We start from the raw sequence: 72,089 nt of genomic DNA, 5'->3' as shown, positions 1-72,089 counted from the left end.
CTCAAAACTTGTTTTGAGGTGAGAACTACCTTCGGCTTTCAAAATGATAAATTATGACTTTACCAATCATTATTGGCTTCCTCATGTCCTTGCTGATCATTATTAGCATGTAATAACTGAATTTGACCATGGAGAAAACCCTAATACCTAATGAAATGAATTGCAAAGTGAACATGAGCCATGACTGAAATTTATGAAAGAGGATCAGCAAGTACAGATCACGAGGGAAAATTGAAGTAAACCCTACCATCAGTGAATCCATGACCTAATGGAATGAAAAATCATCAGTATGGGACTCCTACTATGAAATGCAAAAGAGCAGATTTTGATCACTGATGGCAGTGTGAAGACACTGACACTAACATTGGCTCCAATGGGGATGGTAGCTCCTTGGAGGTGCCAAGAACACCATAGACCTAGTAGCCTTATCCATTGGGCAATGGGGTCAAAACACTTCAAAGACTGAAAACTGACACAATGCAAACTGAGACTGAATCATGACTGAAAATATGATTGAAGACTTACTTAATTGGAACATGCTTACAAAACTTATTAATGGCAGCAGACCATCGAGATTTGAGGGCTTCAAATACTGATGACCACCACCTAGCTACTGAAGAAATATGTACAATCATGTGAAGTGAACCTTTCAATGTAACCAATCCAGTAGATGGCTACTCACTGAAATTCTGTTCTCGCTTTCCCCGAGCAGGAAAAACAATGTACATGTAGGCAACTCACAATAACAACTGAAACCAAGGCTTATGCTAACGAACCAAACAACATTCATCTTCTCCAATGCTTGCAAAAGAATGCCAAAGGGATCTTGAAAATCCTAAAGCACTAGCTTGTCTCGAGATCCAGCAGCAAAAATACAAGTACTCCCTTCATTTTGATCTGAAAGAACAGTTGGTTGCTGATTGATAGGAAGGCATAGAGAAGTATAAGCTTCTGCTATCTGAGTGTTGGCTGTAAATTCTTTGAGCATGAGAATTTACGACTCGATTTCTGGCATATTGTCTCTCTCAAGCTCATATTCCTCAATTTCATAGTCTAAGTCATTCTTAAATAGAAAACATTCTTCAAGATTATCAAACATGACAGCCCTATCATCTTCATGAAAGAAATCTATATCTGTTCATTGATCTAGAAATCTAGTTTCAAGATTGTCCTCATTTTCAAAAGTGGAAGAAGCTTCACTAACACCTTGTTGACGATGTGAACACTACAAACCGGTATTAGCTTTGGCTGTAACATGACCTTTCAGGAGTTGATCTATCTCATCTTCAGATAGAGGAGACAGTACTTTTTGTTTTCTTTTGCTAAAACAGTAATTGTCTTCTTTCCCTCCTAAAAATTCACAAGGTTTTTGAATATCTTCATTAATTTCAAGAAAAGGAGTATATAAATTTTCCTCAAAGTGCTGATTCATTTCATGTGATTCATGTTGACTATCAAGATGCAAAATTCCTTCATCTTCAAGCAAAGAAGAAGCTACTGTATGTTGATTATGATCTTGTGTAATGAAGTGACCAAATTTTTGAGACTGTTGTTGAATGGAAAAATCAAAGAAAGATTCAATAATTTCTTCATCATCACGATCTGAATCTAGATCTGGAATAACCAATTTGACTTTATCACAATTTGAAATTGGAACTTGATTTTCTTGTGTACCATCTTCTTTTATGATCAGATCTGAAATAAGACCTTGTCTTCCATTATTTTCAATTGTACTAAGATCTTGAACCTACTGCAAATTTTCCTGAGCATCTTGACAAGTATCCTCTAAGCTCTCTTTATGCTGATGAAATGGATTTTCATACAGAGTTTCCATGATCTCATCGTCCATGAAGTCATTATCATCATAAATTTTCTCAAGATTTTCAATAAAACTATAAACATGTTTACAACAGTTTTGAACTAATGTTAAGGATGGACAAGATTCTTTATACCTTTCAAAGAACATGGTATGAAAATCTTTTAAACAGTAAATACAAGCAGGTGGAAAACTTTCATACCAAGATCGGGCTTCACCTTCCAGAGTGTCCATGAATATCTTCATCAAGCAGTCTTCAGGAAAATCAACCTTCAACTTGCAAATATGCATGTGAAATCTAACAAGACGTAAAGCAACATCATTCCTATCACCATCTTTAAACATAGGCAAATTCCTTTGCCAATATACCTTAGGAATTTTATATGGGAAACCTGGAATGTCATCTCAGCTCATGGGCTCATACCTTCGATCAAGTGAATCCATTTTGATAACAATGAATTCACCAAGAAATTCTTCAGGCTACTGGTTCTTGAAGAGTGGAGTTCTCATAAAAATTCTGAAACTTGGGATTTCTCGACACTGGATTCGCCAGGTGAATGATTTCAGCCTTCCGGTGTCTGATCGTTGTCCACCATCAACAATCAGATCTAAACTTGATACATTTTGCTGAGGAACATAGAACTACGTTCCCCAGTATGGTCGCCACTATGTTAGAGCCTAGATTGACCTTAGGCTGAATTGAAGCAATTCTAGGGTAACCACAAACCACGTTAACCTAGTAGCTAGCCCTACTAGGTCAGGAGAGGGCTCTCTCCTTATGAATCTCAGTCAAGATGACTAGATCAAGAACAATATTTTATGCTAGGTATAGCTCAAGGGTTTTGATTGATTTTGTTGGTGCTTTTGCCAGATTAGGAGGAGTTGGGCAATTCTGGGTTTGGGAAACTAAAGTAAAATCACAGGGGATTCTATGGGGAAAAGTAGGTATGGCCTCCAACACCTTAAAGCTTGATGAGGTGAAAGGCTAGACTAGTGAGGATCTAAGAAGGGCTTGAGCAAGTCAAGAATCCTTCCTAAACAAATGAAAACATAAACTACTAGTGTTTTCCCAAGGCAGAGCATTAAAACCTAATGTATTCCACCTATCTGACTTGAAAACAACCAATTAGAAGAGATTAAATGAAAGAGGCATACATAAATAAGATGAGAACAAATTAACAGAAGAAGAAACGAATGCTAAAGGCCGTACCACAGGAATCCCATAAAAATAGCTGCAACTTTATTAGCTTCCTGCCAAAATTGCTACAAAATGATAAGTGTTCAGTACATGAGCATCCAGCTGAATCAAACCCTTGCAAATGAGAAAAAAAATACATAATATAGACATCAAAACTACTCAACCTGACCATCAGGGGTCGAATCCATGAGAAGAGGGGCAGTTTCAACCATTTCCCAACTAAGAACTGGAATATAGGCAGTCAAACAACTTGCCTCTATAAGTAAGGAAACTGATTCATTAGCCTCAGAACCACTTATAACTAATGAATCTACCTTCTAAGACTATTTACCATTACATTTACATGCTATGTTATCAATTACATCAGTGAAAACAGGCGAAATTTGGATTTTTTGGGCAAATTCGTCAAAAGCACAGTGCCGCTTTCCACCTACTTTTGGAAGCCTTACCCTTAGCCAAATTGAGCCCAAGATAGCTCATTAGAAAGGTATTCAAGTCTAGTTTCTAGAAAAACTATAATTTTTGAATTTCGAGGTCATTTTCCCCCTCAAAACTCGAATCTCCCAAGACTGCTTCTGCGTGTCCAAAAAGAGGTAGAAAGGTTAGTTTTTGGACCTTTTGGTGACCCAAATTTGCTCCAAAACTTCTAAAAATTTCGAGGGTGAATGTTCTCATCATCTTGAATCTAAAAACTCAAACCTTTTCTCCATTTGATGCTCCAGGAAAAAGCGCAACGCCGCTTCTAGGCCAGTTTTCTGTGTTGAAATTTTCCAAATTTGAAAAATGCAAAAAATCTCCAAAACTTGCCCAAATTTGCCATAGGACACCACCATCAGCTGCTTTGATGGGCTAGTGAGGCTTCAGCTAATATTTTGAACCTATTTTGCTCTTTCGTGCCCTCTAAGGCTCTCCTCAACCTAGCTTTTAGCTTCCTAATCCTCATATTGCAGATTTTGTTGCGGGTCATGTAATGGTAAGCTATGTGTCGAAGCATTTTCTTATCCCTGTTGGCCTTCTCAGTTAGTCCTTCAAGATGTATGTTGAACCCCTCAAGCTATGTTTCCCTATCATTTTCAATCTTTTTCTCAATGGAAGTCAAAGTGACATGAGCCTCTTTGTCACTTTGCCTCTTCATATTCAGAATTTCAAGTTCAATGAGGACCTACTTATCATTCAACTATTTGTTCTCCTGCTCTAAATATGTGATGATATATCTACCCCTTGGTATAGTGTCCATCAACATTCGAATGTGTGCATCCTGTTAGTGTCAGTCTTTCCAGCCTTCCTCGAGTGATCAAATATGCTCTTACAAAGTGGTCTCAGAGTGTCAAGGTCAAATTTTGTCATTTCAAAGAGTTTTCAAGCAAAATTTGGTCACTAGGCATTAGGTCTAGGGTTTGCTTTCACTCCTTCTAAAGTTGTCCAAATGTCAGTCCATGTCATCATTCTGCTGAGTATATCATCATTCATAGGGTTTTCATTATCATCTCAGTGTCTAATGAGTCATTTTACATCTTGTTCATGCTTCAGTTGCGCCTAGGCAAGGTCATTTGCCTCTCCTAGGGTTTTGAAAGCTAATTTCTCTTGAATGGTCAAATAATTAGCAAAACTTTTATCCAGATGTTCATAAACCTTCCCATATCCTTCATGTACATTATCAAATGCTTCCCATCATTGAGATCCCCCAAAATCCTCATTTTTGCACAAACCCTAGTTTCTAGCTACAACTTGGCAATTTTCTAGGTTTGGCCTGTGTTTTGCCCTTTTGGACCCCTTCCCCTCGCTCAATCTCTGAGATTCCACTTTCCCCTGCTTCCTAACATCCCTCCCCACTCCCAAAAATTTCCCCAAGAATTTAGAAGCCCCCTATCCCCTTCATTTCGCTCCATTTCGACAAAATTCCTTGTTTCACACATCGGGACAAGTCGCACTCAAATGATGTTCCAGAGCAATAAAATATGAATTTTGGAAAATTGAGAGAGGTTTTTGTCCATAACATGCCAAAGAAGGAAAACCTCCTTCACTTTGCACAGGTGTCATGGTTTTAGAGAAATGTCAAAATTGCAATCGCTAGATCCAAGGAGGTTGGCCAAGGCACTAAAACGACGGAAAAGGCCCGATCCACTCCAAATTTTGGCCAAAGCCTCTTTGACTGAGCATGGTACTTTATTGGGGACTCCCGGAGAAAATTTTGTCAATTGTGAATTTTTTGTGCCAAACACAGGTTTTCTCCACCAATGGGTCACACGCCGCGCGCGACCCTTTCGTTGGGCAACTCCATTTTGGGAAAACTCAGCATTTCTAGATTTTTCATGGAAAGTTACACTTGCTCAGCCATTTCCAAGAAATTTCACCAAGTTTTGGGCCTCCAGAAAGTAAAAAAAAAAAGCAAAAAATGACTTTCTGCCACATTTTTGACACACAGGAAGCAGTCTTGGGAGATTGCAATTTTGGAGGGGCAAATGACCACCAAATTCAGAAATTCCACTTGGGTTGGAAAGTAGACATCCAGACCTTTCCAACAAGCCCACTTTTGCCTCATTTAGACACCTGGAAGTACCTCAAAATCAGCTCCAAAGTAGCACGACCCGTTCAGGAAGAGGGCGCGACCCGTTGGGCAGTTTTCACAGGAATTCATCTACAGCTCAGGAATTCGCCCAGTTTTGACCAGTTTTGACTTGTGATGGGATTTTTCACCCTCTTTGATGTAATTAATGTATTTTCATGATGACATGACACATATTTACCTATTCTAGAAGATTCATTCATGAGATAGGCAAAAATTTAATGAATGAATTGGTTTCCTAGCTTATAGAGGCAAGTTGTTTTGACTGCCTAGATTTTAGTGCTCAGTTTAGAATTGGTTGAAACAGCTCCTAGAAGGATGAGCTCGACCCCTAGAGGCTAGGGAATGGGTTGGCATGGTCTATATTATGTATTTTCTCAATCATTTTCATGGTTGGAGAGGTTGGACTCTTGAGGGAGAAAGCTCTATTGTATTACTCATTGTATCTCTGCAATTTTGGCAAAGGAAGAAAGACCAGGGTTTTGCAGTCCTTTTTGGGATTCCTGTGGTTACATGTATTGATGGTGTGTTTCTCTTTGTACTTGTAAGTTTGTTATGTGATTCATCTTCTTACTTTCCCTTCTGCAAATTAGGCAAATGAAGTGTTAAAGTAGAATCCATGATTGTCATGCTCTGCTTTTAAGTTTGCTTAATATTTACGTTTTCATCTGTCTAAAGAGAACTCTTGAAGGTTTCTTTCTCTCTTTAGCTCCTCACCGGTCATTTCTATCCATCCATTTAATTTAAAGGCATCAGTACAGTCTCCTACCTTGCCCCAAATAACCCCCTGCAAAAACTGTGTCCAATCCCCGCACCCAAAATTGCCTTTCCCCAACTTTCCACCAAAATCCTAAAACTTCCCAATTCAAACCTTTTATCAGTTTACTAGCCTAAAATCAGTGTTTCCTTATTGGATATCTTGCCCGTTGATGATCTTTACCGAGATAGACCGAAGAGAGCCCTCTCCTGCCCCGTAGGGCTAGCTACGAGGCTAAGTGGTTTGATGTTGCCTTGGAGTTTACCTTTCTCAGCCTGAGGTGAAATTTCAAGCACTAACACATCCTTTTCCATCATAAGCATGTTTTGAGTTGTAGTTTCATCTTGGCTTTCTAAATCAATGATCTCTACTCCATGATGGGTATGGTGTTGTGGGTCATCATCATGCTCTTCTAATTGAAATTCCCTCTCTTGCTCATAATCCAAGTCATCCTCCAGTATCGTCTCCTTGCCTTTGCTCAACTGCTCAACCTGTACCTGTTTTGCTAACAAAGAAGGCAAAGCCTCTTCCACACCTTGTGGAGTAAACACCTGCCTGACAGCTGCAAACAACTTCCTTGACCCTCTCTGATATTTCAAGAACACCGGTATCTCAGCAGTTTTTGTCTCTTGGTGTTCATCTCCTATTTCCACATGAGTTGAAGGACCAGTTGTCTCTTCATCATAGTCAGAATCACTTCCTCTATCCATTGAACTAACTGTTTAATTGCACAAATGTTGACAATGTAGATGGGACAATTTAAATGGTGTGAAGGGTATGCCCTAGGGTTTATGAGTGAATGTATGTGGTTAGGACACAAACTGTAAGGGTGAAAGAATTTTTTATGGGACTGAAATATAAGTGATGAAAAGTAGGTGTGAATGGAGGAAATGATAAGTGAAAGGCTTGAGTTTTGAGGCTAAACAGTGAAATGGACAAAGAGATTAGGGTTTTAGTGAAATGAACAAAGAGATTAGGGTTTTATGGAGGAGGATTATGGTTTTAGTGAAATGAACAAAGAGATTAGGGATTAATGGAGGAGAGGTTCAAAACATGTGATGTGCAATTTACACACTATATAGGAGGGAGTACTTACTTGCAAAACACGAAATTGGAGGAAATTTGAGTGAAATTTGAAGTTTGGAGTGATTTTTGGCTTTATTGGCCAAATCACAGTGCCACCTATAGAAGCACAGTTCCTCCCTAAAAGCACAGCGCCAGTTTTTGTTTGCACTGGAAATTTTTCCTCAAAGCGCAACGCTGCCCTCAAAGCGCAGTGCCACCCTCTCAAAGTGAAACACCTTTTTCAGGCAACTTTTTGAGGCCTTCCCGGTGTCCAAATTGGGCATGTGATAGGTTGTTGGAAATATTGTCGAGTCTAATTTCTAGAACATCTTGAATTTTTCAATTTGGAATTCATTTGCCCTATCAAAAGTCCAATCTCCCAAGACTGGTCAAAATGTGCAGAATGAGGCTGCCTAAATGCAGAGTGTTGTTGCAGTCAACTTTTGAAGGTCTTCCTCAACTCCAAATTCAGCTCATGATAGCTCATTGGAAAGATTGTTGTGTCTACTTATTTATTGACTCATCGAGAAATTCATTTGGTCATTCCATCTAGGAGAAAAATTGATTTTACCAAGGTCACTCCAGAGGTGCATTAATCCTCCTGAGGCAAATGGTGTTTTCGACATTTCTCCAAAACCATGAAACTTGTGTAAAAACTGAAAGAGGTTATTATTCTTGGGTCAATGATGGACAAAAAAATCCATCACTTTTGTCAAATTCATCTTTTCTTGCTCAGAAACATAGTTTGAAGAAAAACGGTCCCTTATGTGTGGTGAATGGCTTGTTCCTTGGAATGACTTCTTGACAAATGATGGAGACCTAATGTTTGAAGATATGAAACGGCTTCATACCTTATGATATCCCTTATGCCTCCTCTACTCAGATATTTCTGATCCCATAGCCAACCCTAGCTCAATGGGAGAGGAAATTAGGGAAAAGTGTTTGTTCTCTTTTGCTTTTGCAGGTGGATTTGTGCTCATGATGACTTGATTTTTGCAGGGGCAGGTGCTTGGCAACATCATCAGATGCTTAGGAGCAGCTGGAAACAAATATTACATATGGAAACATAAAATTACATAAGAAATGAAGATAAAAACAAAATACTCTGTTTTCACCTCAAAACAAGTTTTGAGGTGAGAACTACCTTGACCTTTCAAAATGATAAATTATGACTTTACCAATCATTATTGTCTTCCTCATGTCCTTGCTGATCATTATTAGCATGTAATCACTGAATTTGACCATGGATGAAACCCTAAGACCTAATGAAATGAATTGCAAAGTGAACATGAGCCATGACTGAAATATATGAAAGAGGATTAGCAAGTACAGATCATGAGGGAAAATTGAAGTAAACCTTACCATCAGTTAATTCGTGACCTAATGGAATGCAAACTCATCAGTATGGGACTCCTACTATGAAATGCAAAAGAGCAGATTTTCATCACTGATTGCAGTGTGAAGACACTGACACTAATAGGCACAATCATACCAACTAAGTTACATGCTAAGAATATCAGACAATAGATAACTTGTGAAAACAAATGGAAAAAAAAAAGATCAGTGTAAAAAATCTCCTTATTGCTTGTCCTAAAAGAGTCACGTTCCTTAAATTCAGAGATTCTTTTGCCCACGATAAAATTTCTTCTCTATTATGACCTATGTTTTTAGGATCATGAGATTGATACAACATCATATTGGATTGTGGAAAAGAAATGATTCAACTTTCCAAGATGAGTACCTCACTTGGTTGAATGAAAGTGCTAGTTGTGAGCAGTGTCAAAACCTTAGGGAAGCAAAATACTAAGGACCAATAAAATATATCACCATGGTCCACTAAAAGAAAAAATTTCAATCCCACAATGGTGTTGGATTATATTATATTCTTTCCATGACTAGCCTACGTAGCTAATCGGGGGGTTAGAGGAGGGGCGGAGCCCCCCGTTCATTGCGTCGACTGCGCAATGGGGGTGTCACAAGGGGGCGGCAGCCCCCCCCTGTACAAGGGGTTTGAGGGGAGTAGTTAGTGCCCCTCTATGGGGTCTGGGGCAGCACCCCGGGAAAAAAATTTTGGACCCTATATTAGGTTGGGCAGACCTACCTATGGTTTTGTGCATGGTTTTCGCACATGGTTTTGGATGCGATGGTTTTTGGTCCATGGTATTGGATGCTTCGGCATGTATAAATATGTATTGTAACACTAAAAGGAACATAATGAAAAACCAAGCTGGTAGTACTGGTTTTTGGATCTAGGGGAAAACCTCTATGTATATGTGTTTTATGTGTTATGCTCTCGCATTGTTTATTTTCTATTGTTAGAATTCATATGCAGGTAATTTACGTACAGGGTTAAAACCTACATTCGGTATTAGAGTTTTTTTGGCTTGAAGGGGACACCTTTGTTGTTGAGAGGTTTCGCTCGGGCCTGTGGTAGACCATGTTCAATGGGAGATCTGCAGGAACAATTCTGGTGGTGAAAGAAGATGACAAGCAGTGGAAAGATAGAGATCGAGAAATTTAATGGTCAGAGTTTTGAGTTGTGGAAACTCAAGATGGAGGATCTGTTGGTGGATAAAGATCAATGGATCACGGTAGATTCAGGTACTAAACCAATGGGAGCGTCTGATGAAAAATGGAAGAAGTTGGATCGGAAGGAAAAGAGCATAATACGATTGTGTATCTCAGATTTAGTATTGCTGAATGTATCAGGGGAAGCTACGACTAAGGCTTTGTGGGACAAGTTAGGGACTTTGTACCAATCTAAGTCTCTAGTGAATAAACTATTCCTACGGAAAAAGTTGTATAACCTGAGGATGAAAGATGGAGACTCGGTGACAGAGAATCTGAACACATTTAATATTGTGGTAAGTCAGTTATTATCTGTTGAAATTAAAATTTCAGATGAAGATAAGTGCATCAATTTGTTGTGTTCTCTACTAGATTCATGGGATAGTCTGGTTATTGTAATAGGTAGCAATGCAACTGCCTTGCAGTTTGATGAAATAGTCTCATCCTTGCTGACGGAGGAGATGAGATGGAAAAATATGGAGAGTCAGAATAGTGATGCTTTGTCTGTACGAGGACAGTCCCAGAACAAAAACAAAAATAAGTCATCGAATGGGAGATCTAAATCTAGAGGGAGATCTAAATCTCTAGGAAAACCTATAAAGGTGGTTTGTTGGAAATGTGGAAAGGAAGGGAACTACAAAAGGGACTGTAAATCTAAAGCTCCTGACAAAGGAAAGGGATCTGATGATGTTCCTTTTGCAGAGGCGAAAACCACCTCAAATGAAGGTGGGGATGTGTACTTGGCTTCTTCAAGTACACATGTAGATCATGAGGCATGGTTGATTGAATTAGGTGCATCCTTTCACTTCAGTCCCCATAGAGAGTGGTTCTGCGAGTATGAGAAATACGATAGTGGTGATGTGTTCTTAGGGGATGATAGGAAGGCTAGAATCGTTGGTCACGGAAAAGTAAAGTTGAAGTTGCAAGGTGGAAGGGTTAGAACACTTCCAGGTATTCTGCATATTCCTTCATTAGCCAGAAATCTCATTTCTGTAAGCAAGATGGATGATGCAAGTGTAAAAATAGTGTTCAAGAAGGATACTTGCAAGATGGTGCGGGGAGCATTGGTATTGATGCAGGGAGTTTGGATTGGAACTCTGTACAAGCTATAAGGTAGCACTGTTGTTGATGGGTGCAACAGTTTTGTGGTTCCTGAAAGTGGAGCAGAAAATCTAGTGGTCTCTGGAGAGAAGAACATGTTGTGGTATCAAAGGATTGGACATATTGGAGAGAAGGGACTTCGAATACTTCATGCTAAAGGTATGGTAGAAGGTATGAGTAATATCTCTCTGGATTTTGATTTCTGTGAAAATTATGTATACGGGAAGTAGAATTGGGTGAGTTTCCCCTCTGGTGGTAAGAGGGCGAAACAGATATTAGAGCTTGTGCACAGTGATGTGTTTGGACCTGTGAAGGTTCCATCACTGGGTAAGTCTGTGTACCATGTATCATTTATAGATGACTTCTCAAGGAATACATGGATATATTTCCTTAAGAAGAAATCTGAAGTCTTTGACAGGTTTAAAGAATTTAAGGCTCTAGTGGAAAACCAGACAGAGAAGAAGATAAAGGTGTTGAGGTCAGATAACAGTGGAGAGTTTTGCAGCAAGGAATTTGAAGAATTTTGTAAGAAGTGTGGTATAGCATGGTAGAAGACTACTCCATACACACCTGAGAAAAATGGAGTTGTAGAAAGAATGAACAAGACGTTGATGGAAAGGGAAAGAAGCATGCTCAGTGGTGCCGGGTTAGGACAGGAATTCTGGGCAGAGGCGATGGAGACAGCATGTTACCTAGTCAACAGATCACCTTCATCAACGTTGGAGGATAAGACTCCACAAGAGGTATGGACTGGTAAGAAACCCTCTCTTTCACATCTGAGGGTATTTGGATGTGATGCATATGTACATGTTCCAAAGGAGAAAAGAACCAAGTTGGATAGTAAATCTGAAAAGTGCATCTTTATTGGGTATAAGGATGGTTTAAAGGGTTATAAGCTTTGGAACCTAGTAACGAGGAAGGTTGTGTATAGTAAAGATGTGGTGTTCAGAGAGGTGAAAGATGTTATTAAACATGAAGTCCAACCAAAGGAACCTGAGAAGATAGAGTTTAAGCTTAAGGAGGAAGAATCAGACTCTACAGCAGAGGAGAAATTAGAAGATGAAGAGCCACAAACTCCAGGTGTGAGAAGATCAGTTCGAGAAAGAAGGAAACCAAAAAGGTATAGTCCATCTTCTTTCTATTCAAATGTTGCTTTATCTGTTACTGATGATGATCCTAGAATTGTGAAGGAAGCAGTAGATTCAGAGGATGGAAAACTCTAGAGAGAGGCCATGGTTGATGAAATGGCATCTTTGCACAAAAATGAGGCTTGAGATATGGTGGAGTTGCTGGCTGGAAGGAAACCCATTGGCAGCAAATGGGTGTTCAAGAATAAGAAAAATGAAAAAGGAAAGGTGGAGAAATACAAATCTCGATTGGTAGCAAAAAGTTATTCCCAGGTGTCGGGAATTGATTTTGGTGATATTTTTCTCTTGTTTCCAAGGTAGCTTCTATTAGATTACTTTTATATGTTGTTGTTGCTTTTAATTTTGAGGTAGAACAGATGGATGTGAAGACATCATTTCTTCATGGGGATCTAGAAGAGGAGATCTACATGAAGCAACCTGAAGGTTTTATGGTGAAAAGTAAGAAATAACTAGTATGCAAGTTAAAGAAGTCTTTGTATATGTTAAAACAGTCACCAAGGATCTGGTATCAGAAATTTGATACATTTATACGGGGACTTGGCTTCACCAAAAGAAAAGCAGATCAATGTGTGTATTTTAAATTAATTGGTGATCGTGTTATTTATCTGGTCTTGTATGTGGATGATAAAAGAAGATCAATGTGTGTATTTTAAATTAATTGGTGACCATGTTATTTATATGGTCTTGTATGTGGATGATATGTTGCTAGTTGGAAATGACAAAGAAATTATCCAGGATTTGAAGACCCAATTGTCCTCAAAATTCGACATGAAAGATCTTGGTGTTGCAAACTATATTTTGGGCATGGAAATTAAAAGAGATCGGGCAAAGAGGAAGCTCTAGTTAAACCAGAGGAAGCATGTCGAGACAATACTGCAGAGGTTTAATATGCAAGATAGTAAACTGGTGAAGGTTCCTATTCCTGTAGGTGTAAATTTATCTGTTGAATAGTGTCCCAAGACACAATAAGAGGAAGAGGACATGTCCCGTGTTCCATATGTTAGTGCAGTTGGTAGCCTGATGTATGGAATGGTTTGTACTAAACTAGACATTGCACATGGAGTGGGAGTATTGAGCAAGATTTGTGTCAAAACTAGGGAAGGAACACTGGACAACAATGAAGCAGGTTTTCATGTATTTGCGTGGCACTAGTGATTATGGTTTGTGCTACCAAGGAAGACCACGATTGGACAGAGTGTTGGATATTCATGGCTTTGTTGATGCAAATTGGGCTGGAGATCTGGATCAGAGAAGACTACAAGTGGGTATGTGTTTAACCTATTTGGAGGTGCAGTCAGTTGGATGAGTAAGAAACAATCTGTAATGGCACTATCAACTACAGAGGCAAAATACATGGCATCCACTCATGCAAGCAAGGAAGTAGTTTGGTTGCAGAGATTGTGTTCAAGTATGGGGTTAGTACAGGGAGCTATAAGGATAGACTGTGACAGGTAAAGTGCAATTTTCTTGGCAAAGAACCTTGCTTATCATTCAAAGACAAAGCACATTGATGTTCAGTATCACTTTGTGAGGGATATGATAGAAGACAGAAAGGTGTTGTTGGTAAAGGTGGACACTTTGAAGAATACTACAGATGCATTAACAAAATCTATGATCTCTGAGAAGTTCTCTTGGTGTAGAGAAACAATGGGCATTTTAGGGCTGGATAAATGACTAAGCTCTCCTGTGGCCCCCTGTGGAAAGAAAACAACAAGTGGGAGAATGTTGAGTTGTGTTATATTCTTTCCACGACTAGCCTACATAGTCAACAGGGGGGTTAGAGGGGGGGCGAAGCCCCTCCTTTGTTGCATCGATTGCATAGTGGGGGGTCATAGCGGGGGTGGTTGCCCCCCTGTACCGGGGTTTGAGGGGGTTGGTTAGCCCCCCTCTACGGAATTCGGGGCAGCACCCCAGAAATTTCTTTTTAGACCCTATATTAGGTTGGGCGGGCCTACCTATGGTTTTGTGCATGGTTTTCGCACATGGATTTGGACGCAATGGTTTTCGATCCATGGTATTGGATGATTTGGCATGTATAAATATGTATTGTAACACTGAAAGGAACACAATGAAAAATCAAGCTGGTAGTCCCAGTTTTGGGATCCAGGGGAAAATCTCTGTGTATATGTGTTTTATGTGTTATGCTCTCACATTGTTTATTTTCTGTTGTTAGAATTCGTATGCAGGTAATTTCTGTACGGGGTTAAAACCTACACTCTGGTAGTACATTTCGTTGGATGGATATCACACTCTGAGAGATTATTGTCTAATACAATGAGAAATGTACATATATTTTCATAGTGCCCCTCACAGTGAGACCCTATAGTTGTTTCCTATAATATTAATCATAGTATACTAGTTAATTATAAAATTATGACTACCAGATAATTAGTAGTTTGAATAATTAGTCTGAAATTGTGTTTTGAGTATTTATGTATACATGAAAATATTCAAAAAGGTACATTTTGTGACTAGTTAATTTCGAATGAATCTAAATACACAAGAAATTATGGTTCCTCGGTGTTTCTCTAGTGGTTATCCACTCATTATACCAATTTTTCCCATGTCCGCTACTGCTTTTGGTGAAGTTCTCTTTGATGATTTCCAATGCCAATGCAATGGACATTTATCCTGGATGTTTTTCTAAGCCAAAGGGAAGCTCCACAAGTAACAACCAATAAGTATCCTCAAATATATTATTGGGGGCCAAAATGTAGTAATTATATGACAAGCCAAGAAACACTGCACGTTAATCATCTTCCCTTTAATATTGATTAATAATTTCTTTGCATGATCATGTAATACTAGAGTGTCAAGTAGGGACATTTAAAGTTAGTCATCCATCAATATCACCTTTGAGAGTGCTTAATAGTTAATACTTCCTATTACACACATAGTAGATCACCAACTTCAAGGATAGCAATATAAACATGACAAAAATGAAATTAAAAGGAATGCTAGGAAGTCAAATGCGACTAATATTGAGTCAAGAAAATACCAATCCCTTCACATTAGCAAGGCATTATTAGGCACTAAAACAGAAAATCCTTCCATTGCATCATTTTCACCTTTTCTTTAATTTCCTTAATTGAGAACACAAATTTCATAAGAAAAAAAAAAATCATCGAAAAAGGTCTCAAAATCCTAACAAATGCTGGAGTGATTATCGTATCAATTAAACAGAAAGGAAATTGTTCGATATGATTTTAACTTGTGGAAGAGATCGAATAATATGAAGCTTTCTCATCCCTTGGTCCTAATCAAATTGTAATGGGTTCCAATCAAGTAATCACTTTCCCTCCAACATAGTTAAGAGATCACTTTGGAGAAGGGATTTTATAAGCACTCGGATAGTAGAAAGGGAATTAACTAGGAGGAAAATGAAGCACTTTAGTGGGTGCTCCAAAATATTTGAAGGCAACTAAAAATGATTTTATACTCCCTCCATGTATTTTAAAACAAAAACCCTTCAGTTGCATCTCATTTATTTTCCACCTTTTTGTAATCTGTAATTCTTTGAGCAAGAATAGAGCATTCATAAATATTCTCATGAAAGAGGACTCTTCATAATCCTAATAAGTTTGGCTCTAACAAATCAACAATTTCATGTAGTGAATAAATCTTACATGGTAGATTCCAGTGATTGAAATGACAACTTTATTCTTAATCTCATTACAACAAAAACAAATTCAACCCTAACTAGTTGGGATCTAACAAATCAAGAATTTCATGTAGTAAAGAAAACTTACATGGTAGATCCCAATTCTTTGCAATGAAAACTTTATTCTTGATCTTATTACAACATAGATAAATTCAAGAGTACATACATATTTCCTTATCTGAGACAAACTTTGAACACATTCCGAGATTTCATAGAAAATATAATGATACGATTTACTTGTAGGACATGAGAAAGCTATCTACATCTACCACCCAACACTAGAAAATAGTGTTATTGAGACACCATATCATGGTATTAGAATCATGTAGATAGATAGTGTTATAGAGAGACCTTGCAACACCTATTCAACACTACCTTCAAGCTTCAAACTCATCAATTGATTTACTTCAGTAGCAAATTCTAGTGAGATCTCATTAAATACAACCCGACAAAAGCCATTTATGATAGTTTTCGTTGCCTTCTCTGGATCTATCCCCCTCTGGAAATATAATAACTAATATTCCCTAATTTTTGAGGTACTTGCTTCATGTTCAACACGGGATGTTGGGTTATTCACCTAGAAAAAGTTGCAAATATTAGATGCATAATGGAAAAAAGCATGCAATTCAAGATTTCTCCTAAAGTCTCTTGCCTGAATTATAAAACACCATCTAGTTAAAACTACCTACCCAAGATCCCACTTAAGAATTCAAAATGTTGCAAATAGGAGATGTCTTAAACAATATTGACTATTTAATTGCATAATCACACTAAACTAGACAAACCTTTAAAATGTTGAAAGTGTGAAAAAAATGGTGTTGGAATAACATTCGAAATAGATTTTTTCAATCATTTAAGAGTTTAATATTTTTTTATCTTGGGTTAATAACTTAATACTCCACCAAAAACAATAATAATTCTGAATTGGTTCTATTCACCAACCAAGGGGAAATTTTAAACCAGTGTGAAAATGCTTATTCATTCCCTTAAACGTAAAATATTACCCACATTGAAGTTATACGATTAACATATGCACAATAAGATACAATAGGCATCAACGGTAAGTAATATGATGTTTATATGTTATATTAAGACAAACCTTTTCTCATCTAAGCTATGTGTAATGTAACTTACACATATTTGACAATTTTAAATGTAAAAAATTACCCACATTGAAGTTATACGATTAACATATGCACAATAAGATACAATATGCATCAACTGTAAGTAATATGAAGTTTACATGTTATATTAAGACAAATGTTTTCTCATCTAAGCTACGTGTAATGCAACTTCTACATATTTGACAATTTTAAATGTAAAAAGTTACCCAGACTAAAGTTATACAATTAACATATGCACAATAAGATAAAATAACATCAGTTGTAAGTAATATGAAGTTTACATGTTATATTAAGATAATTTTTTTCTCATCTAAGCTACGTGTAAAGTAACTTCTACATATTTGACAATTTTGAATGTAAAAAATTACCCAAACTGAAGTTATACAATTAACATATGTACAGGAACCTGAAACCTTAACCAAAGCATTTACCAAAACTCCACATATTTTCACCTGTTTAATCCACCGACATTCAAATCAAGTCGAGTGCTTCTGGTTGAGTCGACCAACGTTTATAAAGGCATAGAGTTAACTGTAGATATGCAACTACAAAAGTGTGATCTATCAAAATGGGAATATTGACACTAATTGAGACCCATCTCTCCACACAAATTGTTCAAGCCCACTAATAAAATAAAATTGCAGAAGGGTGATGGATCTGGGGTTTTGAGGGAGATATCCAGCATAAGGAGGAAACCTCCAAGAAAGGACCCATCTCTCCACACATAAATTGTTCAAGCCCACTAAAACAGGAAATTGCAGAAGGGTGATGGATATGGGGTTTTGAGTGAGAGATCGAGCGTAGGGAGGAAACCTCTAAGAAATGACTTCACGAAGTCCAATCTAGACTGCCTTTATCCCACCCCTACAGATCTATCTTCAAATATCCACATAGTTTGGAATTTAGTGGCCTTTCACCAATTACCCCATTACCGGAAAGTTGTTCGTAGCTCCCAAAATTTGTGAACATTTGAACCCTGCTGAGATACTTCCCAACCAGATCAAGATAGTCGTAACTTGTGAATAGTTTATTTGAACTCAACGCTAAACTTGAAATGAAAAAGAAAAGAAATATTTATTCTAGCATTTCCATACAGATATCTACAAGGCAAAGCAAAATGCAGTGCTAAAATGTGATGTTGTAACTTGTGAACATTTTATTTGAACCCAATGCTAAACTTAAAATGAAAAGAAATATTTATAATGGAAAAAATAAAAGAAATATTTATAATATAAAAATAAAAGATATAAATTGTAATTGGGTTAAATGATTTATTTTTAATATGAAAATTTTATTTTTGTGTTAGAGGCTAAATTAAAAAGAAGTTAAAAGTGATATTGGGGATGAGTGTAAACATTTAAACACTGGCTCAGTTAATAATAAAAAGTTAAATTAATAAAAATAATAAAATTCAATTTGTTATATTTTGATTTTTTTATTAACTTGTAAATAGGATTTGTTACAATACCATGCCTTATCAATACCACAAGCCCAAAAACCATAACTTATTTCACAACCAAAATATTTTATGACAATATGACAAGATTCTTAATCATGGATATTCGCCCCCACATGACTGTAGATATCATTAACTTGTAAAAAATAGGCTTTCTTACAATACCATGGATTATCAATACCACATGCCCAAAAAACATAACTTATTTCACAGTCAAAATATTTTATAACAATATGACAAGATTCTTAACCATGGATATTCACCCCCACTTTTCCATTGATATTATGAGCTTGTGAATAAGCTTTGTTACAATGCCATATCTTATCAATGCCACATGCCCAAAAATCATAACTTTTTTACAATCAAAATATTTTATAACAATATGACAAGATTGTTAACCATGGATATTCACCCTCACTTTACCATGGATATTAACTTGTAAATAAGATTTGTTACAATACCATGGATTATCAATACCACATGCCAAAAAACCATAACTTATTTCATAGTAAAAATATTTTATTTTAATTTAATTCTACAACATTTTTTTAATTGAATCTAAAAGGCAAAATGTTACAATTTGAGATATATCTAAACCCTCTATCCTCACAACTACTAAAAATATTCCCATATAAATTAAATTAAGGTTTTAATAAAATTAAGCTAAGATGGATCTATGTTGGTTAAAGAACCATATAGATCCATCTTAGCTAAATATATATAAAGAACCAACATATATCCATCTTAGTTAAGGATCCAAGGGATGAGAGAAAGCAAAGTGACTAGCAATAATAGATTAAATATAGTGCATAATTTTTTTTAAGTTTTTCATTATTTTATTTTCTTTGACATGATTGATCCAAAATATAGGTTTAATATTTTACAACCAATTAAGTTTTTTTAATTTAGATAATTTCTTAAACACAATACAATGTGATCAAATTTAAGAGAGAGTTGGGGGTTGGGGGTTGGGGGAAGCGGGAGAGAGGGAGGGAGATAGTGAAAAAGTTGGAGGGGAAAGAGAGAGAGAAAGATAGAGATATGGGAGAGAGAGGGAGGGAGATAGTGAAAAAGTTGGAGGGCAGAGAGAGAGAGAGTGATGGGGGAGAGAGAGAGTGAGGTGGGAGGGACGGAGTGAGAGGAAGGAAGAGAGAGAAGGATATAGGGAGAGATACAGAGAGAGAGAGATGGAGTTGGAGGGGGGGGAGAAGGAAGAAAGAACAAAGACATAGAGAGATAGAGGTGGATATAGAGAGATAGGGAGTGAGAAGGGAGAGGTGGAGAGAGAGTGAGGGAGAGAGGAGAGGAGGGAAGAGAGAGAAGAGGAGAGGAGAGAGATAGGGAGATAAGGGGAAGGGAGAGAAATGGAGGCATAGAAATGGATGGGAGAGAGAAGGAGAGGGGGAGGGAGATAGTGATAGTGTTGGACAAAAGAGAGAGAGAGAGAGTGATTAGGGGAGAGAGATAGATGGAAGTGAGAGAGAAGGGAGAGAGAGGAATGAAGAGAGAGATGAAGAGAGAGAGATGGAATTGAAGAGGTCAGAAGAGGGAAGGAACAAGAAAAACATGGAGAGAGAGAGGGGGTGACAAGGGAGCCATGGAGAGAGAGTGAGGGAGAGAGGAGAGTGGGAGTAAATCGAGAGAAGGAGAGAGATAGAGAGGGAGAGAATGGGAAGAGAGAGAGAGGGGGGGGAAGAGAGGGAGAGGGAGACTGTGTATGTTTGGGGGTGATATAGAGAGAGGGAATACAAAAAGGCACAAATAAAAATATAGATATTATACATTATTATATAACCAATCTAGATCCATCTTAACCCTAGATCTATCAAGTGCCGAGAGGGATCCAATATCTTGAGGTGCAAACCTTTCCTCAAATTTTGCACTAAAAAAAGAAGTTTTCACCTCTAGATATTAGATCCCTCTCGGTGCTTGATATATCCGGGGTTAAGATGGATCTAGGCTGGTTAATATGAAATTAAAGTAGTTTTTATTTGATATTATAGTCTTAAAAGTTAAAATTTCTCTTCAAATTAATTTCAAATTGGAAGTAGATCCAATTGGATTCAATGACTAGATTTTTAAAAAATACATAGAATGTTTATTTTTTTATTAAAAAATATATTTTTAAAATTACAAATTATTAGAGATAAATATTGCAAAGTTGGCTCAGCTATACACCATGTGAGGATGAATAAGTGTTTAAGGAATGATAACCTTTAATCCAATCTTTAACAACATATCCTCTATCACTTGTAAGTTCAAATTGCTTGGCACAATTAAAATGACTAACATAAACAACCGATTCATATTATTGTAGTACTTGTTAGGTAGTCGTATTTTTGTTCTTAGACTAAATTAGTCATTCATGTTAGTAAATTTAGCTGTACTGGTTATTAGCTAGTCATATATTTTAACCCGCGACTAAATTAGTGATTTATGTTAGTCATTTTTAGTTGGGTCACTTAAGATTGCTCATTTTTGGTAGTATTTCACTTAGAAAAGTTGTGGTGACTAATGTTTTTAGTCACCTAGTTACTAATTTATCATTTTCTACTAGTGATAGGTCGTATGATTGTTAGAGAGGTCGTCATTAGGGAGAAAGGGCCGAGAGCACTCCAAGGAGGCCGAGTTTGTCTTGGGGCCAATTCTAACCCAACATTTGAGTTTTGGGGTAGCCATAATTTCTAGGGAACTAAGTTACAAGTTCCCCTTCAACTGTTATTTCTCTGAGTAATTTTTTGTGGGTCAAAACCCAATATTTCCTAGATTTAATATAAGTGAAAGAAAAACAATTTGGGTCAAATTTCTATTGCTCTTGTGGCTAATTATCTTGTGTTATTTTTGTTGCATTTTATTTGTGAAGTTAAGAAAACCAAATTTATTTTCAACAATTCATAATTTTATTTGTGTAATAAAATAATCTTTTGGATATAAATAATTGTTTGGTAAAATAAATCAAACCTAATATTTAAATTTTAACATGGTACCAGATCAATAGAAATGTTTTGGGATAGATCATAGATCACATGGGTTTGAATACAATAGAAAATTTGATTTTTTAATTTAAGAGTTTTGTGGGCAAGGTTAATCTAGTGTCATGGCATCATTGAGCTTGAGGTATGAAACAGGATTAAAAGGGCCAATAAATTTAGTCCTTGGAAATAGCACATAACCATTTTTTTCCCAAGGAAAAATCGTAACTTTCATTATGTGAAATATCGAAAAATACATATTGTAGATGTTGTTATGAGAGCATATGCCAAAAACTAGTGGCCCTGCCACATACTGAAAAAGTTTGAGGAGGATTGTACAAAATTGTAGCTGATATGCTTACAGTATAGATAACAAAAAATATATATGATCAATACAAAAAAGAAACATAAGATCATTTTAAAGGTCCAGAGACAATCTGCAAAAGTTAGGGCATTGCTGCCCCCTGTGGATGTTGCTCTATAAATGGCCTGTGAAAATACTGATAAAATTCATGCCCATTGTGTTCCTGTATCATCCAATAACCATGAGGTTGATGCGCTGCCTCCTTGGAAAGGTTGTCAGAAAGTTGATTCCTTTCCCTGTAAATATGTCAAATAGAGATATAATCAAAACATGATTTTAATGACAGAACTTCATCCAATAAATTCCCGAGATTGTGCATATGGCACTAGCTTTCATATTGATCCAATTTATAACAATATTTGAATCACCAAAGATCTGGAGGTGATGGATATCTTTCTCAAGGGCATAAATCAGAAGATGTCGAAGGTTGTTAAGTTCAAAAAAATTATTTGTGCCTCTCCCTAATCCAATCTTCATTTTATAATAATGATCATCATCTAAGTATAAGACAACGCCACCACCGCAACCATTCAGTTATGTCGAACCATCAAAGTAAGCCCATGGAATAGATTTATCTATGGTCTCAGCCATAATAGTCCTATGCTGATGCCAGGGATCATCATCCGGCAACAAATTGTAGAGAGCAGTGATGTGAGGGACAGATAAGGTCCAATTAGGAGTTGAATCTTGAAAAATATATTTATTCCTTCCTATCCAAATACACCAGCAAACCAATAGAGGGAGATTACGGATTTTAGTTGGGTGTGCGTGATTCCACCAGGCTTCCCAAGCAGCCTAGATCAATTCTCTTGACCACCTCAAATTGATATCCAACGATTGATATACCTGATGCCATAGATCAATTGCTGAGGGGAATTGAAGAAATAGATGATCAATGGATTCTACATCATTCTTACAGAGGATGCACCATATGGGGCCCTGAAAGGAACGTCGCTGCAAATTGTCTCCTATAGGGGCTTTGTTACGAAGTAAACACCACATGAGAAGTTTTTCCTTTGATGAGGCTTTTAATTTCCAAAGCAAGTGCCACCACCAAACATTATTCTGGGGCTCATGATCGGAAAAAATGTAAGGATAACCATCTTTAGGAGACTAGGTGCCCAATTTGGAAATGACCCAAGCGAGTTCATCATCTCGATCATGTATCCTTATGTGAGCTTTACATAATTCATTGGTAAATTCAGACCACTCATGATGCCATGGAGTTGGAATCCGAAGGTCCTATGCAGATTTCCAAGCTTTTGCAAAGATAGTTGAGTTGTCAGGATCCAAAACTTGATTTAGAGTCCTAGTATCAAATGACTCCAGGAATCAGATGAGATCATGTGAGAGAATGTGTGTGTTCCCATTCCCTGACCAGACATCCAAGCCAATGCAAACCTTGACTCCCTACCCCCCTCTCTGTAGAATTTCTCACTGTAGATCACCTGATAATGCAATATACTTGTTGACACCTAATCTTCATAATTGGGGAATTTGTAAATAAATAAATCAGGAATGTGAACAGTCATCGGAAGATGAACTGAACAATCACTCCTAATGTATATAACAATAACCTACCTATGGAATAATCAGACGAATCAGTTTTTTCTGCCTTTGGAGAGTTACTGCCTGGCCTGACATGGTATCAGAGCCATTACTAAAAATAGTTGTAACTCCCTTCATTTTTGCCACTGCCTTTGTCCTGAGCGCTGCTCTGCCTCCATTGCATTGCATTCACCTGATTACTCTGTCCTATCTGACTATTCTGCTCTCTGACATGCTGCGACTATTCGACCTGTCAGATTCTGGTGAGCTGGTTCCGTTGCAAACTCACCTCTGTCCATAATGCGCTGCCTTTCCAGCGCTGCCTCTGCTGCAAACTCATCTGCTATCCATTTCCTGTTGAATTCTCATTGGAATATTCGTGGTGAAAGAGTCCGTTGGCTTTGCAGCTAACGAAGACATCGCGGAGGGTGCTCTGGAGAGAAGCCAAGGGCGTAAAATGTTTTCCATGGAATTTTATCAAGGGAAAACTAGTCGTATTCTCGGCCTCCTCGGTGTTCTTTTCGTCATCTGATTTTTGGTTTACAGCAGATACAACAAACCTTCTATGCTTTGAACGTAGAGGAGGGTGCCCGATCCTATTGCAATTCCAGATAGGCAAATGCTTTGGGCAAGCATCTCTTCATAATTTCTGTACAACTGCTGCTTTTCCAATTTCATATGTTCATGAAATTTGGCTATGAAAGCATCCGCCAATTTGTCAACCTCCTCCTCCCTCAACAATATACTATTGTCTTCATCAATTCTCTGCAAATAACACGACACCGAATCTGAGTCTGCAGTTGTATCGACTGAAAAATTATTGTTGTACTGCTGACGACGATGAAACCAAGTTTCAGACATTACGGCAACGGCGCCTGAGCATCTTAAGGCATTCTTCTGCACTGTCAGCTACGATTTATTCTGCCTCCAGTCACACTTATGCAATAGTTTCTTGTCTCACTTTCGTTCGTTGTTGCGCTCATCTCTGATTTGTGGATAGTGATAATCTACTCTAAATACGTCGTATTAACGTTTGAATGCCTTTGCATTATTAAGGTTTGAATGCATTTGCATTATTAACGCCATTGAATTAAAGCTGAATCTGCTCACTATATTCGAGTATTGAATGTGTATTAAAGCTAAGCGCATCTGGGGAAAACACTGTGAGTATTAACGCTGAGCACTATGGGTGTATATATATATATTGTCCAAGTTTGTGGTCCAGAGTATATATATATATATATATATATATATATTGAATGGTTTTCTTGCTTAAAAGAAAATAAAAGGGGAGGTGATATGGAAAGGGGAGGATATTTTATAAATTTTGGAGACATTTTAAGAAAACTTAGTGCATAAAGAATTTGAAATCTGTTGCCCTTTTGAGTACAATTTCACTGTATATCAGCAGAAATTTTTTTATCAGCAGAAGTTTTTTTTTATCAGCAGAAGTATTTTTTACAGAATGCATTCAATCATCTCTATGGTAGGAATAGTTCTCACTGGCAAGGAGAACTATCTTGAATGGTTCCGGATGATAAAGCACATCCTCATCTTCAATGAGTTGTGGAAAGGAGTGTGTGTCGGAGAAGGAGACAATGACCCAGTACAGCCTACCTTAGAGAAAGAACTCGTCATTTGGGAAAAAAAGAACAGCAAAGCTTATGCATTAATCGCAGCATCTGTAAATGAAGAGGTGAGTCGCCATATTTCATCATATTCAACTGCCTTTGAAGCCTTACAAAAGCTGAAAGAACTCTATGACTCACATTCTGCACTTGAAGTTGTTCAGCTCATGATTAAACTCTTCACACTTGAACTGAAAAATAATGATCCTCTTGCTCTTGCATCTGAAGTAAAATCTATAATGCATGATATCAAATCCACTAAGGTTGAGCTGGATATCCCTCTTATTGCTTTTCTCAAGGCACTCTATCCTACTTACTCCAATTATCTTGAGTCTTTACAAGCAAATGGAAATCTTAAAGATATAACCTTTGACTCTCTTGTGAAAAAATTTGCTGAAAGAGAGAAAGCCTTTGGAAAGAAGACAGTCCCTGAATCTTCTGAAGAGACTGTTTGCCTTGCTCATAAAGAAAAGCATCCTACTCAAGATTCTACAAGAGGAAGAGGTGGATGAAGAGGAAGAGGAAGATACTTCAGAGGCAGGGGGGGCAGACATTCTTAAGGAGAAAAGGCAGATCTTCATTGCATTCGCTGCAAACGAAATGTATCACATGATGCTTCTACATGCAAGCTACCATGGGACAAAATTGAGCAGAAAAGAAACCAGCAGAAAGGTAAAACTGATGATACAGACAAAGGTAAAACACCTGAATCTGCTCATTATATTGAGGCACAATGTAACATTGGAGTAAATGAAGATTTGTTTAATGCTTCACTTGCTTCTTCAAAAAATGATTGGTTGCTTGATTCAGGAGCAACTTGTCACATGACTCATAGAAAAGATTTTTTTGAAGATTTCACTGACAATGTTGATGGAGAAGTATACTTTGCAGATCAGTCAAAAATCAAGCCATCAGGGCTTGGCACAATCAGGCTTAAACTGCCTGGTCTTCCAGACTTTCTTCTAGATCATGTTTTATATCTCCCACAGCTCAAGAGAAACTTGCTGTCCTTGGTCCACATCCGCCAGCAAGGTCACTCCATTCATATGTTTGATGGCAAGCTTGAGGTAAGAAAAGCATCTGACCACTCACTTGTCATGAGGGGAATAGAAGAAGAAAGACTTCTCAAACTGCAAGGAACCTCTGCTCATGCACAACATTTCTCATATATTTCTCATCATGAAGAAGGTACACTTCCATCAAGTTTATTATGGCATGCTAGATTTGGACATTTAAACTATGACAATCTCCGCTTATTGAAGAAAAATGGTGTTGTTGGTTTGCCTACAATTCCTAGGAAACATAAGCAATGTGATGCTTGCATTCTAGGAAAGCATAGCAAACAGTCTTTTCATGATTCACATTCAAGAGCACATAGGAAGCTTGAACTCATTCATTCAGATTTATGTGGTCCAATGCCTATTCCTTATACAAATGGAAATAAATATATCATGACATTTATTGATGATTACACCAAAATGTGTTGGGTTTATTTATTGAAGAATAAATCTGATGCTTTTCAAACATTCAAGAATTTTCATAAATGGATTGAAAATGATGCACAATCTCATATTGGGTCTATTCGCACTGATAATGGAAAAGAATATACATCAAATGAATTTGAAAACTATCTTTGCCAACATGGGATCAAACATCAAACAATTGTGCCTTATAATCCCAAACAGAATGGTGTAGCTGAAAGAATGAATAGAACAATCTTGAATATGGTACGATCCATGCTTTTCTTCAAAAATGTATACATAATGTTTTGGGCTGATGCTGTTCTATGTGCTGCATATATAAAGAATAGATGTCCATCTAATGCTATAAGAAACAAGACTCCTTATGAATTGTGGTATGGACATGTTCCTTCGGTAAAACATCTCGGGATATTTGGTTCCACCTGTTATGCTTTGATACCAAAGGTACATAGAAACAAACTTGGTGCTAGAAGTCGTAAGTGTATCTTCCTGGGGTATTCAAACACCTCTAAAGCATACCGCCTCTATGATGAAGCAAATAAAAAGTTTGTTGTATCTAGAGATGTCATTTTTCTTGAATCATCCAAATCTGACAATGTTGTTGAGCGGCAACTTGATCGCTTGGATAGATTCGCAAAAACGAAATCATTTCAAGAATTTGATAATCAGATTCCACATCTTGAAGGGGGGATTCCTATACTAGATCAACATGTGGAATCTTCTTCTAAAGAACAATCTCCTCTGCATGAAATTCCAACAACGGATGATGCTTTAAGTGATGTAATTGATAGAATTGGGAGACTCAATCTTGATTCAGTCCCAACTCAATCAACAGAGCAGCCTGAACCATCTCAGAAAGGTCCCCCAAAGTGGCTGACAAAGACACTTTAAAGTGTTCATCCTGATGAAATTGGAAAAACAGGAACCAGAAATTCAAACCGACAAAATGGAGGTGATGTAGATGACTCTAATTCACCTGTTGATATGGATGTTACTTATGATTGTGAATTGAACTTGTCTACAGATTTTGAACCAACTTCCTTCAAAGAAGCTGCTTCTCATGATGAATGGAAAGAAGCGATGCAAAAGGAGTATGATGCCCTCATAAAGAATGGCACTTGGAAGCTGGTTGATCCTCCATTTGGAACCAAACCAATTGGCTGCAAGTGGGTCTACAAGAACAAGTACAAAGCTGATGGCTCACTTGACAAGCACAAAGCTAGGCTTGTGGCAAAAGGTTTTGCACAGAAGGAAGGGGTTGATTATGAGGAAACTTTTGCCCCCACAGCAAAATGGGCCACCACACGGACACTCTTTGCACTAGCAGCTCAGAATGGTTGGAAAGTCCATCAAATGGATGTAAAAACTGCATTCTTGAATGGAGATCTAAAAGAGAATTTTTTTATGTCCCAGTTTGAAGGATTTGCTGTGAAAGGACATGAACATAAAGTATGCAAACTTGTGAAGTCCTTGTATGGCCTCAAACAAGCACCGCGAGCCTGGTATGAAAAACTAACTGAGCATCTTCTGAAACTCAACTTCAATCATTTTGATCTTGATGATGCAACTTTATTTGTCAAGAAAGTTGGCAAAACAGTTGTGTATCTTGTGGTATATGTAGATGATCTTTTAATGACAGGGGACAATGAAAGCTACATTGCATCCATAAAGAAGGAATTGGGGAAAAGTTTTGAAATGACTGATTTGGGCTATGTTCATTACTATCTTGGCATTGAAGTAACCCAACATCCAAAATCCATATTTCTTTCTCAAAAGAATAAATTGGAGATTTTTTAAACAGATTTGGCATGACAGAGTGCAATCCTCTTTCTACTCCAATGGAAAAAAACTTAAAGCTCACATCTATTGAAGGAAAGGAATTTGAGGATGCAACAAAGTATAGACAGCTTGTAGGAAGTCTCATCTACCTCACTACTACCAGACCAGACATTTCATTTACTGTTGGAATCCTCTCCAGCTTCATGCAAAAGCCTTGTGAGGGACATTGGTCTGCTGCAAAAAGAGTTCTAAGGTACTTGAAGGGAACTCAAGACCTTGGAATCAAGTATACACAGGTGGACGACTTCAGCTTGATTGGATACTCTGATTCAGACTTCGATGGAGACAAAGAAACTGGGGTATCTACTTCAAGATATGCTATGAGTCTTGGATCAGGAGCTGTCTCCTGGAGATCACGCAAACAATCAGTTCCAGCAGATTCCACAACTGAAGGAGAATATGTGGTAGCAGCTGAAGCAACGAAAGAAATTGTGTGGCTCAGGAAAATTCTTGAAGATTTGCAGGTAAAACAAGTACAATCAACTCCACTCATGATTGATAACACCCCTGGAATAAAGTTGGCCAAGAATCCAAAGTTCCATGATCGAACAAAGCATATCAATACTAAATATCATCTGATTCGACATCATGTTGAGGCCAAAACAATCCATCTCCGTCATTGTTCCACAAATGAGCAAATTGCAGACATCTTCACCAAAGCACTTGGAAAGGAAAAGCTTGAACGATTCAGAATGATGCTTGGACTCACCAACATCCCTTCAGATTAAGGGGGGAATGTTGACACCTAATCTTCATGATTGGGGAATTTGTAAATAAATAAATCAGGAATGTGAACAGTCATCGGAAGATGAACTGAACAATCACTCCTAATGTATATAGCAATAACCTACCTATGGAATAATCAGGCGAATCAGTTTTTTCTTCCTTTGGAGAGTTACTGCCTGGCCTGACAATACTAAAGAAAAATACTTGATCTACTTCTACAAACAAACTTGCGGAAGCTTAATTGATTTTGAACAATATCAAATAGAACACATATAACAGAGAATGAATAAATCAATCACACATGAACACAGAAGAATACTCTAGGGAAAGCCTCAGCTAAAAACCCCACTATTTGTATTACAATACAAGTGGAAATATCTCCGGATTACACAAAGCTTTAGCTCACAAGCTATCAAGCCCTCAGTACAATCCCTCAATGTTGATCATAGACTGAATAGACACAACATATGCCTTCCTTCAATCCTCCAAGCCTCCTATTTTCTTGCGCAGTTTCTCCTGGGTCCTTAAGCTACCACTTCTATGTAATTACCTCACACACTGCTCACTAACCTCTGAAATAACTACGCAATCCTGAAGGAGATAATTCCTTCTGCATGGATGAGTTTCCTATATAGGAAAATTCCTCCAACTGATAGTACACTGTCCCTTCCTCTGATCTCAACTGGGTCTCTAACCAAACCGACATGCATGAGTTATTTATGAGAGAATACTCAGTTATCTGAAGTGTTAGCGCTTGAAATTTCACCTCAGGCTGAGAAAGGTAAACCTCAAGGCAACATCAAACCACTTAGCCTCGTAGCTAGCCCTACGGGGCTGGAGAGGGCTCTCTCCGGTCTATCTCGGTCAAAATCTTCAATGGGCGAGATAACCAATAGGGTGACACTGATTTTAGGCTAGTAAACTGATAAAAGAGTTTGATTTGGGGTTTGTAATAAAATGACGGGGTTTTTCTGGGCTGCATGGGCAAAGTAACAGCTTGAACAGAGAAATATAATAAAAACACAGATTATCGACTCAAGCAAGGTAGGCAAGAAATTTAACACCAAATTTAGTTTAAATGAGATGGCAAGACTGCTGAGGAGCTGACAAGGGCATAGGAGATGAATCCTTGTCAAACAGAGGAAAACATTAAATATGAACAAACTTATAGGCAGAGCATATAATACTATGAATTCTACCTAAACACTTCATTTGTTCAATTAGAAATGATCATGAAGTGAAATGAAACATAACAGATCACATATGAAACACAAGAAAAACTTATGCTAAATTATCATACCACAGGAATCTCAGAAGTCAGAGCTGTATTTTCATTAAACTCTCTGCCAAAAACTGTACATGGTAAGCTCTCTCTTCCAGCACTCAGAACTCTCCTTCCGCCCCCTTTTTCCTTTACAAATGATTATTAAATAAATGCTGCTAAGGAAAAAACAAATCGACCCAACAACAAAGGTGTTGTTTCAACTAAAATTACAAAAATTAGGAAAGGGCGTTTCATCTATGCTAAACATAGAACAACGTTTCCCTAAAATCCTCTAATGGCCGACACATGGAGCGCAGATCCTGTTGAATCAGGACTGAGGATAAAAATAGGCGAATTGACCCTGTTTTTCTGCTGTGGCAGATGTCTTCGTGGTGTTTGGTCCTTTTATCACCAAAAACGCTATGATACAGTTGAACTCGGGGGCAAAAAATTCATGTTTTCATTAAAAATACAATCTAAATGGGAAAAGACTGCTCTTATTCCACAACGTTTCTGTTTTGAGCTAAGTACCAATTTCTCATGATGTTGAATGCATCTTCAGCGTCTTTGTCTTCCTCAAGAGAATCAGGATGGTGAGCAAAACCATGGCCTATACCAGCATAAACACAGACTTGTGATCCTTTTATTTGGCTTTCCATCTGACGTAACAAATCTACAGGGCATAGAGGATCATTCTCACCCACTATAAACAACACCGGTATTTTCAGCTGAGAAGCCAAGGATGGATCAAATCTCGTTCCATAGAAACAAACAGCTGCACCAAAATGAGATTGTGTGTCTCTAGCCAGAGTTTCAACTAAGCGGCCACCTCCAAAACAGAATCCTACAATGCCCAGTTTGTCTGATATTCCAGCTGCACTAAACTCATCTAAAAGCCATTTTGCAGATATGTCGATGTCACTCGCAACTCTCTGTGGTAGATGTTTTCTACGCCATTCTTCAAATTCGCTTTGAGGTCTATCCTTGCTCCAAGGTTCTCCTTGGTATAAGTCTGGCACCAAGACATTATATCCATTGCATGACAGGCGATAACCAAAGTCTCTTGTCCCAGAATCTTCAAATCCAAATACATGACTTAGAAGAAGTACTGCAGCTCCATTATTTTTTTTCATAGCCTTTAATAGATAAGCATTGAAACTGCCTTGTTCTCCTAAAACCAGCTCAGCGCCATTAACTAGTTCACAGACTTCATCAATGTCTCCTTCAAACTGCACTTGGTTTCCCAGAACGGGTATTACTACACATCTTTCAGAGGGTGCGTATTTTAACTGATTTTGTATAAAATGGTTCTGCAGGACGACTTCTCTATTACAGCAGACATCGTAAATTCCACCGCTTCCTCTGTATGTTTTGAGGGGCTGAAAGCAATTGAATATATAGGTTCACTGTGAGTAGTCAAGTTGAACAATTGTCTTCCTTGCTCAACATCCCATAATTTGATTGTTGAGTCAAATGATGCGCTGGCCAAGATTAATTGTTCATTAGGATTATTTGTACACGGACCAGTGGGGCTCCACTTGACGGCATGGATTTCCTTCGTGTGCTCCTTGAGATCATGTAGACACGTCCTTGAGATCATGTAGACACGTATGTTGCTTTCTTACTCCATATCTTTGTTGTCAAGTCATCAGAGCAAGAAGCAAGAAGTGTTTCCAGTAGGGTCCCATTTAATAGCAGTGACTTCATCCTAATGCCCGGAAAATGTTTTGATAGGGTGATTTTCCCTGAATTTACAAACATAAATCATCTTGTCTGTGGAGCATGTGGCAAAAGAGACATCATTGCACCAATCAACATCAATAATGGGTCCTGAATGAAACTTAGACTGTTGCTTTGATACCCTTATCTTGGCATCCCATATAATCGCAGTTTTATCTGCGCATCCAGTAAGAAGGCAGTCTCCTTTCTGGTTCCATTTGAGAGAGAAAATGGGTCCCCCATGCTTGTAAAATGTGTTCCTTGATTCCCACATGACATGCATAAATCCAGTACCGAACTAAACTCATTAAGTATGAGCTGCCAACCATAGATTTCTTGAGCTGAGCTTTTCCTGCATGGGCTAGAACTATAGTTGTGTGAGCGAGCACTGTAAGATTGTTTGATTGACGAATCATGCTAGGCATGCTCGGTTGTATAAGACCATAGCAACATTTAGCAGGCTGATATTGGAGATTATTTGTCCTCTCATACAAAGTCACCTGGCACCTTGAAAATGGTAAAGTGCCTTGACTAATAACAAATCCATTTTTACATAATGATACAGACCACATTCTTCCAAGAATATGCCTTCTTTCCAAAGTAGAATTATGTTGGGAAACACCTATCCCATGCATCCTTCCAGAATTAGATGCACCCAAAAGCACCCGTAGCATCTTGTGCAAGTTCAACCCTGCGGTTTCATCACAACTGCCTTCTAGCTGGCTTTTCACCTTTATTCTTAGGTTTCAAAAGCATAGTTTGAAACTTATTAACTGGACTTTGTAGAGAGCAGAAGATCATCTTAAGGAACACCCTGAGCTTAGTAAAAGCGAGAGAAAAAGTATATGCCGGCTTCTAGATTGCTGATGATGTTTTGTTTTCTTTTGTTTGTGCAGGGATAGGAGCTTGAAGTTGCTGCCATTTGAAGAGCTGGAGAATAAATTACATATTCTAAAAAAAAAACAACATTAAATGATTTCTTCTTCAAAACCCTGTTTTGAAGAAGAATCAATCGCACACTGACATGAGACGGAGTCTAACATCGGCTCCACTTGGGATGGCAGCTGCCGCTTCGTGGAGGTGCCAAGAACCGCAGAACTTTGGGAGAGCAGACAGTGCCTCCACCCATTGGGCAATGGAGTCATCATCGACACAACTGAAACTGAACTCGAACTGATTTGATTTCAAGACTGAAATGACTGAACAACGACTTAACAATCTTCAAGCAAACTAAAACAAGATGTTGCCCTTATGGCTGCTTATTTATTTACAAAATCTACCCTACTCTGTTGTACAAACAATAGATCAGGTAATACTAAAATGCCAAATTAACCATTCAAGTAAACCTGAGAATGATGCCGCTTGAGAATGCTTCCACGAGGACACAGATGCAGTTGTTGGCAGCCCTTCATGCACGTACTGAGCCTGGTCACGTACAAGACAGCCTGATCTATCAATCAAAGTGAAAAACATGTCCATATATGCCGCAATAGGATCACGGAAGCCAGACTCTGTTGGCTGCCCCAACTCTGCAAGACATACTTCCAGCTGCACACTGTCAATGTAAACATCTGTAGGCGATTCTATGATTTCTTGTTTCAATGGAGGAAGGATTTCCAAGAACTTTTTAGGGTCTTGGAAATCATATGACTGAATTTGCTCATCTAAGCATTGAATCTCCTTTTCGATTCTTTCAACAATTAACTCGCACAATTTAGTTTTGAACCACTTTGAAGATTTCAACAAATGAAGCCAGGCACTGAAAACATCTTCATCAATTTCAGTATCTGCTAGCGCCTTTCTTATTCCTTCTACAACTTCACACAGGGCAGGGTTTGCCACATACCCTTCCATTGCATGAATGAATCAACAAGCACTGGAATGTCTGGATCGAATTGGAGTCGCCAGGTGAATGGTTCAGCCTGCATAAGTGTCTGACTGCTGTCCACCATCAGCATCAGATCTGCACTTTGATTGCATGTACTGGGACAAGACAATCAACAAATTGAATGTTCTCCCCAGTATGGTCGCCAATATGTTAGCGCTTGAAATTTCACCTCAGGCTGAGAAAGGTAAACCTCAAGGCAACATCAAACCACTTAGCCTCGTAGCTAGCCCTACGGGGCTGGAGAGGGCTCTCTCTGGTCTATCTCGGTCAAAATCTTCAATGGGCGAGATAACCAATAGGGTGACACTGATTTTAGGCTAGTAAACTGATAAAAGAGTTTGATTTGGGGTTTGTAATAAAATGACGGGGTTTTTCTGGGTTGCATGGGCAAAGTAACAGCTTGAACAGAGAAATATAATAAAAACACAGATTATCGACTCAGGCAAGGTAGGCAAGAAATTTAACACCAAATTTAGTTTAAATGAGATGGCAAGACTGCTGAGGAGCTGACAAGGGCATAGGAGATGAATCCTTGTCAAACAGAGGAAAACATTAAATATGAACAAACTTATAGGCAGAGCATATAATACTATGAATTCTACCTAAACACTTCATTTGTTCAATTAGAAATGATCATGAAGTGAAATGAAACATAATAGATCACATATGAAACACAAGAAAAACTTATGCTAAATTATCATACCATAGGAATCTCAGATGTCAGAGCTGTATTTTCATTAAACTCTCTGCCAAAAACTGTACATGGTAAGCTCTCTCTTCCAGCACTCAGAACTCTCCTTCCGCCCCCTTTTTCCTTTACAAATGATTATTAAATAAATGCTGCTAAGGAAAAAACAAATCGACCCAACAACAAAGGTGTTGTTTCAACTACAATTACAAAAATTAGGAAAGGGCGTTTCATCTATGCTAAACATAGAACAACGTTTCCCTAAAATCCTCTAATGGCCGACACATGGAGCGCAGATCCTGTTGAATCAGGACTGAGGATAAAAATAGGTGAATTGACCCTGTTTTTCTGCTGTGGCAGATGTCTTCGTGGTGCTTGGTCCTTTTATCACCAAAAACACTATGATACAGTTGAACTCGGGGGCAAAAAATTCATGTTTTCATTAAAAATACAATCTAAATGGGAAAAGACTGCTCTTATTCCATAACGTTTCTGTTTTGAACTAAGTACTTATTTAGCCAATTTCTCATGATGTTGAATGCATCTTCAGCGTCTTCGTCTTCCTCAAGAGAATCGGGATGGTGAGCAAAACCATGGCCTCTACCAGCATAAACACAGACTTGTGATCCTTTTATTTGGCTTTCCATCTGACGTAACAAATCTACAGGGCATAGAGGATCATTCTCACCCACTATAAACAACACCGGTATTTTCAGCTGAGAAGCCAAGGATGGATCAAATCTCGTTCCATAGAAACAAACAGCTGCACCAAAATGAGATTGTGTGTCTCTAGCCAGAGTTTCAACTAAGCGGCCACCTCCAAAACAGAATCCTACAATTCCCAGTTTGTCTGATATTCCAACTGCACTAAACTCATCTAAAAGCCGTTTTGCAGATATGTCGATGTCACTCGCAACTCTCTGTGGTAGATGTTTCCTACGCCATTCTTCAAATTCGCTTTGAGGTCTATCCTTGCTCCAAGGTTCTCCTCGGTATAAGTCTGGCACCAAGACATTATATCCATTGCATGACAGGCAATAAGCAAAGTCTCTTGTCCCAGAATCTTCAAATCCAAATACATGACTTAGAAGAAGTACTGTAGCTCCATTATTGTTTTTCATAGCCTTTAATAGATAAGCATTGAAACTACCTTGTTCTCCTAAAACCAGCTCAGCGCCATTAACTAGTTCACAGACTTCATCAATGTCTCCTTCAAACTGCACTTGGTTTCCCAGAACGGATTTTACTACATATCTTTCAGAGGGTGCGTATTTTAACTGATTTTGTATAAAATGGTTCTGCAGGACGACTTCTCTATTACAGCAGACATCGTAAATTCCATCGCTTCCTCTGTATGTTTTGAGGGGCTGAAAACAATTGAATATATAGGTTCACTGTGAGTAGTCAAGTTGAACAATTGTCTTCCTTGCTCGACATCCCATAATTTGATTGTTGAGTCAAATGATGCGCTGGCCAAGATTAATTGTTCATTAGGATTATTTGTACACGGACCAGTGGGGCTCCACTTGACGGCATGGATTTCCTTCGTGTGCTCCTTGAGATCATGTAGACACGTCCTTGAGATCATGTAGACACGTATGTTGCTTTCTTACTCCATATCTTTGTTGTCAAGTCATCAGAGCAAGAAGCAAGAAGTGTTTCCAGTAGGGTCCCATTTAACAGCAGTGACTTCATCCTAATGCCCGGAAAATGTTTTGATAGGGTGATTTTCCCTGAATTTACAAACATATATCATCTTGTCTGTGGAGCATGTGGCAAAAGAGACATCATTGCACCACTCAACATCAATAATGGGTCCTGAATGAAACTTAGACTGTTGCTTTGATACCCCTATCTTGGCATCCCATATAATCGCAGTTTTATCTGCGCATCCAGTAAGAAGGCAGTCTCCTTTCTGGTTCCATTTGAGAGAGAAAATGGGTCCCCCATGCTTGTAAAATGTGTTCCTCGATTCCCACATGACATGCATAAATCCAGTACCGAACTAAACTCATTAAGTATGAGCTGCCAACCATAGATTTCTTGAGCTGATCTTTTCCTGCATGGGCTAGAACTATAGTTGTGTGAGCGAGCACTGTAAGATTGTTTGATTGACGAATCATGCTAGGCATGCTCGGTTGTATAAGACCATAGCAACATTTAGCAGGCTGATATTGGAGATTATTTGTCCTCTCATACAAAGTCACCTGGCACCTTGAAAATGGTAAAGTGACTTGACTAATAACAAATCCATTTTTACATAATGACACAGACCACATTCCTCCAAGAATATGCCTTCTTTCCAAAGTAGAATTATGTTGGGAAACACCTATCCCATGCATCCTTCCAGAATTAGATGCACCCAAAAGCACCCGTAGCATCTTGTGCAAGTTCAGCCCTGCGGTTTCATCATAGCTGCCTTCTAACTGGCTTTTCACCTTTATTCTTAGGTTTCAAAAGCATAGTTTGAAACTTATTAACTGGACTTTGTAGAGAGCAGAAGATCATCTTAAGGAACACCCTGAGCTTAGTAAAAGCGAGAGAAAAAGTATATGCCGGCTTCTAGATTGCTGATGATGTTTTGTTTTCTTTTGTTTGTGCAGGGATAGGAGCTTGAAGTCGCTGCCATTTGAAGAGCTGGAGAATAAATTACATATTCTAAAAAAAAAACAACATTAAATGATTTCTTCTTCAAAACCCTGTTTTGAAGAAGAATCAATCGCACACTGACATGAGACGGAGTCTAACATGAAGTAGACTAGTTACATGCATGCATGCATTAACTAACTGAACTCACAACCAGTTCCACAAACTATTGGAACTAATCTAACTGGACTTAACTCAGTTAACTGAACTAATTAATTACAACTCAAAGTAAAACTCATCCTGATCTCCTTAATTAAGGGAAAACTTCCTCAATCAAAGGGATAACTGTTGCATGTCTTCACATAGACTTCATGTTTGATTTTCTCCAGCTAATTAACTCAAGATGAATTAATTAATTATTTTTCAAATAGTTGCTAAGATCAAATTTGAATTTGAATTCTCAATTTTAGTTCAGGGACTAACTAAAATTGGAATGTATCCCGAAATGCTATTTTTAGCATTTCTATTTTATCATTCCTTGTTTCTATTTCCAACACTGGTACCTGAAATGCTATTTATAGCAATGTTATTTATAACATTTCTATTTTTAGCATTTCTTGTTGTTATTTTCAACACTCCCTCTCAACAAGAAAGGCATTCAACTCGAACTCGATCCTGAACCTTTGGAATGTTCTACATGCAACAATTCTCCCTAGTGTTGTTGCTCCAGCAACTCTAGAAACAAAAAAATATCCAACCTGAATCAGAATGATGCATCTATCATAAAAGTCTCTGACTGCAATTTCCTCTGTCAACTGAAAAACCTGCACCTTTGTGCTCTTCAGTATCTGACTACTCTAGCCTCTGTCACTTTGATGTTTGACTGCATCAATCACACTGATTCCTCCAGCCGCATCTGTACTGTTGTTGGTCCTGTCTCCCAGCACTGCATCCGCACTGCACCTCCTCTCATCATGTTGCATCGTGCTGCCCATTGCTGCACTGCAACTCAGTTACTAAGAAGTAAGTAACTGTTCTCCCAGCTGACCTCCCTATTGGGCTAGAAACATCCTCTAATGTTGAAGCTTCCTCTGCCACTCCATCCGCATCTGTCTCTACCCACTCAGCCAGTCCTGCTACTCTCGTCGGGGCTCCCATAGCAAGGTCTAATCAAAGACATTGGGTACCTCAAGGATCCTACCTCTATTTCAGCCTTCTTGGGACTATCACTCCACATTGCCCCACCTCCCACCTGTAGGTAGGGATGCATGTGATCCCTCTACCCACTTGGCTTGAAATTTCCCCCTCCTGGAGGTCTCTGCATGAGTGGATGTCTCCACTCGGTATCCTCTCGGCTTCTCCAGTTGTGACTGCTCCACAACCTCCTAAAGATGCTTTACCAATTGTGGCTCCTCCACAATTGCCTGAGACTTCTTCTGGCACTGCATGTTGAGAGGTAATGTACTCTCTCTCTCAACCACCATGTCTCCAACAGTTTCCTTGCTCCTCAAGGATTTTCATGCATCTTGAACCTCAAGAGCATACAGGTTCTTGATTCGTGAACTGATCTGCTTCATCTGTCTCGTGGTGATGTGTCTAAGGGAAACCTTTCCCTTACTAAAGACTACATCATAGCCTTTGTCCTCTAGCATCGCGATCAATACCAAGTTCTTCTTCAGTCCTGGCACATACTTCACATTTGTCAAGGTAATGCGAGCTCCATGCTCCCTCTGAAAAGAAACTGTGCCCACACCTGAAACACTATACTTTTCATCATTACCCATCTCTATGAGTATCTTGAGGTCTTTCTCCTCCATGGTACTAAACAAACTCTTATCGCCAGTCATGTGGAATGAGGCTCCACTGTCAAGAAACCAACCACAACCCATCATTGATGAAACCATGCATTCAATGAGGGTAAAATCCAATTCGAACTGAGAGGCCAATGCCTCACCTTCAGATCCTTCCTTGGATCCCTTCTTGGATTTCTTCAATGGACAATTAATTTCATAATGGCCCACCTCATGACAATTAAAGCATCACACTTTATATTTGTCAATCTTCTTCCCTCCATGAGAAGAACTTGATTTGGGATGAGAATCCTTCTCCTTCCCTTTCTTTGCCTTACTTGCTAAGGCACAATTTTCTTCATCCTCCTTGGATGAAAAACCATCTCTGGTGCTTCTCTTAATCTCCTCCTGTGTCATATCCAACCACAGTCGTTCCCAATCTGGCAGTTTCTCTCTTCCATTTACTGAGTCTTGGTAGCTATGCCAGCTCTTAGGAAGACCGAGGAGAGCAAGGCTCACCATGTCATCATCAGCTGTCATGATTCCTACACTTCCAAGCTCATCCTACAGGTGGTGAGCTTGTTCAGATACGTACAGATCGTGTCTACCTTTTCACACTTGATTTTCCGAAGCTTGTCTTTCAGTGCTAACTTCCTCTGATCGCTGTTGTTCTGATATAGATCCTTCAATGTTTTCCACATTGAAAACGGTGTCTCCTTCCCATGGAGACTCGAGACAATGTGGTCTCGAACTCCCTCTAGAAAAATCCTCCTCGCTCTAGCCACACATTTCTTCCATTCTGCCAATTCTTGGGCATTAGTAGCCACTGGCTTGAGGACTTCTTGATCAATGAAGTCCATCAAACCGTTGTCCTCTAATACCGCTTCCATGCGATCCTTCCAGGCTATATAATTCGAGCTGCCATCCAAAGCATACTCGAGTCTCAAACTGTTGAACGCCATTGGTGAAATTTGAGATGTGATAAGAATTCAATTTCTATAATCAAGAACTTCAAACTTCGAACTTCTCCCTTCTTTGTATACTGTTCTCTGTTTTAATAACCTTTGCTCCGATACCATGTAGAATTTCTCACTGTAGATCACTTGATAATGCAATATACTAAAGAAAAATACTTGATCTACTTCTACAAACAAACTTTTGGAAGTTTAATCGATTTTGAAGAAGATCAAATAGAACACATATAACAGAGAACGAAGACATCAATCACACATGAACACAAAAGAATACTCTGGAGAAAGCCTCAGTTAAAAACCCCACTATCTGTATTATCATACAAGTGGAAATATCACTGGATTACACAAAGCTTTAGCTCACAAGCTATCTAGCTCTCAGTACAATCCCTCAATGCTGATCATAGACTGAATAGACACAACATATGCCTTCCTTCAGTCCTCCAAGCCTCCTATTTCCTTGCGCAGTTTCTCCTGGGTCCTCAAGCTGCCACCTATGTGTAATTACCTCACACACTGCTCACTAACTTCTAAAATAATTGCGCAATCCTAAAGGAGATAATTCCTTCTGCATGGATGAGTTTCTTATATAGAAAAATTTCTCCAACTGATAGTACACTATCCCTTTCTCTGATCTCAACTGGGTCTCTGACTGAACTGACATGCATGAGTTATTTATGAGAGAATATTTAGTTATCTGAGTACACTAGTTACATGCATGCATGCATTAACTAACTGAACTCACAACCAGTTCCACAAACTGTTGGAACTAATCTAACTGGACTTAACTCAGTTAACTGAGCTAACTAATTACAACTCAAAGTACAACTCATCCTGATCTCCTTAATTAAGGGATAACTTCCTAAATCAAAGAGATAATTGTTGCATGTCTTCAAATAGACTTCATGTTTGATTTTCTCCAGCTAATTAACTCAAGATGAATTAATTAATTATTTTTCAAACAGCTGCTAAGATCAAATTCGAATTTTAATTCTCAATTTTAGTTCAGGGACTAACTAAAATTGGAATGTATCCCGAAATGCTATTTATAGCAATGCTATTTTTAGCATTTCTATTTTATCATTCCTTGTTGCTATTTCCAACACTAGTACCTGAAATTCTATTTATAGCAATGTGTTGGCTTGTTGGGGCCTGACCCAGGTTCAGAAGTGATTTAACCAAACAAATCCTGCACTACCAGCCCTTTCGGCAACAGTCCACGGAGCGTGGACTGAAGTCTCACCCGAGGTAGTAGGGGAGGGTGTTGGAACCAGATTTCCATACCCTTGGGATATCTTGATGTGGCCTGGTGGGGTCGTGATCCGATCTGTGCACTCGCGCTGCTCTGCGTGGCTTCACGTAGATCTGCGATAGGAGATTCCGGGATTCTTATTATTATATGTGTTTATTATCACTTAGATCTTCTTCTTAAGGTCCTTAAGCAAACATTTAACAGTAATAACCAGTGCGCGCACACATAAATATGCATAAATTCAGAACATAAGCAATAGATAGACTCGCGATAAAGCACACAATGATTCAGGAATTCTTATCTTTATTTATCTCCTTCCCAATACAACCAGATCCACCCTGTGCACTCAGCTGTAGGGGTCTGCACACACAGCTACGGAATCTACCAGGCCTCTGTGCACACAGCTACAGAGCCTCTATCTATCTACCAACACCCTCGACTCGGACTTACAGACACAAAGAGAATATTGCCTTCATAAACCCATAACATTCAAGATCCAAAACCCAAAAACTAACTTCTAACCTTAGAGCCTTACTCTATTTATACATTCCCATGGTCCGCGGACCATGGGCAGGCTGACTCACTTTCTATTTTCTTACATTATTTTCGGGCGGACAACCTTTTGACTTGACTCATTACAATTCGCACTCTGCACACCTCGTGGAGCCTTTACCATATTATTACCCAAAATTGTGGGCTTTGAGCCCAAAAACCATTACGCGAGGGATCCACTGCCCCACAGGCCCCCAACACAATCATCGCGACTCGTCCCGAGTCACTCAGCTGGTGCAGCAATCTTCGCGCGAAGGTATGCTAGCAACTTCTGTGCTTCATTTACGCTCACAACAAATTCTCCACCGTCTGTTGTACCCGTTGTACACGAGCCACCGATGCATCCATGTCAGTTTTAGTTGCTTGTCCGAATTCATATACTGCTTGCATGTGTGCTAACTTTCCCTCAATGTTGGTGGAGACCGTGAATGCCTCATTAAGCCAAGGCTGGATGCATTCTTTAAGCACTGCTTCCTTCTACCGAGCGGCGTCTACTTGTGCCTTGAGAACCTAGGCCTCCCTCATTTTGGCCAATCGCTACGTGATGGTGACCGTTTGGGCAGTCCCCTGGACTTGGTCATAAGCTTGTTGTAACTCACGTGCTTCTGTCTCTACTTGTTGTAGCGTTGGGTCTTCCTGGAGAGATGTGAGTGTAAGGAGGTACTGATCCAACAATCCTAAGCAAACTTGGACAGCGCTCTCTATCACTTCCAATCCTGCTTGAATTTTGTCGCGACGCTATTCTCGAATTTCCGGGGGTGTAGGTGGCTGCGCCTTCAGCCTTAGCTCCGCAATTTGTAAATTTATTTCCACTGAGCTTTCGCGGCCTCCTCTTGGGCCGTACAGAATCCTGTGGCCATGTGATGAATCTTGTCAATGATTGGAATTGTGCTGGCATAGCCAACTCTGGTACCTTGCTATAGAGCTCTACCATGACCTATTACAATTCCTTGTTATTTGCGACCAAGTCATCGTGCTGTAGACTGACCTGCTCTAGATTTTCCTTGTGCTCCATTAAGATTTGGAGGGCGCGGCCTTCCCTGACACGGAGCTCAGTGGTTAACCCATCCTGCAGTTGGTATAGGGTTTCTCTAGGAAGGGCGGCCAAATTCAACCCCCAACCCCGCATGTCACCTTCAACTTCTGCTACAATGGCGCCTACTGGTAATACTAAAGTGTTCATTGTGGAGGCACACACCATCTGCTTAGCTGCGGATGTGTCGTCGACTAGGTTTGGTATCATCCCTCCCGAGGGTCGCACTTGTAATGCCTGCAGCTACGCTCTAAGAGTCCTAGTATCAAATGACTCCAGGAATCAGATGAGATCATGTGAGAGAATGTGTGTGTTCCCATTCCCTGACCAGACATCCAAGCCAATGTGAACCTTGACTCCCTACCCCCCTCTCTGTAGAATTTCTCACTGTAGATCACCTGATAATGCAATATACTTGTTGACACCTAATCTTCATGATTAGGGAATTTGTAAATAAATAAATCAGGAATGTGAACAGTCATCGGAAGATGAACTGAACAATCACTCCTAATGTATATAACAATAACCTACCTATGGAATAATCAGATGAACAAGTTTTTTCTGCCTTTGGAGAGTTACTACCTGGCCTGACATGGTATCAGAGCCATTCCTAAAAATAGTTGTAACTCCCTTCATTTTTGCCACTGCCTCTGTCCTGAGCGCTGCTCTGCCTCCATTGCATTGCATTCACCTGATTACTCTGTCCTATCTGACTGTTCTGCTCTCTGACATGCTGCGACTGTTCGACCTGTCGGATTCTGGTGAGCTGGTTCCGTTGCAAACTCACCTCTGTCCATAACGCGCTGCCTTTCCAGCGCTGCCTCTGCTGCAAACTCATCTGCTATCCATTTCCTGTTGAATTCTCATTGGAATATTCGTGGTGAAAGAGTCCGTTGGCTTTGCAGCTAACGAAGACATCGCAGAGGGCGCTCTGGAGAGAAGCCAAGGGCGTAAAATGTTTTCCATGGAATTTTATCAAGGGAAAACTAGTTGTATTCTCGGCCTCCTCGGTGTTCTTTTCGTCATCTGATTTTTGGTTTACAGCAGATACAACAAACCTTCTATGCTTTGAACGTAGAGGAGGGTGCCCGATCTTATTGCAATTCCAGATAGGCAAATGCTCCGGGAAAGCATCTCTTCATAATTTCTGTACGACTGCTGCTTTTCCAATTTCATATGTTCATGAAATTTAGCTATGAAAGCATCCGACAATTTGTCAACCTCCTCCTCCCTCAACAATATACTGTTGTCTTCATCAATTCTCTCCAAATAACACGACACCGAATCCGGGTCTGCAGTTGTATCGACTGAAAAATTACTGTTGTACTGCTGACGATGATGAAACCAAGTTTCAGACATTATGGCAACGGCGCCCGAGCATCTTAAGGCATTCTTCTGCACTGTCAGCTACGATTTATTCTGCCTCCAGTCACACTTCTGCAACAGTTTGTTGTCTCACTTTCGTTCGTTGTTGCGCTCATCTCTGATTTGTGGATAGTGATAATCTACTCTAAATACGTCGTATTAATGTTTGAATGCCTTTGCATTATTAAGGTTTGAATGCGTTTGCATTATTAACGCTGTTGAATTAAAGCTGAATCCGCTCACTATATTCGAGTATTGAATGTGTATTAAAGCTGAGCGCATCCGGGGAAAACACTGTGAGTATTAACGCTGAGCACTGTGGGTGTATATATATATATTGTCCAAGTTTGTGGTCCAGAGTATATATATATATATATATATATATATATAGATATATATATATATATATATATATATATATATATTATATATATATATATATATATATATATATATATATATATATATATATATATATATATATATATATATATATTGAATGGTTTTCTTGCTTAAAAGAAAATAAAAGGGGAGGTGATATGGAAAGGGGAGGATATTTTATAAATTTTGGAGACATTTTAAGAAAACTTAGTGCATAAAGAATTTGAAATCTGTTGCCCTTTTGGGTACAATTTCACTGTATATCAGCAGAAAGTTTTTTATCAGCAGAAGTTTTTTTTTATCAGCAGAAGTATTTTTTACAGAATGCATTCAATCATCTCTATGGTAGGAATAGTTCTCACTGGCAAGGAGAACTATCCTAAATGGTTCCGGATGATAAAGCACACCCTCATCTTCAATGAGTTGTGGAAAGGAGTGTGTGTCAGAGAAGGAGACAATGACCCAGTACAGCCTACCTCAGAGAAAGAACTCGTCATTTGGGAAAACAAGAACATCAAAGCTTATGCATTAATCGCAGCATCTGTAAATGAAGAGGTGAGTCGCCATATTTCATCATATTCAACTATCTTTGAAGCCTTACAAAAGCTGAAAGAACTCTATGACTCACATTCTGCACTTGAAGTTGTTCAGCTCATGATTAAACTCTTCACTCTTGAACTGAAAAATAATGATCCTCTTTCTCTTGCATCTGAAGTAAAATCTATAATGCATGATATCAAATCCACTAAGGTTGAGCTGGATATCCCTCTTATTGCTTTTCTCAAGGCACTCTATCCTACTTACTCCAATTATCTTGAGTCTTAACAAGCAAATGGAAATCTTAAAGATATAACCTTTGACTCTCTTGTGAAAAAAATTGCTGAAAGAGAGAAAGCCTTTGGAAAGAAGACAGTCCCTGAATCTTCTGAAGAGACTGTTTGCCTTGTTCATAAAGAAAAGCATCCTACTCAAGATTCTACAAGAGGAAGAGGTGGACGAAGAGGAAGAGGAAGATACTTCAGAGGCAGGGGGGCGGACATTCTCAAGGAGAAAAGGCAGATCTGCATTGCATTCGCTGCAAACGAAATGGATCACATGATGCTTCTACATGCAAGCTACCATGGGACAAAATTGAGCAGAAAAGAAACCAGCAGAAAGGTAAAACTGATGATACAAACAAAGGTAAAGCACCTGAATCCGCTCACTATATTGAGGCACAATGTAACATTGGAGTAAATGAAGATTTGTTTAATGCTTCACTTGCTTCTTCAAAAAATGATTGGTTGCTTGATTCAGGAGCAACCTATCACATGACTCATAGAAAAGATTTTTTTGAAGATTTCACTGACAATGTTGATGGAGCAGTATACTTTGCAGATAAGTCAAAAATCAAGCCATCAGGGCTTGGCACAATCAGGCTTAAACTGCCTGGTCTTCCAGACTTTCTTCAGGATCATGTTCTATATCTCCCACAGCTCAAGAGAATTTTGTTGTCCTTGGTCCACATCCGCCAGCAAGGTCACTCCATTCATATGTTTGATGGCAAGCTTGAGGTAAGAAAAGCATCTGACCACTCACTTGTCATGAGGGGAATAGAAGAAGAAAGACTTCTCAAACTGCAAGGAACCTCTGCTCATGCACAACATTTCTCATATATTTCTCATCATGAAGAAGGTACACTTCCATCAAGTTTATTATGGCATGCTAGATTTGGACATTTAAACTATGACAGTCTCCGCTTATTGAAGAAAAATGGTGTTGTTGGTTTGCCTACAATTCCTAGGAAACATAAGCAATGTGATGCTTGCATTCTAGGAAAGCATAGAAAACAGTCTTTTCATGATTCACATTCAAGAGCACATAGGAAGCTTGAACTCATTCATTCAGATTTATGTCGTCCAATGCCTATTCCTTCTACAAATGGAAATAAATATATCATGACATTTATTGATGATTACACCAAAATGTGTTGGGTTTATTTATTGAAGAATAAATCTGATGCTTTTCAAACATTCAAGAATTTTCATAAATGGATTGAAAATGATGCAAAATCTCATATTGGGTCTATTCGCACTGATAATGGAAAAGAATATACATCAAATGAATTTGAAAACTATCTTCGCCAACATGGGATCAAACATCAAACAATTGTGCCTTATAATCCCCAACATAATGGTGTAGCTGAAAGAATGAATAGAACAATCTTGAATATGGTACGATCCATGCTTTTCTTCAAAAATGTATACATAATGTTTTGGGCTGATGCTGTTCTATGTGCTGCATATATAAAGAATAGATGTCCATCTATGCTATAAGAAACAAGACTCCTTATGAATTGTGGTATGGACATGTTCCTTCGGTAAAACATCTCAGGATCTTTGGTTCCACCTGTTATGCTTTGATACCAAAGGTACATAGAAACAAACTTGGTGCTAGAAGTCGTAAGTGTATCTTCCTGGGGTATTCAAACACATCTAAAGCATACCGCCTCTATGATGAAGCAAATAAAAAGTTTGTTGTATCTAGAGATGTCATTTTTCTTGAATCATCCAAATCTGACAATGTTGTTGAGCGGCAACTTGATCGCTTGGATAGATTCTCAAAAATGAAATCATTTCAAGAATTTGATAATCAGATTCCACATCTTGAAGGGGGGATTCCTATACTAGATCAACATGTGGAATCTTCTTCTAAAGAACAATCTCCTCTGCATGAAACTCCAACAACGGATGATGCTTTAAGTGATGTAATTGATAGAATTGGGAGACTCAATCTTGATTCAGTCCCAACTCAATCAACAGAGCAGCCTGAACCATCTCAGAAAGGTCCCCCAAAGTGGCTAACAAAGACACTTTAAAGTGTTCATCCTGATGAAATTGGAAAAAAAGGAACCAGAAATTCAAACCGACAAAATGGAGGTGATGTAGATGACTCTAATTCACCTGTTGATATGGATGTTACTTATGATTGTGAATTGAACTTGTCTACAGATTTTGAACCAACTTCCTTCAAAGAAGCTGCTTCTCATGATAAATGGAAAGAAGCGATGCAAAAGGAGTATGATGCCCTCATAAAGAATGACACTTGGAAGCTGGTTGATCCTCCATTTGGAACCAAACCAATTGGCTGCAAGTGGGTCTACAAGAACAAGTACAAAGCTGATGGCTCACTTGACAAGCACAAAGCCAGGCTTGTGGCAAAAGGTTTTGCACAGAAGGAAGGGGTCGATTATGAGGAAACTTTTGCCCCCATAGCAAAATGGGCCACCATCCGGACACTCTTTGCACTAGCAGCTCAGAATGGTTGGAAAGTCCATCAAATGGATGTAAAAATTGCATTCTTGAATGGAGATCTAAAAGAGAATGTTTTTATGTCCCAGCTTGAAGGATTTGATGTGAAAGGACATGAACATAAAGTATGCAAACTTGTGAAGTCCTTGTATGGCCTCAAACAAGCACCGCGGGCCTGGTATGAAAAACTAACTGAGCATCTTCTGAAACTCAACTTCAATCATTTTGATCTTGATGATGCAACTTTATTTGTCAAGAAAGTTGGCAAAACAATTGTGTATCTTGTGGTATATGTAGATGATCTTTTAATGACAGGGGATAATGAAAGCTACATTGCATCCATAAAGAAGGAATTGGGGAAAAGTTTTGAAATGACTGATTTGGGCTATGTTCATTACTATCTTGGCATTGAAGTAACCCAACATCCAAAATCCATATTTATTTCTCAAAAGAATAAATTGGAGATTTTTTAAATAGATTTGGCATGACAGAGTGCAATCCTCTTTCTACTCCAATGGAGCAAAACTTAAAGCTCACATCTATTGAAGGAAAGGAATTTGAGGATGCAACAAAGTATAGACAGCTTGTAGGAAGTCTCATCTACCTCACTACTACCAGACCAGACATTTCATTTACTGTTGGAATCCTCTCCAGGTTCATGCAAAAGCCTTGTGAGGGACATTGGTCTGCTGCAAAAAGAGTTCTAAGGTACTTGAAGGGAACTCAAGACCTTGGAATCAAGTATACACAGGTGGACGACTTCAGCTTGATTGGATACTCTGATTCAGACTTCGATGGAGACAAAGAAACTGGGGTATCTACTTCAGGATATGCTATGAGTCTTGGATCAGGAGCTGTCTCCTGGAGATCACGCAAACAATCAATTCCAGCAGATTCCACAACTGAAGCAGAATATGTGGTAGCAGCTGAAGCAACGAAAGAAATTGTGTGGCTCAGGAAAATTCTTGAATATTTGCAGGTAAAACAAGTACAATCAACTCCACTCATGATTGATAACACCTCTGCAATAAAGTTGGCCAAGAATCCAAAGTTCCATGATCGAGCAAAGCATATCAATACTAAATATCATATGATTCGACATCATGTTGAGGCCAAAACAATCCATCTTCGTCATTGTTCCACAAATGAGCAAATTGCATACATCTTCACCAAAGCACTTGGAAAGGAAAAGCTTGAACGATTCAGAATGATGCTTGGACTCACCAACATCCCTTCAGATTAAGGGGGGAATGTTGACACCTAATCTTCATGATTGTGGAATTTGTAAATAAATAAATCAGGAATGTGAACAGTCATCGAAAGATGAACTGAACAATCACTCCTAATGTATATAGCAATAACCTACCTATGGAATAATCAGGCGAATCAGTTTTTTCTTCCTTTGGAGAGTTACTGCCTGGCCTGACAATACTAAAGAAAAATACTTGATCTACTTCTACAAACAAACTTGCGGAAGCTTAATTGATTTTGAACAAGATCAAATAGAACACATATAACAGAGAATGAATAAATCAATCACACATGAACACAGAAGAATACTCTAGGGAAAGCCTCAGCTAAAAACCCCACTATTTTTATTATCATACAAGTGGAAATATCTTCGGATTACACAAAGCTTTAGCTCACAAGCTATCAAGCCCTCAGTACAATCCCTCAATGTTGATCATAGACTGAATAGACACAACATATGCCTTCCTTCAATCCTCCAAGCCTCCTATTTTCTTGCGCAGTTTCTCCTGGGTCCTTAAGCTACCACTTCTGTGTAATTACCTCACACACTGCTCACTAACCTCTGAAATAACTACGCAATCCTGAAGGAGATAATTCCTTCTGCATGGATGAGTTTCCTATATAGGAAAATTCCTCCAACTGATAGTACACTGTCCCTTCCTCTGATCTCAACTGGGTCTCTGACTAAACCGACATGCATGAGTTATTTATGAGAGAATACTCAGTTATCTGAAGTACACTAGTTACATGCATGCATGCATTAACTAACTGAACTCACAACCAGTTCCACAAACTATTGGAACTAATCTAACTGGACTTAACTCAGTTAACTGAACTAATTAAAACTCATCCTGATCTCCTTAATTAAGGGATAACTTCCTCAATCAAAGGGATAACTGTTGCATGTCTTCACATAGACTTCATGTTTGATTTTCTCCAACTAATTAACTCAAGATGAATTAATTAATTATTTTTCAAATAGTTGCTAAGATCAAATTTGAATTTGAATTCTCAATTTTAGTTCAGGGACTAACTAAAATTGGAATGTATCCCGAAATGCTATTTTTAGCATTTCTATTTTATCATTCCTTGTTGCTATTTCCAACACTGGTACCTGAAATGCTATTTATAGCAATGTTATTTATAACATTTCTATTTTTAGCATTTCTTGTTGTTATTTTCAACACTCCCTCTCAACAAGAAAGGCATTCAACTTGAACTCGATCCTGAACCTTTGGAATGTTCTACATGCAACACTTCTCCCTAGTGTTGTTGCTCCAGCAACTCTAGAAACAAAAAAATATCCAACCTGAATCAGAATGATGCATCTATCATAAAAGTCTCTGACTGCTATTTCCTCTGTCAACTGAAAAACCTGCACTTTTGTGCTCTTCAGTATCTGACTACTCTAGCCTCTGTCACTTTGATGTTTGACTGCATCAATCACACTGATTCCTCCAGCCGCATCCGTACTATTGCTGGTCCTGTCTCCCAGCACTGCATCCGCACTGCACCTCCTCTCATCATGTTGCATCGTGCTGCCCATTGCTGCACTGCAACTCAGTTACTAAGAAGTAAGTAACTGTTCTCCCAGCTGACCTCCCTATTGGGCTAGAAACATCCTCTAATGTTGAAGCTTCCTCTGCCACTCCATCCGCATCTGTCTCTACCCACTCAGCCAGTCCTGCTACTCTCGTTGGGGCTCCCATAGCAAGGTCTAATCAAAGATGTTGGGTACCTCAAGGATCCTACCTCTATTTCAGCCTTCTTGGGACTATCACTCCACATTGCCCCACCTCCCACCTGTAAGTAGGGATGCATGTGATCCCTCTACCCACTTGGCTTGAAATTTCCCCCTCCTGGAGGTCTCTGCATGAGTGGATGTCTCCACTCGGTCTCCTCTCATCTTCTCCAGCTATGACTGCTCCAAAACCTCCTAAATATGCTTTACCAATTGTGGCTCCTCCACAATTGCCTAAGACTTCTTCTGGCACTGCATGTTGAGAGGTAATGTACTCTCTCTCTCAACCACCATGTCCCCAACAATTTCCTTGCTCCTCAAGGATTTTCATGCATCTTGAACCTCAAGAGCATACAGGTTCTTGACTCGTGAACTGATCTGCTTCATCTGTCTCATGGTGATGTGTCTAAGGGAAACCTTTCCCTTACTAAAGACTACATCATAGCCTTTGTCCTCTAGCATCGCGATCAATACCAAGTTCTTCTTCAGTCCTGGCACATACTTCACATTTGTCAAGGTAATGCGAGCTCCATGCTCCCTCTGAAAAGAAACTGTGCCCACACCTGAAACACTATACTTTTCATCATTACCCATCTCTATGAGTATCTTGAGGTATTTCTCCTCCAAGGTACTAAACAAACTCTTATCGCCAATCATGTGGAATGAGGCTCCACTGTCAAGAAACCAACCACAACCCATCATCGATGAAATCATGCATGCAATGAGGGTAAAATCCAATTCGAACTGAGAGGCCAATGCCTCACCTTCAGATCCTTCCTTGGATCCCTTCTTGGATTTCTTCAATGGACAATTAATTTCATAATGGCCCACCTCATGACAATTAAAGCATCACACTTTATATTTGTCAATCTTCTTCCCTCCATGAGAAGAACTTGATTTGGGATGAGAATCCTTCTCCTTCCCTTTCTTTGCCTTACTTGCTAAGGCACAGTTTTCTTCATCCTCCTTGGATTGAAAACCATCTCTGGTGCTTCTCTTAATCTCCTCCTGCGTCATATCCAACCACAGTCGTTCCCAATCTGGCAGTTTCTCTCTTCCATTTACTGAGTCTTGGTAGTTATTCCAGCTCTTAGGAAGACCTAGGAGAGCAAGGCTCACCATGTCATCATCAGCTGTCATGATTCCTACACTTCCAAGCTCATCCTACAGGTGGTGAGCTTGTTCAGATACGTACAGATCGTGTCTACCTTTTCACAGTTGATTTTCCGAAGCTTGTCTTTCAGTGCTAACTTCCTCTGATCGCTGTTGTTCTGATATAGATCCTTCAATGTTTTCCACATTGAAAACGGTGTCTCCTTCCCATGGAGACTCGAGACAATGTGGTCTCGAACTCCCTCCAGAAAAATCCTCCTCGCTCTAGCCATACATTTCTTCCATTCTGCCAATTCTTGGGCATTAGTAGCCACTGACTTGAGGACTTCTTGATCAATGAAGTCCATCAAACCGTTGTCCTCTAATACCGCTTCCATGCGATCCTTCCAGGCTATATAATTCGAGCTGCCATCCAAAGCATACTCGAGTCTCAAACCATTGAACGCCATTGGTGAAATTTGAGATGTGATAAGAATTCAATTTCTATAATCAAGAACTTCAAACTTCGAACTTCTCCCTTCTTTGTATACTGTTCTCTGTTTTGATAACCTTTGCTCCGATACCATGTAGAATTTCTCACTGTAGATCACTTGACAATGCAATATACTAAAGAAAAATACTTGATCTACTTCTACAAACAACAGGGAAAATTTTAAGAACCCCCCCTAAATTTATAAATATAATAAATGGGCGAATCTCCATAGTATATAGGAAAAATGGAAGGCGATTTTATCAATAATATAATATGTATATATAATTTTTTGGTGAATCTCTCACCAGGTCTCACCAGGCATGGCGAATATTTTACTCAATTATAAAATCTTGTAAGATCTTGGCGAGTCTTTCACTAAATATTAAAACTTTGTATGGATCTAAGACGATAGAATTTCCCCTTTAAATAGTCTATGCTCACATGAATACCATGGTATTACCATGGGTTATCATAAACGTGGAGCTTAAAAATTACTATTAGTAATTTATAAAAATTTATAAAATTAATAGTTGATTTTTATTCTATTTTTTATTTTAACCAAGCTAAAATGTTTAACCTACATTAAATTACAACATCCATTTTTACTCTTGACCAAGCCCCAAGAGGATCAAATATTTTTTCACTCTATGCTAGTTTGCATATCATGATATTTGATACCTCTCGGGGGTTAGTAGATCCAGAGTAAAGATGGATCTATGCTGGTTTAATTCCCCCATTTAAATAGGCTACATTCCAGGTGAATACCATGGGTCAATACCATGTGCCATTTTTATTTTTATTAATTCTAATATTAGGGTTAATAATGGTTTTTTGCATGGTATTAATAACAATCTAGTCCATGGTATTTGTCCCATAGTATTTTGCCCATAGGTTTCACCTAAATATAACCCATTTTTTGAGTGTTGGTAAATATAAGGTGACTTATGGAGTAAATATAAAAAATGTTTTATTTGTTTACCATACCTCTCGTTTATTTATATTTTTATTAATTTACCATACCTCTATTACAAATATGGTATTTGGCCCATAGGATTCACTTAAATAAAACCTCTTTCTTGAGCCTTCATAAATAGAACGAGGGTTATGGACTAAATATAAAAAGAGGTTTTATTTATTTACCATACGTCTAGTTTATTTATATTTTTATTTATTTACCATACCTTTTGAGTAAGTATAAAAATACGTTTTATTTATTTACCATACCTCCACTTTACTTATATTTTTATTTGTTTACACCAGGTGACTTATGGAGTAAATATAAAAAATGTTTTATTTATTTACCATACCTCTCATTTATTTATATTTTTATTAATTTACCATACCTCTTTTATAAATATGGTATTTGGCCCATAGGATTCACTTAAATAAAACCTATTCTTGAAAATGGGCGAATGGATTCACTTAAATAAAACCTATTCTTGAAAATGGGCGAATGGAAGGTTGTAACTCCTAATTTCAAGGGCTAAATTTACCTTTTTTACCCTCTCCCTTAAAATAAGGTGGGCTATTTGAGGTGATTTGTAAAAATGTACTATGATACAAAATATTCGCCCACTAAAAATTAAACACCCCTTAATTTCGCCAAAGGGCGAACATTCGCCCCTAAAATTATCCTTGACAAACAAACTTGTGGAAGTTTAATCGATTTTGAAGAAGATCGAATAGAACACATATAACAGAGAACGAAGAAATCAATCACACATGAACACAAAAGAATACTCTGGAGAAAGCCTTAGCTAAAAACCCCACTATCTGTATTATCATACAAGTGGAAATATCACTGGATTACACAAAGCTTTAGCTCACAAGCTATCTAGCTCTCATTACAATCCCTCAATGCTGATCATAGACTGAATAGACACAACATATGCCTTCCTTCAGTCCTCCAAGCCTCCTATTTCCTTGCGCAGTTTCTCCTGGGTCCTCAAGCTGCCACCTATGTGTAATTACCTCACACAGTGCTCACCAACTTCTAAAATAACTGCGCAATCCTAAAGGAGATAATTCCTTCTGCATGGATGAGTTTCTTATATAGGAAAATTTCTCCAACTGATAGTACACTTTCCCTTCCTCTGATCTCAACTGGGTCTCTTACTGAACTGACATGCATGAGTTATTTATGAGAGAATATTTAGTTATCTGAGTACACTAGTTACATGCATGCATGCATTAACTAACTAAACTCACAACCAGTTCCACAAACTGTTGGAACTAATCTAACTGGACTTAACTCAGTTAACTGAGCTAACTAATTACAACTCAAAGTACAACTCATCCTGATCTCCTTAATTAAGGGATAACTTCCTAAATCAAAGAGATAATTGTTGCATGTCTTCAAATAGACTTCATGTTTGATTTTCTCCAACTAATTAACTCAAGATGAATTAATTAATTATTTTTCAAACAGTTGCTAAGATCAAATTCGAATTTTAATTCTCAATTTTAGTTCAGGGACTAACTAAAATTGGAATGTATCCCGAAATTCTATTTATAGAAATGTTATTTTTAGCATTTCTATTTTATCATTCCTTGTTGCTATTTCCAACACTAGTACCTGAAATTCTATTTATAGCAATGTGTTGGCTTGTTGGGGCTTGACCCAGGTTCAGAAGTGATTTAGCCAAACAAATCCTGCACTACCAACCCTTTCGGCAACAGTCTGCGGAGCGTGGACTGAAGTCTCACCCGAGGTAGTAGGGGAGGGTGTTGGAACCAGGTTTCCACACCCTTGGGATATCTTGATGTGGCCTGGCGGGGTCGTGATCCGATCTGTGCACTCGCGCTGCTCTACGTGGCTTCACGTAGATCTGCGACAGGAGATTCCGGGATTCTTATTATTATATGTGTTTATTATCACTTAGATCTTCTTCTTAAGTTCCTTAAGCAAACATTTAACAGTAATAACCAGTGCGCGCACACATAAATATGCATAAATTCAGAACATAAGCAATAGATAGACTCGCGATAAAGCACACAATGATTCAGAAATTCTTATCTTTATTTATCTCCTTCCCAGTACAACCAGATCCACCCTGTGCACTCAGCTGTAGGGGTCTGCACACACAGCTACGGAATCTACCAGGCCTCTGCGCACACAGCTACAAAGCCTCTATCTATCTACCAACACCCTCGACTCGGACTTACAGACACAAAGAGAATATTGCCTTCATAAACCCATAACATTCAAGATCCAAAACCCAAAAACTAACTTCTAACCTTAGAGCCTTGCTCTATTTATACATTCCCATGGTCCGCGGACCATGGGCAGGCTGACTCACTTTCTATTTTCTTACATTATTTTCGGGTGGACAACCCTTTGACTTGACTCATTACAATTCGCACTCCGCGCACCTTGCGGAGCCTTTACCATATTCTTACCCAAAATTGTGGGCTTTGAGCACAAAAACCATTACGCGAGGGATCCACTGCCCCACAGGCCCCCAACACAATCATCGTGACTCGTCCCGAGTCACTCAGCTGGTGCAGCAATCATTGCGCGAAGGTATGCTAGCAACTTCTGTGCTTCATTTACGCTCACAAAAAATTCTCCACCGTCTGTTGTACCCGTTGTACACGAGCCACCGTGCATCCATGTCAGTTTCAGTTGCTTGTCCGAATTCATATACTGCTTGCATGTGTGCTAACTTTCCCTCGATGTTGGTGGAGACCGTGAATGCCTCATTAATCCAAGGCTGGATGCATTCTTTAAGCACTGCTTCCTTCTACCGAGCGGCGTCTACTTGTGCCTTGAGAACCTAGGACTCCCTCATTTTTTCCAATCGCTACGTGATGGTGACCGTTTGGGCAGTCCCCTAGACTTGGTCATAAGCTTGTTGTAACTCACGTGCTTCTGTCTCTTCCTGTTGTAGCATTGGGTCTTCCTGGAGAGATGTGAGCGTAAGGTGGGACTGATCCAACAATCCCGAGCAAACTTGGATAGCGCTCTCTATCACTTCCAATCCTGCTTGAATTTTTTTGCGACGCTATTCTCGAATTTCCGGGGGTGTAGGTGGCTGCGCCTTCAGCCTTAGATCCGCAATTTGTAAATTTTATTTCCACTGAGCTTTCGCGGCCTCCTCTTGGGCCGTACAGAATCCTATGGCCATTTGATGAATCTTGTTAATGATTGGAATTGTGCTGGCATAGCCAACTCTGGTACCTTGCTATAGAGCTCTACCACGACCTGTTCCAATTCCTTGTTATTTGTGACCAAGTCATCGTGTTGTATACTGACCTGCTCTAGATTTTCCTTGTGCTCCATTAAGATTTGGAGGGCGCAACCTTCCCTGACACGGAGCTCAGTGGTTAACCCATCCTGCAGTTGGTATAGGGTTTCTCTAGGAAGGGCAGCCAAATTCAACCCCCAACCCCTCATGTCACCTTCAACTTCTGCTACAATGGCGCCTACTGGTAATACTAAAGTGTTCATTGTGGAGGAACACACCATCTGCTTAGCTGCGAATGTGTCGTCGGCTAGGTTTGGTATCATCCCTCCCGAGGGTTGCACTTGTAATGCCTGCAGCTGCGCTCTAAGCTCCCCCAACACAGTTGTCTACTCTGTCATCAACTCCTCCAAAGCATCTTTAGTGACATTACACACTAGTTCGCTGCTGTCAAGAAACTCTTTCTCCAAAGTCTTTGTTGTCTTTGTCTTTTTGTGTGTATGTGGCAGCTCCTTGATGCGTGGCCTCTTGACTTGGGTTGATTTTGTGGTAAGGTTCATGCGTTCCTGTACCTCCGTTGCCTTCTACATGTCCTACTCCGAGGACATTTCCTGATCTTCCCTGATTTCTTTGGAGATTGCTTCGTCGATTGCCTCCCACTACAAAGCTACCTTCTGTCCCTGATGCGTCCTTTCCGCCATCTTAGTGAGTCATAGCTGGATTTCCTTCTTTCGCTGCTATGCTGCCATCCTTTCTAATGCGGCCAAGTCCAAGGCGCGCCACTCCAGAGGCCATGCTGCCATTACCTCGTAAATTGCATCGTCCATTGCAATGAATGGAAGCGTTACCCATGTTTGTTTTGGATCCTTCCGTGCCCGGATATATAGGTTATGCATGTCCACTTTGAACTTGCCTACGCTTTGCAAATTGTTGTATACTATCGGGGATAACCGCAGTCTACGAGCGATCCATGTCTGGATAATCACCTCCATGAATATCCAAAACATCTTGATCTCACAAATCCTCGTGGTATCTTTCGTAGCCCAGAGCGAGTTATACCGCACTGCTTCAGGGAGGTTGCCCTCAATGTTGGGAAATTGGCTGCCTTGCGGCAGCTCTCCTGTAACTAGTAGGATTATTAGGAGCAACCATGCGTAATGGAAAGTCTTACCTTGCTCCTTAGCTTCCCGACAATTCATCAAAAAATCATCATAGAGAAACTACACCCAGTTGAGCTAAACCCCTTCTGCACACTACTCCGCGAGCGCAATGACAGTGGCTGGCACTTCATCTGCACGACATTTTCTCATGAGCTTACCAGCCAGTAACTGGGTGGCGATGCGCACCCCTTGGTCTTTGATGCTTACTATTGCATACCCTCACTTCTGTTTTTCCAGCTTATATTTAACCTTCATGGCTTTTGCGAGACCCACGTCGCTACTCGTTCTAGCTATGTCTATAGGATCGTCCCCTTTAGTAGGCAGCTGGGAAATTTGGTGTACTAAATCGACCGTGATGGGAATTGGTTCCTCCAACCATAGATACCCATCATGTACCAGACATAGTAACTGTCTGATAACAAAAATGGTGATGACCGCGCAGTGATAGTGGGGTATCCACCTCAGATTGAGTAATCCTGCCTTCTCCACACCCCATAACCACTTCTGCCGCAGTAATTTCTCTTCGGCCAATTGGGGGAACTTCTCGTTGTCCGCAAGATCCCAATCTTCGAACTTGATACTCGGTATTCGGCCCAGCAGTAGATCGTCAAATTTGATCTCATCTGGAAGAAGCAGGGTCTGGAGCATACTCTTCGTGGCCTCCAAGTCCTTTGGTATCTTGGCTGCCCCTTTCCATGGAGAGGTATATGGTGGTAGTGAAGGTATTTGGACAACATCCTCCTCTTCCTCATCCTATGCTTCAATTTGAGCGATCAGGGCTTGCAAATCTTCCTCGTCCTCGTCGATTTCAGTGGTGATTGCTTTGCCCTTTTTTGCCACTGATAATTTATTGAATCTCAGTGATACCCGGACTGGCCCCATAGTCTGCTTGTCTTTTCGGGGTCACGGTGTGCGTGGGGACTTTGGAACCGCGGGGGCAGCAACTACTTCTTCTGGCTCCTCCTGGGTTGGATACAGCTCTTCTGCGAACCATGCTCGGGTTCTAGCCATGGTACTCATGGGAGGCCTAGTATCTGGGCATTTGTTGTTTTGTATTGGCTTAAATATCAAATATCCCAATGTTGCCCAAGGGTTTTTGTAGGAACGCATGAATTTGAATGTAACCCTTCCCTCCACTTCCAATTCATTAATATCTTCTTGGCGGAAGATCTTTTCGTATCTAGCTCGGAACTCCTATCTTAATGGCCCGCCGCCTGCTCCTCTCTACCGTAACTCGAACTTCTTGTCATGAATAGTGATGGCAACGGTTACTTGCCAACCTTCCCACGCGGCAGTGCAGCCCCTTCGACGTGGCCACGATCTTGTTGACTGACTGGCCCTGCACAGAACCTTCTTTTCGCGTAGGCCTCCTGCAGACTTGTTTATACTCCCACACCTCCTTTCAACTACTTGGAGCGTTGAGACTGTGCTTTCCACAGCGAGTCAGGTGGTCGCACCGCAGGTGCGAGATTTCAGCTTCCGTGATAACCTGGGTTGCGAGAACCTTTCGAGTGCCTTCGTATCCATTATCCCACCATGCGTTGCTGTATATGGTACACTCCTCCATTGGTGTGGTCGCAGCCATGATAGCAGGGTCACAACTTGTTCTAGTATCGAGGTAGACCTAACCAGGCCTGGTTCCCTTATTTGTAGATTCACGCGGCCCGCTTGTGCGACGCCGATTTTCATTTTGTTGATTTCTTCATCCAACATCACGCTTTTCCTCCTTAGCCATGCCCATTCTTCATTGATTTCGTGAAGCCTTCTACTGCCACGCCAAATGGCTTCCTGCAACCGCTGAATTCCTTTGCCCAGGACCTCGCACGTAGTCCAAACTGCGAAGGTTGCAGGTTGGGGAGTTTCTTCTGTCCTCTTGGTTCCATCTTGTCTTACCATTGATAAGATCACCTTCGCCCCCCTCCTTTTGTTGATGGTCTTATAGGCCCATCAAACCCCTGGTATCCGCAAATTCCCATTGGGTCGTCTTATCAGGCAGACGTTGTTCATGCTCCCCCCTGTTTTCCTGTTGGCTTTGTTGCGAACAGCTGGCAGAATGCATCACTGTGGCGAATTCTAATTTTTTATTCTTAGTCGGTTAGGTGTTTGCACAACATACACCTGCATCCTACGCCGCCAATGGACGCTCACCCTGCTTTGTTCTCCAAACCGTACGCGCGCCTGCCTTCTACATTCGTGCCACTTTCTCCTAGTATTTTGGCGTGTATTCCACCCTTGTGCAGTTGTTGCGCACAGCGCCCCCGTTTACGCACCCGGCTGCTTTCGTTCCAGAATTGTCTTTTCGTAGCGGTCTACAGGTTCCTCCATGTTTGTTGCACCCACATATGTTGGTAGTTCCCTTGCTTCTATCGTTACGCAGCGTAGTGACCTAACCATCATATTACAATTTAGCGTTGTTACCTCATGCAATTGGTTCTGCCATCACTCAATCTCTTCATCTGAGTCCGACGTGCAGGAACTGTCACGTTCCCATGAGATTCTCCCGTCTGCTATCGAATTCACCCGATCTTGATCTTGTGCTGTGATCTGGTAGATGCAGTCCAGTTCATCGTCACTGTCCTCATCGCGCACAGGCTTAGTGTAGCGCACTCCTTCGCTGGGTCTAGCGGAACCACTACGCGTAGAGACTTTTTCTCGAATATCATTTTTCATCTCTTTAGCTTGATGACTCCATTCATATCCATGGCAAAGTTTATCCCTAACTAAGCAAGGTACAAGTTACTATCATCCACAATTTCTATTACCTCAAAATCTATCTGTGTGCTCATGCCCTCGATGTCTACTGTAACTCCTTGTAATCTCCCCATGGGCAAGATTTTATGTTGGTTCGCCATCCGTAATTGAATAGGAGACCATTGTAGTGTGGGCTTGCCCATGCACTCCCAGGTCTGTTTAGGTAGCACATTCACATCTGATCCCAAGTCCAAAATGACCTGATCCATCTCATAGTCACCAATCTAGGCAGTCAACCGCATTTCCCGCCCAGTGCGCAAAGCATGCTTGCCTAGTTTTTGGATCATGCGCTATTCACTCGACCCTGCGCACCTAGTTATCAACTCTTGCAATCCCTTAACTACCTTATTGTCCCGTAGTAGCTTCATGCATGTCTCTAAAAAGGTAGTTAGTAGAGAAGGATCCATTTCTGGCTCAGTTTGATCCTTGCTACCTGAAGTAGAAGCCTCCATGAAGCTCTTCTTAGCTTCCATAAATGTTTCCTTCACGTGTTCCAAATCAAATTCAGGTTGCTTTGTAGGGGACTTGTGAACCCATGTATCCTCCTCATGTAGCTTCCCCTTATCCTCTCCCGTAGTTGCACCACTTCTGAGCACCATGTTCATGTTAGGGTCCTCTTTGCGTGGTTCAACCTTCATCATTTGGACGTTCTGAGTGGGCGTAGTCTGAAGCACCCCTTTCTCATGCATCTATGCAATTAGTGTGGGGCAATCTACCACTTCATGATCAAACTGGTAATAGTACGGGCAACATGTTCTGGTCGGGTTCGTGCAGTCACGCACGTAGTGCCCAGGTCCTCCACAATTGTAGCAGATTAACTATCCATGCCCTCTTCTGGGTCCCATTCCTCCTCGTCCCCATCTGCGTCCCTGGAATCCACTGCACGCTATTGCCGCGGCTGGATCCTGGCCTCATACCTCAGTTTGCATCCTGTAAGCTAGTGTCTGATCCATCAACATCTCATAACTTCGGCAATTTCGTTTGTCGTGGCCCGCCGATCTACAAAAATTGCAAAATTGCTGCTAAGGTGGTTGTGTAAACTTCTGCAATAGGTGACAGTTGTCCTTCGTGTGCTTTCCTCCCACCTGACAGATCACGCACCAAAGTGCGGGGGCCGTGCTTGGCCCCATCTGTTCCTCTGGTCTCAACAGTATTGGTCCCCCCTGCTAAATAGTTCATGAATATCAAACAATGATCCTTATCGTGGCCCTGACCTTTACATTTTATACACCACACTTCTTGGTGCGCTTCTGGCTAGGGCACCCTATCTTGCTTCAGGCTTTGCATCTCCAAGCATAGGTTTTGTAGTTGGCGTGGATTTTCTGAACTCCCAACCCAGGATCTTGTATTGGAGTTTCATGCAACCTCTTCACTATCACTAATGCTTCAGCCTGGGTTGAGATCTTTTTCTGTGACAGTGTCGTCCTCAGATGTGGTGTTAAAGATGCTATAAACCATGCACGGTGCTGTGCATCCGTTAACGTCATGTTGGCTTCTTGTATCGTACTCTCCAGTCGTTGATCTAGATCCCAAGGGGTTTCACCTGTGAACATCACGATCTCTTTGAACCCGATGATTGACTGTGTCTCTGATTTTGGCCGGTTAAATTCTTTGTTCAATGCATCCTGGATTTCCGCTATTCCCGCATTCGGATGATCGCTAGAGTGCTTTATATACCACGTCAACGCACGATCCTGTAGTGCGCTTACCAAACTATCTTTTTTGATGTTATCCTCCGTAACACCTTAGGCTTCCCATACCGCCTTTACCATGAACCAGAACTGATCTAGTTCCTAATTTCCTACGCCTCTAAATACAGGCAACTTGATCGCACTTGCCATTCCAACCCTCGGTGGAGGCGGAGGTGGGGAAGGCGAAGATGGGGTTGATGTAGGTGAAGTAGGTGATGCTGTGGATGGCAGTGGTAACAATGGAATGTGCTGCTTTATCAATCGGGCTACGCTTCTCGGTGAGAACCCTGTGAGCTCCTCCTCACTTTCTTGCGATAGTGAAATCAAGGGACTATTCTCTAATCCTTCAGTCCCTCGGTAGCCTCTTCCACTCTGCGTTACCCCAAACATCAATGGATGCGCATAACCCATTTTTCACATAACAACATTTTAATCTAGGTATTCAATGATTTGATGTACTTACCCCACGGTCCTTTGAGGAAGCATCTTTCTACCTCGTTGTAACTCACAGTTGTGTCTATCGCGAACTTAGTGATAAACCCTCCTATTATCTGATCCAACCAGTGATCTACTGCCTGCGTGATTTTATCTTCAGATGCCTCTAGCCTGCGCACCAACTCTAGAGTCCACACGATGGGCTGTTCCAGTCTGCACCTTCCCTGACTGTCAGCTAGCCTCGTGATCCACTCATATAGTTCTGTCGAGAAGGACGCGAAGAAGATCTCATGGATTTCCATGTATATGTAGCAATCCAGCCACCTCTCCTTAGATATCTATGGAGTTTTGTTTTCCTGTACCACGAACTCGTGAAGCTTCTGATCCAACCAATCTTCAAGTTCTTTCTTCGTAGGGTTCCAGTGTTCCGACATCAAACATCCCTTAGGCAGATCCCAGTCCTGACAACGGAACCATTTGTTGGCTTGTTAGGCCCTGACCTAGATTCAGAAGTGATTTAGCCAAACAAATCCCGCACTACCAGCCCTTTCGGAAAAAGTCCACGGAGCGCGGACTGTCTCACCCGAGGTAGTAGGGGAGGCTGCTGGACCCAGGTTTCCGTACCCTTGGGATATCTTGATGTGGTCTGGCAGGGTCGCGATCCGATCTGTGCACTCACGCTGCTCTACGTGGATTTGCATAGATCTGCGACGGGAGCTTCCGGGATTCTTATTATTATATGTGTTTATTATCACTCAGATCTTCTTCTTAAGGTCCTTAAGCAAATATTTAACAGTAATAACTAGTGTGCATAAACATAAATATGTATAAATTCAGAACATAAGCAACAGATAGAATCGTGATAAAGCACACAATGATTCAGGAATTCTTATCTTTATTTATCTCCTTCCCAATACAACCAGATTCTCCCTGCACACTCAGCTACAAGGGTCCGCGCACACAGCTGCGGACTCTACCAGGCCTTTGCGCACACAGTTACAGAGCCTCTATCTATCTACCAACACCCTCAACTTGGACTTACAGATGCAAAGATAATATTTCCTTCATAAACCCATAACATTCAAGATCCAAAACCCAAAACTGACTTCTAACCTTAGAGCCTTTCTCTATTTATACATTCCCATGGTCCGCGGACCATGGGCAGGCCGACTCACTTTCTATTTTCTTACATTATTTTTGGGTGGACAACCCTTTGACTTGACTCATTACAATTCATGCTCCGCACACCTCGCGAAGCCTTTACCATACTCTTACCCAAAATTGTGGGCTTTAAGCCCCAAAACCGTTACGCGGGGGATCCGCTGCCCAACACAATGCTATTTATAGAATTTCTATTTTTATCACTTCTTGTTGCTATTTTCAACACTCTCTAGGCAAGCCTGATCAAATATATGTAATAGAGTTAAATACAGATCATCAGATGGTGGAGGTAGCCTTTCTATAACAATTGGGCCACCTGATTCAATCTAATATGTTCTACGAACTGATATATTTCCTAATAACCACCTTGGTCCATAGACTGGAAGAGGTAAGGATCTGCCAGCCCAATTTTGTTGTCAGGGCTCTTGAGAAACATTCAATATTCTTCATCCACCATCCACTCCATTTCTTGGGCAGAGCAATATGTTCCCACCTTATCCATGCGAAAGTTATACCTTCCCTACTTCCACGCCAAAGGAATATGCAAGATAATTGTTGAATTTTAGATAATATACCTTTAGGGATCCATGCCAGTGACATCCAGTACACATGAGTAACTTCCAAAACTGATGCCATGTGTTAATTCTTCTTTCAATATTAGCCACCAACCATGTCCAATCTGTAATTTTATATGTATTGGGCTTGAGTCAAAAACAAGATATTTGAGGCCTTCATCAAATGCCAAAATTCTATATGGAAATATCTAAATAGCATAGTCAATTTCATATTGGGAACATCCTAATGTTGTCAGGGAAGACTTCTCTTGATTTCTCACCATTCCTGTAGCCTTGCAAAAGAGATTGAGAATGACATTAAAAGAAGTGGAGTCACTTACTGACCCATTCAGAAATATAAGTACATCGTCCACAAAAAGAAAATGAGATAAAATGACATTATCTACAATTTTGATTCCTTTTAATCTCCCATGAAGCTTCTCCTAGGCGATTAATCTGCTCAGACCTTCCATGACCTGGAGAAAGAGAAGGGAGATAGTGGGTATCCCTACCTTAAACCACACTCAACATGAAAGAAGTTTGAGGTTGATCCATTAATAAGGATACTGTAAGATACAGATGAGAGAAAACACATGATCCATAAGATGAAGTCATGGGGAAACCCCAGATGGGTCAGTAACATCCTGAGATACAACCAACTAGTTCTATCAAAAGCCTTAGAGAGGTCAATTTTAAAGATCATGCCCTTCAGCTTATTGATTTTTAGTGAATGAATACCTTCTTGTGCAATCCTAATGGCTTCATAGATCTGACAGTTATTTAAAAAGGAAAATTGTTCTTGTGAAATATGCTGGGATAAGATAGGCTTAATGCAATTCGCAAAGATTTTAGCAATGATCTTATAAATGTAGTTACAGAGAGAAATGGGCTGAAAGTCATTAAAAGAGCTAGGGTTATCATATTTTGGAATCAAGGCAATAAAGGTGGCATTGAAAGCATCGTACATCCTACCATTCTTTTGGCATTCCTCGATAACCCCAAGGAGATCATGCCCAAGCAGTTCAAGGAATGCCAAGTAGAATTCCACAGGCCAACCATTTGGGCCTGGGCTCTTGTATTTCTTGAACCATTTGAGGACAACTTCTAGTTCCCCCATAGACACAGGTGCATTGAGTGCTTCTGTTGCCTCCTCATCCACAAATCTGGGGAATAGACCAACTATTTTAATGATTTCAGCAAGTGATGCCTCCTGTGGAGCTTTGAATAATTGCTCAAAATGTGATATACCTAGATTGGAAAGATTGTTGAAGGATTGCATAGATGAACCCTCACCATCTTCCAATGACCAAATAATATTGCTAGCTTTCCACCCTTTGGAAAATTGCTAGAAAAAATTGTATTCTCATCTCCATCTTGGAGCCAGATGGCTCTTCTCTTGAGTCTCCAACTTTCTTCCCTATCGTTTAAGATTCTAAGGCAATCAACTTCAAGTTTGATGACTTGCTCTTTTGCTTTCGTGGATACATAACCTCCTCCAACAAGATCTTCTAATATGGCGAGAGCTTCTTCTATGAGTCCGAGAGCTTCTTCGTCCTTTTTTTCTTTTTCCTTTTCTTAGTCAACTGTCTTCTTTTTTAGAAGGTTAAGCTTCCCAAAAAAATATGTATCCACAAACTATCCTTCGGATGGAGAATTCTCCTGCCATGTATCTTTGATAATGCGCTAATAGTCCTCATCTCGAAGCCATGTCAAATTGAATTTAAAAGGGGCTTTTGGTTTAGGGGATACACGAGCTATCTCAAGGTATATAGGTGAGTGATCTAAAATCCCTCACGAGGCAACCCATTTCCTAACCTTCACAAATTTTTCCATAAGGGCCTCCTTGATGAGAAATCTATCAAGTCGTCTAGCAAGCATTGCATCCCCCATTCTTTGATTTCTCCAAGTTGGTTGTAAACACGACACAGGAATATCTATCAAGTTGTTTTCCTCCAGCAATTGAACAAATTAGTCTGAGAGGGAATTGATCTGGGCATGATTTCCCCATGACTCTGCATGTCCAATAGAGAAATTTAGATCACCTCCCAAAATGATATTGTCCACTTGCAAAAATGAGGATCTCATGATATCCTCCCAAAATTTTGCTCGCCTGTGACAGGGGCCATATATATTCATAATATGAAGTTCCATCCCTAAATCTTCTGAGAATATATCTACCATCAATACTCCACCCCTCCCCTAGACATTTAACAACTTCATGGTCCTTCCATCGACACCTACAGTTATGCCACCTGATCTGCCTTGTACATCTAATGCATGGAAGGTCCAACCAGGTCTGAGGGCTTCCAGAAGTGAGAAAATATGTGAGCTAATCCCAAGTGTTTCTTGTAAGAAAACCACATCAACCTTTTCTAAGTCTAAAAGCCTCCTAAAGGCTAGTTTCTTGGTGGGGCTAGCTAGACCCCTATAGTTAAATGAGATACACTTCATCAGGACACCAGATCCAGGTTGCCTCTTGCTCTAAGAACCCTTTCAAGTGATAACTTCCTACCTTCTGCTACATCCATGCTTGCCTTATGAATGGCCTTAGAAATGAAAGATTGCCTTCCACGGATAGGTTTATTCAATTCAGGAGGGGAAGACTGTCCAATTCCGTGCCCCATGGGAACATATTTTTTGGCTAAGGATCTCAGAAAGTATATATGGATGGAGTTCGATTCGAATGAGGCATCCCCTCTATCATTATCAGGGCCAGGAAGGCACAAGGGATAGAGGGGGAGGGGTTCAGCCAAGAGGCAGGGATAGAGGCTGAAGCACAAGTAATAGAACTAAAAACACAACCAGAAGTAATGAACCCAAAGTGATGATATAGAAAATATACATCCAAAGCATGCATACTATATGGATCGAGGGGAGGAAGGGATAAAGCAGTACCCGAAGTGGATGTTGTTGCAGATGCCCTAGTCCTGGTGGTAATTGGAGATGGAGGGCGAGAGGAGGAAGCGTGCTTCACTTTTTCCGGTTCTTGTCCTTTTGTTTTACGAGTCGATGGCTTTTAAAGAAGTCTAATTCAACATATTAGAAGTCATGCCCTGACCATCTTCCCCTATCGCTGAATCTCCACCTATTTTTCTTTAGTTAGTAGCGAACAATCCTTATATGTATGGCCAACTTCATGACATCTGCGACACCGGAAAGGGACTCCTTCGTAGTCCAGTTTCTGTAATCTATTGTTGCCCCGCCATTATAGCCTTAGGCCCTATGCGAGTGTAGGCCACCTTTCCAGACTCTAAAAAGGATTTTCATAGTCTAATAACACTCTCAGGTCGTTACCAACACATCTGAAAACATCTTCAGTCCAGAATTGAATTTGTAATCCAAGCATTCTTACCCAAATTGGACCAGCCCCCAATTGTTCTCTCTCCGGATCAAATAACGAGGTCCATTGTTTTAGCAAAACCAACATCATTTCAATGTGCCAATATTTTTTCAAGACCCAGGAAACATGCTCAGGTTAATGGAAACATAGGGAAAACCATCCTCTTGTCATGGTTACCACTGATGGTAATTAATTAAGAATTTGTCCCCAAATTTCAGCAACCCACTTCTTCAGACATGACATTGAGTACTCTTTGCTACAGACCCTTCCAGCTAATACATTGTTTGTAATGTCCATGACTACTTCCATCCTAATTCCCTCCCTTAACACCATAAGTCTCCCTCTTTCTCAAACTTTGGTGCTTTTTGTTTTCTTTTCTCATTTCTTCTGAGCCCCTCTCTCCAGAACAACAGGGTCTTGTGACTTTGAATCCAAAGGGGAATTAACGTTGGCTTCCGTTTGCAGGAAATCCAGGGAATTGACCGAGGGACCAACAAAGAAACGTGATGTCTAAGCAAGTGTGGAGATCTAAAGGTCCTGAAAGATGTTCACGATATAGATCTATAGGATGGATTTTCCCTCCAATTGTAAGAGAAGGAACCCTAGAGGGACCCAAATCATAATTATAAGTTATCTCTTCCAATATTCCACCCTGATGGGAAACTCCATCGATGAGTGCCGAAGATGAGCAAGGGTTGAAACAGGTCGCTAGGAATTGTAGTGAAGATGGCAATGGAATCGAAATATCGACATGTGGCTGAGAAAAGGGATCCATAGGAACCTTAGAGCTTTGAAACCCAAGCGTGTGCTGACCGACAAAAAAATTATTAACAAAGTCCTGAGGACTAGGGTTTTTCAAAAGCCACCTTTGATGAAACCCTAACCTCCACCACATGAGAGACCGCTAACCCTTTTACTACTAATGGAGTCATTGTTAGAGGCTGAGGTGGAGATTATGTCTAGATCGGCACTGATTCAAATGGGTCAGAAAAATAATCAATGAGATCTTCATCCATCTCGGCATGCGAATCTTGCCCTGCATCCATCTAAATCCTCCCAGAAAACTGATAGACAAACCCCACTCCAAAAAATTACATGTCAACAGCCTCAGAAAAAGTGCAATAGTCAATTACCCAGAATGAAAATGGAAATAAGCTTCATCACACTGATGGGAGTTAACCACAACTGCTCAGAGGGTGTAGGTTCAATTCCTCACGCAAAGACAGAGCCATCCTTCCTCTTCAAACATCACTACCAGGTCATAGTTATTTCCATATTTCAGGATCACATAACCATTATCTTGAAGAGTAATGGTTTTTGGGATTTTTCAAATCATGAGGTTCTAGTGCTTTCAAATGGTACCCTAGTAGCTGAGCATAAGTTAAAATATGTGAAAGTGAGGGGTATCATTTTGGATGGTGTGAAGGATCATGTGAGTCCTCACATAACTGGGAAAGATACAACACATAAGATGTGGGCGTCCTTGACTAGTCTATACTAAAAATGAGAACATGAATATGGTGTTCAAAGATAAGTTAAACAACATTTTTATGAACATATCATAGTTCATGACCTCATATCTCACCAAGATCCAAAAAATTTGTAATGGGCTATCAACTGTGGGAGAAGTTGTGAGTGGTTGAGAGCTACTGAAGGTAGATATAAAAGGTTGCACTCAAAAATGGAACACCTTTGTGGAGGGGATCCTTGCTAGACAACAATTTCTTAATTAGACCTAGTTGTGGGATTACTTCATCTAGAAATAAATCTATGAGTTCAATAATTGGCAGAGAGCATAGGAGTGGAGGTGGGGATAAGGAACTTGCTCTTGTTATGCAAGCTAAGAAGGGAAAGGGGAAGGCCAAGTAGAACCAAGGTGGAGGAGGATATTCACAAAGAAAAAAGGACAAGGACATGAGAAACGTCAAGTGCTTTGCATGTCACAAGTTTGATCATGCCAAACAATGTCCAAACAAGAATAAGGGCAAAGATAATATATCTAAGATAGCCATGACATAGATGGATGCGATGGTCAAGAAGTTAGAGAAGAACTTTTCCTTGGTGTCATACATTTCTGCACCATTACGAGAGGGGTGTAGTTTTTGGATAGTGGAACATCTCGTCACATGAGGAGATATCACGATATCTTCACTTGTATGGCTAAGGAGCCTTGAGATGTACATTTGGAGCTTGGTGACAACACCAAGTATGCGGTACAAGTCATTCGCAACATACAATTTCGGATGGACTCAAGGAGTCCCTTGGAGGTGAAAGACGTGATGTTTGTACTAGGGTTGGAGAAGAATCTATTTTAGTTTTGACCAAGGGGGACAAAAGAATAGAGGTCAGATTCATGTGAGGTGAAGTAGTTTTTAGGTCAAAAGGGGTTGATCCTAGTATGAGGCAATTCATAGGGAGTAGGGAGAACGACCTATACTTGTTGAGAGGTCAACTAGTGAAGGCCATTGTACATGACAACAACAACCCGAGTGATATTTGGCATAGGATTATGGGACACCTACACGACAAGGCTCTTCCTATGTTATGGAGGATGGTTACAGGTTTTTTGGAGATCAAGGTGGAATAGGAGGGAGTGTACAAAGGGTGTGCACTAGGTAAGCATGCTAAGGTATCATTTCCTCATAGTGAGACTAGGTCAAAGTGAGTGTTGGACTTTGTGCATTTGGATATGTGGTCCTATGTTAGTGGAACCAATCACAAGGTCTAGATAATTTGTGACATTCATAGATGACTATTCTAGGAAGACTTAGATCTACTTCTTGATGACCAAGGGTGAGGTCTTCAGTTAGTTTCAAGAGTTCAAAGCTCTTGTGGAGAACTAGATTGGTAATAAGATTAAGGTACTAAGATCTGATAATGGGGGTGAATATACCTCCAATAAGTTTATGGATTTCTACAGGGAGGTAGTGATCAATAAGTAACTCATAATACCTTACAAACCTCAGTAGAGTAGGGTAGCTAAAATGAGGAACATGACCATAGTGGGAGAAAAAAAGGCAATGATGTATGATACAGACTTGCCTATGTTTTTGTGGGCAGATGCTTGCAATACAACTATTTACTTGCAAAAGAGGAGTCCTCATAGGGCATTGTTGGACAAGACTCCCAAGGAGATGTTTACAGGAGACAAACTGGAGGTGAGTCATTTGTGCATGTTCAGTAGTCCAGTTTATGTCCACATTCCTACATAGGAGGACTAAGCTCAATCCCTCATTAGAGAATGACATTTTGTGGGCCACAATGAGGTCTCAAAGGCCTATAGGTTTTATATTTCAAGATAGAGGAGAGTCATTTTCAGTCAAGAAGTCATATTTGAGGAGGGTAGTTGTTAGGTGGAATAATCCTTCTTGCAGTCAATATGGTTCTCCCTAGATTTCAAAGAAAACCTAGTAACAAACATGAAAAGAATTGTTACCTTTCCTTAGCTTATCACTGATTGGAACATATAATATGTAAAGAAGCACTTACCTATTTAATGAAGTGCAGGTTGAAGTTCTTTCAGTGCTTTCCACAACCATATTTTTCGCAATGCCTTAGAGGCTTTCCCAATTCTTTCCACAACTTCTCCATGATGCTCCAAAAGATATCTGCATAGACAAAAACATTCAAAAGGATCAAATCATATCAAATATAAAATCAAAGGTAAATGAAGTTATTAACTTAGAATACATCATAATTTGAATCAATAATCAGTTATAAACCATGTGAGTGATCAAGTAATCTCACAAATAATATTAGAATAGACATAATTAGGAACGAACAATCGCTTTGTATTTAATTCAAAGGAGAAAAAGCTTACAACCTGGTTGGCTTGATGTCACAAGCCTCTTCCCATGATCTACAACCTTATCCTTGGATGAAAAGCCTTCTAGCCCTATTTCAATAGCATAAGCCTGCCTTCAGTGGTCCTCTCTAATCCTCTATTCTGTGTTTGATTTATAGGCCAAGAGGAGCAGTTTTGGGATCCTCTTCTTAAGGGATGAGATCCACAAATGGTGAAATAGGGGAGCCAAAAATAGAGGGAAGTATCTCAATTATGGGAGGGATCAAGCTTGTGTAGGCATCCATTCGAAGTTGTTAGTTGGGAAATATTCAACTAACAAAGCTTCTAGACTTTACCTTTTATTTTTTACTTGTGTAATTCATGTGTGCATGCCATATTGTAAGATAGAGCGCACTTTTGTGCAAAATCTAATGGCCTCTTCTGCGTATGCGCAGAAATTGACTAGGGAACTATGTAGAAAGCCAAAAAATGTTGTTGGGCCTTGAGATCTAGGAATTTCATTCTCTTTGGGATTGTTTAGGTTCTAGCCTTGCAGGGGGATGCTTTGGAACACTTTGATGGATAACAAAAGATCCAAATCGATGGTCATTTTCCTAATGTGATAAAATGACGTGTAATAGATTGCCCCCTAAAG

General features: G+C 39.8%; 1 protein-coding gene across 1 annotated transcript; it reads right to left on the bottom strand.

Annotated features, from left to right (window-relative positions):
- Positions 1 to 35,010: 35,010 nt before the first annotated feature.
- Positions 35,011 to 59,614, bottom strand: LOC149249997 (uncharacterized). Its single transcript, XM_089453534.1, has 2 exons — positions 59,348 to 59,614; positions 35,011 to 35,944 (listed from the first exon to the last, which is right to left on the bottom strand). Exons 1-2 carry the CDS (start codon positions 59,612 to 59,614, stop codon positions 35,054 to 35,056), a joined length of 1,158 nt encoding a protein of 385 aa, XP_089309660.1. The 3' UTR covers positions 35,011 to 35,053.
- Between the last annotated feature and the right edge of the window lie 12,475 nt (positions 59,615 to 72,089).

The sequence above is a fragment of the Pinus tabuliformis genome, chromosome 7 (assembly GCF_031772625.1).
Source record: "Pinus tabuliformis cultivar Carrire ecotype Pingquan chromosome 7, CPIR1, whole genome shotgun sequence".
Taxonomy (NCBI): Eukaryota; Viridiplantae; Streptophyta; class Pinopsida; order Pinales; family Pinaceae; genus Pinus; species Pinus tabuliformis.
Note: the sequence above shows the minus strand (reverse complement) of the source record. Positions and strands in the feature narration are given on the sequence as shown.

Excerpts from the sequence above, each read along its gene's own strand:
- LOC149249997 (XM_089453534.1), bottom strand. The coding sequence starts at position 59,614 with ATGGTAAGACAAGATGGAACCAAGAGGACAGAAGAAACTCCCCAACCT. Across the intron at positions 35,945-59,347 it reads AAATAAGGGAACCAGGCCTG|CCCCTCAAAACATACAGAGG; the intron begins GTTAGGTCTACC and ends AATTGTTTTCAG.